Raw genomic sequence first — 72,089 nt, forward strand, 5'->3', positions numbered from 1 at the left:
ATCTAGGCAAACCTAAATTTGACCGCTGTTGAATATTCGATAGTATGTTTAATCACAAATATGCAATAGATGTAGCCTTTATGATTCACTCTTGGACACCAGAGCATGTAAATTTTCAAACAGCGGGAATGAGGCAGAGATCGAGAATGGAGTCATCATTTTTAAGTTTAAGGAAATCGGAAGAAGATTCCCAAAATGACGAAATTGGAATGACATTCCCAGACTGCGGCAAAGGGAATGAGACTAAAAGTGTGAAAGAACCCATCAAAGCTTTATGCTTGGAGGAATATGAAAACTTCTGGTGAAAGTGGAACGCGAAAGTGGCAGGATATAGGAATGGATATTTCTGTTTCGTCTTATGTCAGTGGTAAAAGGATAAAATATGATCGTAAGCGAGTGAGAGAATTCGAACGAGGATGGAACATTCAACCAGAAGAACACGGTTGAGAGGATGAGAGCAAAAGGAATAGGAATGAGCTTTCAAATGACTGGACGAATGTGAAATTCGGACACTTGGGGAACAGAAATCCGGTTCAAGAAATAAGCGAATTGATGGAGATTCTCAGAATCAGGGAACAGAATCTGGGAATGAAGTGCGAAACATTGAGTGACAAAATGACAATAAGCCATGATTTTAGGAATTGAAATAACGTTTATAATTTGAAAATAGGCTTGATCTCCACAGTCATAAAAAATATGAATAGAGGTGTTAGTGGAGAGATTTTCTCCGAGAAAGGAAATAGATGGTCTTCTCGAAGAATGAACAAAGACGAAATTCCCTCAGGGAACCATATCTGTAAAACGAAGAGAGGGAGTGAAATTATAAGCATGTAAGAGTTGGTGTCAAATGTCGAGAGAGAGGGAATCAAGTTCCAATATGCAGTTCAAATACTGCACATGGGATGGAGATTCTATGAGATCAGTTCAGAAAGAGGAAAGTGTAATATCAGACTCAGAGCGACGTAGGAGGAATGAGATTAAAAAATGAAAACATGCCATTGAATTTATCTCTGTGATGGAACTGCAATTATATTCTCAGAGTGAAAGCAATTAATTTTAATATTGAGAGAATTCAATGGAAATTCCTTGAGTAAAAATGGAAGTGCGATTGAGTATGAGAAAATATGTATGGGATTTTGAATGTGAAAATAGAATGGGAGAGATGATAACAAAGCAACGTTACAAAATAAGTGTAACATTCAGGGTGCTAAAAAGTTTCAAAGAGATTTTCAGACGGAGTTTATCGGAATGAAACTGACGGTAAGATTCAAGTGGGGACGAGGAAGGTTGTTTTCAAGCCATTGCATCATCGAGAATGCTAGTTACAACTACAGAGTCAGACTGTGAGAGAAATGCACTTTAACAAGTGGAGAAGCAGGAAATAGCCAACGTTGCGGAAATATGAGAATAACTGACATTTTCACTTTCTCTCTTTGTTGTTGCTATTTGATGTTCTGAATATTGCCAGAGTTTTATTTATGTTTCAGATTTCTCGGCCTCTGCATCTTTTCTCGTCTGTCAATCACCGTTTGTTGAATTGATTTTAAATTACGTATCATGCATTATTCTTCTTTTACAGGGCTAGTGAGCATCGCCCGACAGCTGGGCCCCAGTCTCTTGGCTCCAAGACAAAAGATTCTAGTGATGCTCATGGAAAACCATTAGGCCGGCAAGAGTTCCTTCATGAATTGGTGAGAACGAGCTTTAGTATAGAACAGCAAAACGGACACATCTATTTCCTCTCTTGGTTGGTGGGTAATTCATTTAGCTGTGAGGGTTAACTGTGAGACTCAACTCACTTAATCTAACAGCTACTGGGATTATATATCGTCCATTGGAAGGATTTTATCCATTTCTCACTATTTGTCTGCCTCCACTCTATCTGTTCCCTGGATAATGACTTCCAATCCGTGACATCCGAAATAACCCCTTTCTCTGACAAACTCGGATCGCTCCTTACTGGCGATGATAAAGCCCACGTTTGTATCTCCTCTTATTTTCCTAATTCAGTCTTTGACCACCTACCACAGGAAGAAAAAGGACCGAGTATCTCTGGTCCTCACTTTCTTCTTCTTCATCATCCACATCCGAGATATTATTTGACACTTCCGTCAACTTCGATGTGATACCACTAACAACCATATCGTCCCCTCTCAATTCTTCTTCATTTTCGCCGGGATCTTTCTGTCCTAAACCCTCTGGTTCACTCTTCCATTCTCACTCACATTTCCATCCCATCCACCACAGCTCGCTCTAATTGTAGAAAGTTCTAAACTTGTCGCTGCATTTTCTCGCTCATCAGGAACATAAACTGTCGTCCTAAGTGAGATAAAACTTTACATGGACATTTTCCAGCCTCATCCACTACATGATTTGAACTCGCTGTGGAATCATCTTGATTGGTGAGACCAATCTCAGATTAGCTGGCTGCTTTACTGAACACAATATCTGTGTTTGTAGTTCTTAACCTAAGCTTGCTGTAGACAATCATTTGAACTACCCCAACTCTTCCTACAATGACGCGTTAGTTCGTGTCCTCATCGTTTGTTGAGTGACGCTAAATGTAAATTTCTGGAACAATACATCATATTCTTCATGGACAGTTTAAACTTAATAGCATTAAACATCGATTTTCCTTATGTTAGATACCGCAAACACTTTCCAACATTTCTTTCCCCACTCCTGTACTTATTTACCCCTCTCTATATTTTCTTCCTTCCTAGTCGTGTCTCCCTCTGCCTACCTCTTCATCTTTAGAACCCTCTGCCCTATACACAACAACTATGAGCCCCAGAAATTTTATTCCTCCCTTAGATAATTAATTTTACCCCTTCCCTCTGGTCATGATAAAGGATTTAGACCCCAAAGGCTGACTGACTATTTGTACCCATGGATGCTATAAGACCTGTTGAGCTCCTCCGGCACTTCTTCATTTGCTTAATGTTCCAGCATCTGCAGCTTGCACGTTAATTTCACTTCACAGAAAGCCTTAGTTATGCGAATGGGCAGAGGTACAATGCTTTAAATTATTTAAACGAGAATACGATCATGCAGCAGTGGAATGAGCGTCAGAAAATTATCATGTCAGACATCTTATCTTGTATAGAAAAAGATATTCTTTCCATAACCAAACAAAACTGCATCTCTGAATACCACCTATCTAAAGAGAATACATTTCTATTCTTCCAAGTAATCGCTATACATTTCTTGGCCACTGCCAGCGCTAAGTAAATAAAAGAGATCTGGTAATTATCTAATTCTAAATCAATGAAAATGTAAAAAAGATGTCTTTTTATGAGTTAAAGTCGACCCCATTTATGATTATATAAAATTTAAATAAGTTTGAATAAATCATTTTTTTTATTTAAAAAATTTTTTTTTTTATTATATATTTTTTCTATATATGTTTTCTTTTTTTCTTTTTTCCTTCTCTTTTTTTTCCTTTTTAAAGTTTTCTTTATTATTAGCTGTTTTTTTCGATTAAGTTCTTTTTGGTTTTTTTCATATATATTCTGATATAATAAAAAAATTTTGGATTAATAATTAATTATTTTTTTAAAAATATATATCGATCTTTTTTTAAGATATATATTTTTTATCTTTTTTTATTATACTAATAGTATTAATTCTTCACTCTTTATCGTGGGGGTGGGGAGGGGGTTTTAGGGGTTAAAATAGTTTTTTTTAGTCCTAGTTTTTAGTTGTTAGGGAGATGCCGAGATTGGTATTGTATTAACTATGTTACTTTGTACTTGTATTACTTTATTTTGTATTTTTTCTGTACGTGAATTACTTACTTTCTTCATATGTTAAAATTAATAAATAAAGTTTCGAAAAAAAAAGAAAATTTTCATGTCAGCATGCTTGATAGCAGAATAAAGCAACCCCCCCCCCTCCGACTCATTCCGCTATTTAATGAAGTCTCAGCTAATTATAGTCAGCAGGATTTGATACTTTTCAAGTGAACTGGTAACCTATAAACAGTAACCAATCTCTCTTAAGAATGTCAAAACCCCTGTCGAAATTTAAACAGTTTTTCCAGATTTTCATTTTGTTTGTCTCACACATCCTGTGCAATTAAACTTTTCTGAAATTATATATGAAACCATCTAAAGGCATTCATCTCTAAGGTGCCAGTTCCCTTCTTCAAGCTCCAGTTTGTTCCTGTGTGGCTAATGGAGAGGATAAAATAGCTTTGAAACCCACTTGGATATCTATGGTCTGTTCGACATGACAGAAATAGGTATTGACATTTAATAATGGAAAGCTTAAAATATACCATAGGAATTCTCAATCAGGGGAAGTAACAAGGGTGTGTAATGTTTTAATTTCATGGATAATGTTACTGAGTGGAGATTTTCTTTTAATAAATGTAAATATTAGAATTTTAAATCGTTAAATGCTTTTAGCAAAATTCAGATTTTATGTTCCCTTTGTTCTGGTCAGTATTGCAGTATCTCGAGTAGCATATTATTATTTTAACAATAACACTGGATGTACAGCAAGCCAGATAAGATCCAGCAGAGTTGTAGTGCCATACAACACTGAACTGGTCCTTGCAGCCTCCCTGTTTGTTTCGGGCAAGAAGAGCATTTACTACCCAAACACATTTCCAGTTTTCGATCTGTGGCATATTGTGCCGGGGTGCTTCAAGTCCTCATTTCAATGTTCGACGGAACACCAATCGATGAGGTAGCGCATTCAAATTTTAAACCACCCCTTCATATTCCAACGCGAGGCATACCTATTCATTTTCGCGACTGATGTCGCTCCATTCGCTGAGTTCCTCCAGCAAACAAATTTTCTTTTGTTTCTGATTCCAGCATACGGAGTACTTGGTGTCAATCTAATTCTCCCATCTCTCCGAAGGATTCTACACGCAAGGCGTAGAGTTCCTCACGAGCTTCTAAATGTATTCCCCAAAAAATTTTGTGCAATAATGTTAGGGCCCCCTACGACTTCTATACCACAAGCAAAACAGTCATATCTTTCCATTTACTTCTCATATACATTGGCAACATCTCAGTGAATCTTTTCCATGCGGTATACAGTCTCGCTGCATGGTCACCAGAACTGTACACTTTAGATCAATTATAGCCTCACTGTTATCTTACTCAATTGTACAATAACCTCCTTGCTCTGATATACTTTACTTGGCTAGTGGGCGCAAATATCTAATCTACTTTCCGAACACCAAATCGACTTGTGCTCATTTCCTTAGGAATAAAATGCTTTGGTTTCTCTCTGTTTGTCAGAGTTCAACTATGAAGATTCAGCGTCATTGTCAAAACGCATCATCTCTCAATTGCAATTGAATTCATTCTGTTATTGCTTTCTACATCCTGCTAACCCGGCAATGGCATTGTGTAAGAGAAAACTACTCGAGGAACAAAAACCCTAGACCATTGTCATTGCATTATAATCACTGTGAATTTTAGATCTAGCTTGCTAGGTTGTCTCATATCTTATGGATTCTGATATATTGGAACATTCTCCCAAGTGAGTCATTCTCAGCAGCCAATTGAAGTCAATTCTGATTTTTCAGATAGGATCCGCCCTCAATAAAGTCTCTTTAATTGCCTCTAAAAGTGCAGAATTTGCTCCGTCCTTCCGATATTTTCAAATCAAGTTTATTGTCATCTGATTGTACAAGTACAAACTTACGGAAGAGAGTTCACTGGTCCTTGGTGCAAAACATGCAGAAACACAACCAGACATAACATACTTGCATAGAAACAATACATATGCATGACAAGTAATTCAACTGTACAAATACACAAAGAGATATTATTTTATGCATGTGAGAGTCTCGGATGGTTAGTGTGAGCAGTTCCTTTTGTGGTTCAGCCTTCTCACTGGCTGTGGGAGGAAGCTATTCCTCACCCTTGTGCTGCTGCTCTAATACTCCTGTACATCCTTCAAATGGGATCAACTGAAAGATGCTGCTTGCAGGGGAAAAGGGATCCTCAATGATTTTGCGTGTCCACTTCAGACAATAATCACATCGATTGCGGTAGGGGTGGGGATGGGGGGTTGGGTAGGGGGTAGGATGTAGACCCCATTGATCCTCTCTGCCGCTCTTATGGTCCTGTGAACTCTCTTCTGATCCATTTCTCTGCAGCAACCGTACCTCACCGTGATGCAGACTGCCAGAACGCTCTCTATAGAGCTCCTATGGAAGGTTGACATGATGCCTGTAGTTTATTTACTTTTCCTGATAACTTAAATCTATTGCAAAACCGGACCGAAAAGCCCCTTAATTTTTTTTTAATAAGAAGAACAATCACAGGCCTTTAATTAATTTATTTTTCTCATGTTCAACAGCGTTTTGTTTAACATCTTCACATTATGAATATCCTCTCGCTCTTTCTGAAATCATGGAGTTTTAAATCTGTTGCCATAGTTTAGTAGTGGCTTATCGCTTAGTTCATAACCTATCCATGTATGCCAAACGTCCAAAAGGTTTGTTAACTCCCTTCTTACTTTGCATTGCCCGCTTCATACAACGACCTGCGATTTAATTTACCAGTATGTCATGGTGTTTTCCTCGTATCCTCCTGTCCATTTTGTCATAATAGAAAAATTCATACTTCTACCCATTAAATTCCTCATGTGTCTTGCCTGCCATTGGTCTTGCCAACTATATTACTTCTGTCGATAATTGCTGAGTTGTCACGTTGAAAGTGTGGCAATGTTTCAAATACAAGAAAGTCTGGAATTCTAGCAAAAATGCATACATCGAAATACTGGGACAGAAACACATATCTTCATTATACGAAAACATGTTCTGCAGATACTAGAATGTAGAAATAATAAATGTTGCCCTTTTTAACGATATGTCCGGCTTTATTCGTGCACAGCATGAATTTAACTCAGATCACGGACAGCTGCAAGATCTCCAGCGGTCACATCACAATGCTTTCCACTGGCATACTGCCCGCCACAAATGGTCCCAGTATAGCATCATGTTGCAGTTCAGATACCTTGACGGTTTACTCTCAAGCGGGTACCTTGATGGTTTATTCTCATAGCAACATGTTGAATTGAACATGTCAGAAACTAAATTCGTACAGAGTCAAAATTGACCGTCGTGTATCACAAACATTTATATCGTTCCAGAAATAACTACTTTATAATCGTTATTATTGTACATCATTGATTAAATATTGCAATTTATTCAACAGTCCTTCTGCAGTTTGACATTGGGATGCGAAAACATTGCTATTTGTCTTCTGTCTTGCACCTTATTAAGGTTTTGAAAAGACGATCTACAACATTGACAGCCTCATTTCCCTCCCTATGTCTACTGGTTCTCACGCATCAACGGCGAAATCATGGATCACCGAAAAGATGACCATTTCTTACACACGTGCAGACTGATAACTGTTCTACGTTTTGTGATACAAACGTTGAGCGGAGAGGAGTTGAATCAACATGTTTGTTTTGGCGCACATAATTAACGACAGCCTCAGTGGATCTGAATATGTCACAAGGGATTCACTTCCTCTATTAATGTGGTATTTATTTTGCAGTTGCCGTTAGTTGAAAGTGAGGGTACCAGCTCCCGCTTTGCCAGTCTCTAGAAGGATTTACATCTGAAAACAGAAGTGCACAAATGTTCACTGATAGGGATATAGGAACCGTGGATCAGAATGATCCTACCACGAGCAAGAATATTTTCTGGGCGTTCGAACTGTTTTTGACATCGCATAAACGCCCATTGCATTGGCGAATATATTATCTGGTCCGAGGAATTCAAGTTATCTATTATCCCATCTTGGCTATGACTGCTCTTCCTGGTAAGCTTTTCTGCGCACGATATTGATCCGAAACGATTCTCATTTTATTCTTTCTAACTTTTGTTGATTCTGCTTTCTTGAATCCCTGTGTATTAACTTGCCAAATTACAGCTAACAGCAATATTGTTTCTAATTTACGATCACATACTAGCAGTGCTTTGTGTTCCTGGTACGTTGATACACCCATTCAGTAATCCATCCTTCCAAAAGTAGAACTTTTATTGTTGCGTCACAAACAACATTCAAGACAGAATGAATTGCTTGGCAACCTGCATTTCCATTTGTCCCAATAATTTCACGTAGGCAATTAAATTGTCTTCAACAATAAAAAATATATTCGTCCCTACCCGAGAGGGCTTGATACTGGACGACATGTTGGGAAACGTAGCAGGGAAACTACCTGAAATGTCCATCGGAGATCACTTCGTGACCAGTTACGGTAACCCCTTCAGTGTTGAAATTACTGGAAAAGACAGGATTGGCCCAAAGTTGAAAGTTCTAAACTAGTTATCAGGGCATCTGACAAGTGGAAGGCTTTCAAAGGAAGATCGGGGGAGTTTGGTAGATGAAAATGGTCAGCGTGATCATGAAATAATTTAGTATGCAATAAATGTCTGCAAAATATCTTCAGGAAATTATGGAAAGCAAAGGGAACCCATTCAAAAACGAAGAATGGCTATTATTTCAGTTTAGTTTTCACAGGATTCATTTGGTTCCGGGAGCAAATTATTGAAGCAATTAAGAATGGTCTCACTAAACTAAAGCTTGATATTGTAACTATAGATTGTTGCAGCTGTGGTGCGGCACTCTTTATCGCGCTTCAATATAAGAATATACAGCTTATTTTCCGCTTCCGTTGGGAACGTGCAATTTTCACGTGGTGTTCATTCTTATTCTCACAATGAAATGCAAAACAAAGTGGAATAATAACAATTAGTGCTGGAAATCTGAAAAACAGGCCGAATGCACTGCAGCAAAAAAAACCAGATCATGGAACAATAGTGGAAAGAGATGCTAAGTTAATGATTAAAGTCTTTTGTCATTTATGACGTAAAAGCATGCGATGCGTTGCAGTCAGCACTGGGTGTACAAGTGTGTATGCTTGCGTGCCGTGACCATGCATTAGGCTTTTGTAATGCAGCATCTTTTGCATTGGTATCTTGTCCCATTCAATGGAACGGTGCAGAGCCATTTCATTGACCGAAATGGTCACCCAAGAAAGGTCTTGCACATCTGGAACAAATATGTTCACAGCAAACGGTGTGATAGAATATGATCTTATTTGAAATATTGAAGAATTCATATTCAGATACTTTGCTGAAACTATGGACAATGCTGTGGACATTTGACAATTTAGTGCTAATTGAAATGACGTCATTAAATCTAGAAGGAGGGGCCGCTCTAGTTGTGAAAAAGCTCTTTGCAAGGGTTTTGACCGAGTGCACAGAAAGAAAAGAGAGAGAGAGAGAGAGAGAGAGAGAGAGAGATAAATTGAGAGAGAGATAGAGCTGTACATTGTAAGCTAAGAAGCTTATTAGAACTGAAACAGAAGCTCCAAAGTGGTGGATGGCTGGAAGTACTAGCTGTCTGATATTTCTCTTTGAATAAATGAAACAGAAATGCACTCTGTGATAGCCTGAAAGAAAGATGGACATCCCTGATGGGGCAAGTTTCATCAGCAAGGCACTGATGTGCCTAATGGTGGTACCTCAGTTGTGGAAATCCTGGAACAGCAAATCACTCTCTGCAAAATGGCTTTCAGGTACAGACCACTCATTTCTTGAAAGAGAGCTCAATAATTCAAAATCCTCCCTCCTGCACCATCTCATTAACCATATATTATGCTGCATTATCCTCCTATTTCTTACCTAATCGGTACGTTGCACAGGTAACAATACTGGGATCATAATCCTGGAGGTCCTGGCCTTCAACTGCACAGGTAACTCTTTGAACTCACTTAGTAGGAGCTCATCACTCTTCCTATCCACGTCGTTGGACCCTACATGTTCCACGAATTCTGGCTTTCACCCTAACTCTTTAGAAGATCTCCGGGACTCTGGTACTAAGAGGAAAATATCATCCGGTTTCGTGATCTCATCCACATCATCTCATCTCATCATTGTTCTCCTCATGAGTGAACTCTTTGTCACTGCATATGGCCTCGACTCCCTCTCTTTCTTATCCACAGGGTCACACTCTGTTCCAGAGGCCTTAGCTTCGGTGTTTGTACTTGGTATGTGGTCATCTTCAAGCGTATCTAAAACGGTATACATTTTATTGAGGGTTACGTCCACTGTCTGTTCCCTTACCCTTTCCCTTCTGTCTCCTGGGTGTGACTCCTTCCCTGTAATTTATATTTAGCACCTCATCAGCCGCCCGAACGTTCCGTAGTTCATCCTACTGTTAGAAATTAAAGTACCTTTAAAGAAATTGCTCGAGACAAAAATTGAGAACAAAGAACATTTATTACAACAACAATGCAAAGTTAGGTGCTTCCCCTTACCCTGGGAATACACACACATACTGGGGCTCACCCAACTTTTATACAGTCAATTTCAGTATCAGAGTGCCCTCCCCCTTACATTCTTCTGCCCCCTGGATGGGTTTGGCATAGGTAATCCTTCCTGCCTACGTGCAGTTTCAGTACACTTGGAGGACCAGGGGGTATCCTGTGGGTGTCCCATCATGTCATTGTCCTTATTCACACCTTCCTGATTCTCGGGGCTACAATCTCTTGGTATGCGGAGTTGACTCATTCTATCTAGGGTTGGCTAATTTCATATGTATAAATCTGTTTATGGTTAGCTAATTAGATATGTAGGACTTGGTACTTCTATCCAGGGCTAGGAGACCTTTATCTGATCCAGACTACCTCAACTTCCTACATTCTATTGTACCTTACCACTCCTTATCTTATGGTGTTGGCTCTTGTCACTAAGACTAGAAGATTCTTATGTTAATCGTGCTGACTCTGCTTTCCTGCATCCTAACCCCCAAGCTTATCCTGTTTGTACTGGTTACAGCCATTAACTGATGAATTTTAGTTTCTTCCATGTTCATAATTTTAGATCAATTTTCCCATCTCTCACACTACCCTACCTCTAATATCTTAATACAATTTTTTACGAGCTGCAATTGGAAGCATGTCTTACCTATGACGTGGTCAGGATAAATGCATGTTTGACCGGCTGAGCACCCGTAGTGTGGGCGCCCTGATCCAACACATGAGTAGCGACATTATAGGGAGACAATTATCAAAGGACAAGGAAGTAAATTTTCGATGCAATGTCAAAGAGGTTAATCAGATCGCGAAGAAGTGGATTGGAGCTACTAACCATGTCAAAACACGAACAGAAATGAATTTCAACCTACCGGAGAAGATCTTTATTGAGTTTACTTGTCAACAACCCTCCCAAAAAATGCCACCGTGCTCAATCTGTTCCCAACAATAAATTTGCCAGATTCCTCCCAACATACATCACCAGATTTTAAATGTCTTTCTCTCTGCACCGGTTAATTATATGGAATAAAGCTCAGAATTTGGATGAAGGTTAATGGAACGTGTTCTAAAATTACAGTAAAATAGACACGTAAACACCCTTGTAGTGCCGGCAGTTATGGTAATCGAGCTGGTATCAATCACATGGATTTATTTTGGAAGTACCCCACAGTGCATAGTCCTGGCTATGAGTAAGATGCGTATGTAACCCGGCAGAGATGCATGGCAAGGAATTGCTTTTACGCAGGATGCTCGTTTCTGGTCACCAACTCTCCCCACAGTTACACTCCATAAACATGGCTCGACATTCCTTTAGTTTTCGGGGGATTTGTAAAGCAACCAGTCGTTTACTGTTTATTTCTGAACTTTATTCAGCGTCAGAAATATAATTTATTTTCCTTTTTTTTACAGTAATATCAGTGACTATTAAGATCCTGTCCTGAGGGAACTGCGGTCTGTCCAAAAATGTCACGCTTTACCTCCTTGCAATGGCGGCGGCGGATCTACTGATCGTTATCTTCGATCTGATAATGAGGCAGATACCAATTGCCTACACTTCCAAATTCCGTTTCCTCAAGTCCATCCCTTTGTGTAATATTCACGTCGTCCTTCTTTATACAGTGACAGATTGGTCTGTCTGGTACACCGTCGCATTCACCTTTGATCGGTTTGTAGCCATTTGTTACCAGAAGAGGAAAAGGAATTATTGCACCGAGAAAACAGCGACGTTTGTGCTTGGAACGGTGAGCGTGCTAAGTTTTTCGAAGAACATTTTCTGGTATTTTATGTTCACAGGTGAATATTTCATTGATAATACCCCTTGGTTTTGTTTGACAAGAGACGGTGTTCTGGGATCAGAGAACTGGGCAACAGCCACATTTGTTCATCATATCTTCACACCGGCAATCCCCTTTGTCCTCATTTTGCTGCTCAATGGGTTAACTGTAAGACATATTCTGGTGACTAGCAGGGTGCGCAGAAGACTTCGAGGTGCCAGCAGTCGGGAGAGTTTTCGAGACCCAGAGATGGAGAGCCGCAGGAAATCCGTCACTTTGCTGTATGCTATCTCGGCGAATTTCATCCTGTTATGGTCGCTGTTCACAGGGTATTTCATATGGGTCCAGTTGTATTATGTGCTCGTTGTGCTTACCGGTCCACCTATTTTTGTGCAAGACCTAGGTTTCATGCTGCAGCTGTTGAGCTGCTGTACAAACACGGCCCTTTACACCATTACCCAGAAAAAGCTCAGGGAACAACTGAAGGAACTTGTGAAATCTTCCATCGCTCGAGTTGTGAAATGTGCTCAATGACGCGAGGAGCCAAGAAATCTTTATCGTCAGGCGCAATTTAAATAATTAATTTGACAACGAGGTGTGATCAAATAAAATATCACCCCTCAGAGGGAAAGAGAGATTGACGTAATCCCAAAGGAAACCTCGGAGTAAAGTCCCTCGAAATAATGACCAAAATTAAACAGACTTCAAATGACACAAACTAGTTCATCTACGACGATGACCATGGGACCTGCAATTAAAATAATGCTTCGTACCTCACAAGGAATTCAATCTGTTCTTGCATTCCCGATACATTAAACAAACCGAACCTCATGCAGTTACTGAAAATAGTATAGAGCTCAGAAATACCATGGCTGTGCCGACGTAGAAAGGTAGCTAAATTGGTGGAGCTCATAATACATTTGTTAGGCCACAAAGTTATGCATCGGTTCTTACTTAAACAAATACGACGTTCATACCGTTTGGTGTACCATTGGAACATGCACTGACGAAGTCGAGGAATCTAATTGAACACGTCCAAAGCCAGTCCCAGGCAGAAGTTGTAAACAATATTTTATCTGAGAGTGAGAAGTCACATTAGTTCAAATATCCTAAGGCATGTACCCAATATAAAGCAGAAGGTTACCAATTCAACGAGTCATAATTACGATACACTTTTAAGTGGAACGTCAAATCAGACCTACAAAATATCTTAAAATAAAAATAACATTAAAATCTTCACAATGAAATTAGATGTTAGAATTAGCAATTAACGTGTAAAAGTACAACTATTTAAATTCATAAAACAATTCCAATCTTTATGGAATACCGACGGGGCATGGAAAATGTAAACCAGCGGAGCAGATGAAGAATTAGCATCAAAATAACTCAGTAACTCCTGCGATTTAGAAACTCAATATAACGTTCCGCTGTAGAGCCACAGAGTAGCTCTTGATAACTCTCTCACACATAAACACACACACACACACACACATTCAGAAATGATGCATGACTCACCAACACTATCCTCAATACCTTACACACGAACTCTGTCACTCATAAACACACACACACACACACACACACACACACACGCAGACACACACCCTCTCTCTCTCTCTCTCTCTCACCCTCCCTCTCTTTCTCCCTCCCTCCCTCTCTCTCTCTCTCTCTCTCTCTCTCATCCTGACACGAGCTATTGTTTTAATTTCACTAATCTCTCCGTCCTACAATGCATTCCTCTTGCATCTTGCCCATGTCTACGTTAAAGGGCCAATAATTTTGAAGCAAGTCCAATTGTTGGAAGGTGAGAAATGTTTAAGAACTGAGAAAGCTATATGTAAAGATATCAGTAAGAATTAGAAAAACAAAAGAAGCTGGTTAAGGATGGGCGGTGGTTAATTTTAACAAATGTACAGACTTAGTTTCTATAACAGATAAAAAATGAATTAAGTTCAACAATAATTTCACTTGCCTATTGAGTGAAATATAGTAAGTGCCCAGAAAACCAGCGTGGATGCAGGGAAAATAATTTAAGTGGAATCAGACCTACTGCAGTGAAGTTTATAAAGGATAAAAATGCAGAATAGCAAAAACAGTAGATGAAAAAGACAGAATTACTGGAGGAACTCAGCGGGTGTCTCAGTGTCCTTCTTACCTTAATGAAGGGCTCTGGCCCGTAAAGTCGGTTTGATATCCTACTGTTTCCCTCAAGCATTTGGAACCTTTCATGTTGTACTCCAAGTAGAAGTAGAAGAGCACCCATATTTTATAATAAATGTGGGAGACTTATATTCATCTGAAAGGAATAACAGTGCACAATCATATTCAAGAGTTTTCGGTCCAGAATTAAGTGGATATTCGGTCTGGGGGTAGTGAAAGTAATAGAAAATGGTTCAAGCAATTGAACGATTTTAACCATCTGAATATGTTAAAATGAATGAAATGAGAATTAAATACAACATAGATGAGTGTTGTATTGTTTTGAGAGACTGAGCAGGAGAGGAAGAGTTTGGATGATATGAACGTTATGCTGGACATAAACATCGTATGAAAAGAGGGCATGTCCAATTGTTTCAATCACAAATTGTCTTGTCACAATCAAACATGTGCTGTATTTGCGATGCAATGCCAATGCATCAGTCTAATATACTTACAATAGCAAATTGCAAATGTCTAACACTGACGGGTCGGGAAACATAACGGAGATAGATGTACAAGTGACTTGGTACAAGCAAAACAACCTCTAGTATGATGTCAATAAAATTAAATAGCTGATGAAAAGCCGTCCATAAGAAGGGGTTGAAGAGACTTCAGTCTGCATTCCAAGATCATCCACTGAATGATAGACATCGGTAAACCCATTGAAGTAAATAATTCCCGTGAACTTTACTGATCCATCAGCTCTACTACTTGAATAGCATGAGGAAATTTGGCATGTCACCTGCCCCATTTACTAATTTCTACAGTTGCACTATTGAAATTATAATGTCAGGGCACATAACTGCATGGAAAGGGAAATACTCTGCCCACGATTGAATGAAACTGCAGAAGGTTGTGAACTAAATTCAGATTGGATTACTAATATTCTACTATAAATTGTCCCAAGAGAGAAGGAGAATTTGGAAGGGTGAGGAAGTGATATTGTTGAGAAAGTGAGGAGAAGTAAATATAGGATTACTGTCAGATTATTGCACGTAATTCGTGGATGACTCTGCTTTGCTATGACTCTATATGAATATGAGTCTTTTGTATTTTGCTTCTAAATGCTTCTCATTATCTGTGCAGATTTTAGTACCTCCATGTTCTCTAAACTTTGATAAGAAAGCACAAAAGCACCGCCGCTTCGTCAGCGGCCTGAAAAAAATTTGGCATGTGCCTTTCATCCCCCAATAACGTCTACATATATACAGTTGTAAGTATCCATCAGGATGCATTACTGTGTGCTCTGGAACCATCACGTTCAACACTGCAAGAAACTCTGAAGTGCTGTGAATACAGCTCAGACTATTGCACAAGAACACTGATCTCCACTGATTTCATCTATATTTAGCTCTGTCTTGGATCAACTGCCAAAATATTAAAAGACAGACCATTGATTCCCTCATCCAGTCCTCCCTTAACAATGACCTCCTTTGCGGCCACGCTGTGATTGCAAGACATGCCACCCTTGCGCTTACACGTCCTCCCCCATGACTATCCCGGGCCACAAACAGCACTTACTGTAAAGTTGAAATTGTCATTTATTCTCTCCGGTATTCCCAATACAGCCTCCTCTTCATCAGGGAGATACGAAGCAGACTGAGAAATTGTTTAACTGAACTGCTTTAGTGCTTCGACAGAAAGGCCTTCCCAGTCGGCAACCATTTCAATTCCACACAAATTGTAACACCGACATGTCAGACCATAGCTTCGTATACTCCCAAATCAAGACCACCTGGACATTGGAGGAACAACACCTCAGAATCCATCTCGGCAATCACCAACCAGGTGGCATCAATAAATATTCTCCAATTTTCGTTAAGCCACCACACCCGTCTTTTTATTTCCGGAGCCCTCTTTTCCTCAAACTCCCCTTCCCCTCCCCTTCATTCTATCAGAGTGATACTCCTTTGGTACTCTGCTATCACTTCTTAGTTTCTTTGTATTCTACCTTCCACCCGAGTCCATTTAAATTTTAGCCTGTGGTCCTCCACATTTGCATGTCCTTCATCCCCGAAATTTTATTCAGGTATATCTACCAATTTTGCAAGGCCAAACTGATGTTTCTTTAAAAAACAATTATATTAGTTATATAAAGTACACTGTAGGCCTGCTGAGTTTCTCCAGAATTTTGTTTTTACTATTCCTGAAGAAGGGCTTAGAATCTAATGCTGATTACCCTTTACTTACAATGGCTGCTGCCTGACCTGTTGAGTTTGATCAGCACTTCTATGTACTGCCCTAGACCCCAGCATCTGTAGATGCTTTTGTTTCACTTCACAACAGACAAATTCACTTTGTCCTTATCCTGTCAGGAAGATTCAAGGGAGTGAGTTCCCACATCACCAGATAGAATAATCTTTATCAGAACGCACATATCTCCATGAATAAAATAAATTTGGATTTGACCTTCTCTAAGTGATGTAATGGAAGATTTAAACTGAGTGTTTTACTTCTGCAGCTGCAAGGCTGAGAACCTGCTTGTTTTTTTTAAAATCAGCAGGCGAAATCTAATTTACACCATGAGGCCCAGGATGCATATTTAGTAGACACACCTAAATTCCACCATGGGACCCAGGATGCAGTTCAATCAGAAGACATTATCTAATTTACACTATGGGGCCCAGGGATGCATATGAATCAGTAGACATTATCCAACTTCCACCATGAGGCGAAGAGATGCAGATTTCTTTTGTTGGTCGCAGACTGTCAGGAGATCTTGAAGATAATTAAATCATTGGTTCAAAGTGATAAGATCTGAAGGAAACAAGTTTTGGGTAATAAAAGCCATGGTCCCACTGCTGAAGTTAGAGACTCTCCAAGAGGTGACAACATCTCTCAGCAAGAAGAAGAATTTCAAGAGTCCAGCTAAAGTTCCGGTCAAGCAACTACAAGTGTGCAGTCATTGCCTTGCTTTGGCAGTTGGGACCAGTCCAGGCATTGATAAGTATAATTGGCAAGGGCTTGCATATTATAGTGTGAATTCAGCTTTAGATTTAGTAATAAAGACTTGTATAAACTGAACTGCTTTCGGTGTGTGAGTGTCTATTTTCTTTTGGTAGCTCGAACACTGTGACCAATCTAAAATGAACAAAGTGAGAGGTACATGTTTACCCAAGACAAGTGATCGCTCTGTAACTTTGTTTTGTATTTGCTGCTGAATGGGTTGACCAGCTCGACTGTTTGAAAAACAAACATTTTCACTCTCACATGGTTCATGTAACAATAAACTTGAACTCATTTTAAGGTAATTTACAGGCATGTTGTTGAACCTGAATTTGATATCTGCTCATCTTCATGCTAATATATCATTCTGTCCTCAGAGGAAGTAAAATCATTGCCACCTCCTGAACAGAAACAGTTGAAAATGGTTTTCAAGTTTATCAAGTTATTTTTGCTTTGTTTCAATATACATTTGTATCCTCGCAGCTAATGCAGATAATGCAATCTCAGTTTTGCGAAGATCAGAGAAATAAAATTCATTTGATATTTGTGCCACTTACTAATTGAATTTGCTCATGGTGTTATGAGCCAAGAGGCCCCCAAACAAAGAAGCAATAGATAGCCATCAAGACAAATGGTTACTTATACAAAAGTTGCTTTTTAATGATCTTGAAACATGAAATTAGAATCAAATTTTAACTAATCACTAACTTATTTAACCTAAATTAAACCCACTTTTAATTCAAAGTGCATGTGTGTGTAAGTTCAGAAAAGTTCTTATACAGTGCACAGAATTTAACATTTATAATGTTCACCAGGTGCTGGTGCTTGAAAGGTTAATGGTTGCTGCTCATGAAGTTTCTGAGAGAGAGCGAGAGACAGAGAGAGAGAGAGAGAGAGAGCGAGAGATAGAGAGAGAGATGTTCCAGGACATCCACAAGTGATGTACTTCCATCAGCCACTCCAGTGTCTTGCTGAAGAAATTTTCCCCTTCAGAGTTCTCCAGGTGAGAACCTCTTTCTTTCAGGTCACCACAGAGTTCCCTTTTGTTTCACTTATTCCAACTGAAACATTAGACAGCCAGTCCTCTCCTCTTGCATGAACCACAAGGACTTTGATCAGGCTGCTTTTTTTTAAACTTTATTTAAAACTTTTGAAAAGGATGTAAAACCATTAAAAAATTATCAATAAATTACCCCCCTTCCCCCTCCCCCTACTCATCCAGGCCCCGCAAGTGCAGCAAAAAAACCCATAAAATATACATAACATTGTAAGATATTTTTAAACCCATGTATTTCCAATAAGGCGACCACATTTTTTAAGAAAAAGAATAACTATCATGTAAATTATATGCTTTTTTTCCATATAAATACAAGATCTTAATTCATTATGCCAATGTGCTATATTAATCTCTCCATTATCTTTCCAAGTAATTGCTGTACATTTCAGTGCCATTGATAACGCTAAATGAACAAAACCTAACTGAAACTTATCCAATCCCAAACCAGTCAAAGATACCATATAACCCAACAAAAAAATCTCTGGGTCTAAAGGTAATTCAATTTTAAATAATTTATCCAAAATTACCCTAATTCTTTCCCAAAATGGCTGTACCCTATCACAAGTCCCAACTGCATGGAAAAAATTTCCAGTATTTAAGCCACAGCTAAAACACAAATCCAGATTACTACATCCATATTTTTTCCGTTTCTCAGGAGTCAAATATAGCTGATACAAAAATTATAATTAACCAAACCATACCTTACATTCGTCAATTTAGTTACCCCTTCATGACACATAACCTCCCAGTCCTCCTGAGGTATAAGTTAAATCACTTTCCAATTTATTCCTAGATTTCTCCAAATTTATTTTATCCACGGTCACTTGTAAAAAGAAAAAACCGATATATACCTGAAATAAAGCCCCTCCTTGGTATAGAGGAAATGAAAGTTTCAGACTTAGTTAACTCTGGTAATTTCATATCCTTTCCATAATTATCCCTTATCAAAGGTCTAAGTTGATAATACACAAATAAATAATTTACTAGTATTCCAAATTTCTCCTTCAATAGATTAAAAAAAAGGAACTGTCCCTCTTCAAAACAATCGTGGATCACTTTTATACCTGGGAATGTCATATTTGTAAATACCTGTTAAACATTGAAAAATAAATAAACAAATTTTGATATAACATAGTTTGAATTGACAATTTACCCTTCGTACCTATAACATCATTTCTATTAACCCATATCTTTATTAAATACCGGCATATCAAATCCCTGCAATAAATGCAAAGTCCAATTATACATAAATTGATGACCATCAAATTCAAAAATACAAGTTAATTTCACCTTAGCCCAACTAGGAAGCTGATTAATATCTATCATTCTACTAACAAACTTTAACTGAGCAGCCTAATAATAAATTTGAAAAGGAGGCAGCTGAAGTCCACCTAATGCATACATCCACATCAACTTTTGTAAAGCTACTCGAGCTAATGTTCCCTTCCATAAAAATTCCTCCCCAACCGATGCAAATCTTGAAAAAAGCCCTTTGGAAGTAAACATGGAATTGACTGAAATAAAGACTGAATACAGGGAAAATATTCATTTTAATACAATTTACTTAACCTATTAATGTTAATGGAAGATCCTTCCATTTAATCAAATCTGTTTTGATCTTTTTCAATAAAGGTACATAATTAAATTTATATAAAGACTGATAATTCACATTCACAATCACTCTTAAATATTTAATTTTATCAGAGCAACTTAATTTTTTAATATGTTTACAAGCTTCATAATTCCCCTCCAAAATTGGCAGTATTTCACTCATGTCCCAATTCACCTTGTACTCAGATTACTCCCCAAATTGAACTAAACATTCTTGTAAATATTTCAAAGATTGTTCTGGATATGTCAAATGAATCAATACATCATCAGCAAATAGATTAATCTTATATTCATCATTTGCAAATCTTATCCCTTTAATGTTATATTTCTGTCGAGTTGCCTGAACTAATGGTTCAATGACCAATGCATACAAGGCTGGTGACATTGGACAACCTTGATGTGTTGATCACATTAATTTAAATGGCAACGAAGTCTGGCCATTCGTCACCACCCTAGCGATTGGAGTTTTACACAATGCTTTAACCCAACCAGTAAAAAGAGGACCGAAATTAAACTTCTCCAGCACCTTAAATAAAAAATTCCATTCAACCCAATCAAATGCTTTTTCTGCATCAAGTGCAACCACCATTGGTTGGGATGCTGTCTTGATGCATTGATAAAGGTTATCAATCTAAGAATATTATCAGATGCACCTCAATTCTTAATGAAACCTGTTTGATCTGTATGCACTAACTGAGGCAAATCTATTTTCCAATACCGAAGCTATTATTTTATAGTTCACATTTAATAAAGAAATTGGTCGATACGAGGCTACATTGAATGAATCTCTATCTTTCATTGGAATGACAGTAATTATCGCACTTGAAAAAGATTCTGGTAATGACTGATCATCAATTATTTGTTGAAGCACATCCATAAATGTAGGAGACAAATCTTCATGAAACACCTTATAAAATTCTACTGAAAATCTATCATCACCTGGCGACTTTCCATTTGGCATCTCCTGTATAGCTTCTTTAATCTCAAAATCTGTAAACGGAGCTTCCAATTATTTTACTTCTTCCTCTCCCAAAACCAGTAAATGTAACTCAGATATAAAGGATTCAATATAATTTATATAATTTCTGGCAAAATGAATAACATTGATCATTGATTTTCTGAGGTTTATAAGTAACTATTGAATTATTTTTTCCATCATTAATAGTTCTCAATACCTGTTCCATTTTAATTGCCAAGCTAATACCTTACGAGCCCTCTCACCTAACACATAATAATGTTGTTTTGATCTTTGAATTAATCGCTCATACTGATTTGTTTGTAAAGTATTATAACATAATTTCAACTTAGCTAATGCATCTTTCTTATCATCTTTAACCTTCTTCCGAAATTCCTTTTCCAGCTCAGCAATTTGCTTCTCCAAAGTTAAACTTTCCACGAAATACAGCTTTTTTTTTTAACTTTCGTAGAATAACTAATAATTTGAACACGTAAATATGCTTTTAAAGCATCCCCATAACAAAATTACTACTTTCTGAATTAATATTTTCAGCCAAAAGTAAAGCAATCTGTTTTTTAACAAAAGTAATAAACTGCGGTTTCTTCAATTACATTACATTAAATCTCCACCAATAAGTTGATTGCATCACCTCCGAAACAACACAAGATATAAACAACATAGAATGATCAGATATAATCCTACTCTTATATTCAGCCTGAACAACTCTAGCCTGTAAATGTGGCAAAATCAAAAACAAATCTATTCTAGAAAATGAATCATGCCTGGATGAATTAAAAGAAAAGCCCTTTTCTGTCAGATTTAGTGTCCTCCAAATTTCAACTAAATTCAAATCTTTCATCAAAGATCCCATTTGTACCGTCATCTTTGATTTTCCTTATACTTTTCAGAGATTTATCCAATAATGGATCCAAAACACAATTAAAATCCCCTCCAATCAAGATATTTTCATTAGCCTGATTTAATGTTAGAAAAGCCTCAGATATAAATCGATCATCATCCACATTAGGTGCATAGACATTCAATAATGACCATATTTCTGCAAAAAATTTACAATTCACCATAAAACCCTACCAGCAATCTCCATAAACGATTCCAACTCAAATGGTATTTTCTTATGAATCAAAATGGCTACACCAGTTTTGTATATATATGGGGTTGGGGTTGTATTTTATTTAGAAGTGTGTTTTTTTTTTAGCAAGGGGAGCAATAGTTTGCAGTAGTGTCAAGTGTGTATATTTTTAAGGTAAAGAAATGTGTAATTTAAATTTTGCAACTCTTAATGTACAGGGATTGAATAATTTGATTAAGCATAAATATGTATTGGCTTAAATTTTAAAAAAAGAAAGTTGATATTGCTTATTTACAAGAAACACATTTTTCATAAAAAGAACATCTAAAATTGAAGAGAAATTGGTTTGGATACGTGGTTGCGTCTTCTTTTAATTCTAAGATCAGGCTGTCTTCCATATGGATTTGCCAGCTTGTCATGTTCTAGCCCAGCTATTTCTGCTGGCTGTAACACTGTCAAATAATCTCTGTCTCTCTGTCTCTCTATCTCTCTGTCTCTCTCTCTCTCTCTCTCTCTCTCTCTCTCTCTCTCTCCCTCTCTCTGAGAGAAAGCCTATTTGACCCTCTCTTCTTGCAAAACTACACAACTCTCTTACAACAATAAGCTCTCTTCCAGACAGCAGCGGCTCTAGCATACTCTTTCATCGGTTGCCTTTGGTAATCAACAATCCATTAATTAAAACTCTTGAACACTTCATATTTCTTGCAAATGGTGTGATTAGCTGATATATCTATCATGGAGCAGAGCTCCAGCATTTCAAACAAGATCTGTTTGGGGGGAATGGCAAGATGACATAGGGAACATTCTGCGGTACTGAAGATTTTTCAGGATGGAAATCAGCCAAAGTTTTTTGACAATCCTAAAGAGGTTATGGACTTTGCTTAGTCTCTACCAATCATGCAGTTTCAGGAACGATGTAGTCCTTTAAGGTCTCCAAAGATAGTAGAGATGTAAGGTGGGATCCAGATTTTTAAAAGAAATGGAAGCAATGGTGACCGAAGTGGTAACGTTGATTTAAAAAAATAAACCTTTTATCTTTTTTTATTGAGAAGAGTTTAAATAGTTTAAATAATGATGATAGTTTAATGAAATGGGAGTTGGGAGAGGGAAGTGGATGGGCACTAGTTTCCAGAAGTCATCAGCTACCTGTGAGTTATCTCACACCCAATATTTTGGGGGAGTTACCGCTCTGGGCGGTTTAAACAGGAGGAGGTAGTCGTGACCTCCGACCTGTTTTTTTTTTCTTTATAATTTTTGGGTTAAGAAGTTAAGGTTTTTTTAAATTATTTTTAAAAAATAAATAATTTTTTAAAATTCTTTTTGTGTTCTGAATGTAATTGAGAGGGAATTAGGAGGATTTTTTTCTCTCCTTTTTTCTCTTTTTTTGGGTTTTTTTTCTCTATTTTCTCTCTTTTTTGAGAGAATGATGTCACAGAAGATAATAAGTCAAAAATTGAGGATATTGAATTAGATGAAGAGGAAGATGAGGGGAAAGGTGACAAGAAGAAAAAGAAGAAAATCAAGTACAAATACATTGAGGGAGAAGAGTTTAATAAAATTAAGTTAATTTCGATAGAGAATTTTGAAGATGTTATAAATGAAGAATATGGAGAATTTGATATGAGTTTGAACTTTTTTGTTCTTTTTTTCTTTTTTTATATAAGGAGAGGGGAAGGGAATAAAAAGTTTATCTGATTGTTTTTCTAAGGGATGTTTTTGTTCTCTCGATGAATTATAAAGGAAACTTGGTATTAATGGAAATTCTGTAGTTATGTATTATTAATTATGATTTTTTTGTATAACAGATATGTGGTTGATATATGATTTAAATATTTGAACTTAGTTTTAAAGTCGATTTCATTTGTTAAATACATGTATTATGTTTGATTTAAATATATGTTTAAGGGTATTATTTTAGTATTGATTTTTTTTGTTGTTAGTAATTTTTGTTGTTGTTAAGTTTTATCCTTTTTTGTTAGTGGGGTTTTTTCTATTTTATTTACAACATTGTTAATTAATTCTTCACTCTTTATTTTGGGGGGGAGGGTTGGACTAATTTTAAATTAGACGATTAAGGTGTTATAATTATTGGGGGGTTAATTTGTGGAGTTTAATGATGTAGTATTCTAATTTTTATTATCTTATTTTTTATTATTTCTTTAAATGTAATTTTTATTTTATTCATGTCATAAAATTTTAAATAAAGTTAAAAAAAAGATCTGTTTTACAGTGTTTATGTGACCTACTCTAACAAACCTTTCCCAATTTAACTTTCAATAACATATCTATATATGTCTCCGCTCCATCCTCAACATCCATTGGAGCGCTTACATCCCTAACGTTGAAGTACTCGAGATGGCAGAAGTCGACAGCATCGAGTCCACGCTGCTGAAGATCCAGCTGCGCTGGATGGGTCACGTCTCCAGAATGGAGGACCATCGCCTTCCCAAGATCGTGTTATATGGCGAGCTCTCCACTGGCCACCGTGACAGAGGTGCACCAAAGAAAAGGTACAAGGACTGCCTAAAGAAATCTCTTGGTGCCTGCCACATTGACCACCGCCAGTGGGCTGATATCGCCTCAAACCGTGCATCTTGGCGCCTCACAGTTTGGCGGGCAGCAACCTCCTTTGAAGAAGACCGCAGAGCCCACCTCACTGACAAAAGGCAAAGGAGGAAAAACCCAACACCCAACCCCAACCAACCAATTTTCCCCTGCAACCGCTGCAATCGTGTCTGCCTGTCCCGCATCGGACTTGTCAGCCACAAACGAGCCTGCAGCTGACGTGGACTTTTTACCCCCTCCATAAATCTTCGTCCGCGAAGCCAAGCCAAAGAGATATTTATATACTCTGTCGCAAAGGAAATGCTGATTCTCTTTCAAAACAGAGCTGATTTATTTCACCTCTTCTTCAATTGCCTCTTCGAACCAGTCCCGCTAGAATTGTGTCAATTTGAAGAGATTATGATTTTTTATAAATTTGCCAAGAGTTCAGTGAACTGGGAGAGAGGAGTAGGGGAAGGAGGGTGGGACGCAGGGAGGGCAACGTGGAAGCTGACGAGGAGGGCAGGGGAGGCTGGAGGGTGAGGGAGAGGTAGGAGAGCAGGGGGATGGGGAGAGAGAGGGGAAGAGAAGGGAAGGGGAGATTACTTGTCACTTACAGGTAAGATCTACCACACAGACAGAAATGATGCGTAGCTCACCAACACTATCCTCACTACCTTACACACGAACTCCTCACACATAAACACACACACACACACACACACACACACAAACAGAAATGATGCATAGCTCACCAACACTATCCTCAATAACTTACACACGAACTCTCTCTCTCTCTCACACACACACATACACACATACATAAACACACACACACACAGACACACACACACAAACACACACACACAAACACACACACACAAACACGCACAAACACACACACACACACACGCACACACACACATACACACATACACACACGCGCGCGCGCACACACACACAAACAGAAATGATGCATAGCTCACCAACACTATCCTCAATAACTTACACATGAACTCTCTCTCTCTCTCACACACACATACACACACACACATAAACACACACACACAGACACACACACACAAACACACACACGCAAACGCGCACAAACACACACACACACACATACACACACGCACAGTAATGACAGTAAGCCATGATTTTAGGAATTGAAATAACGTTTATAATTTGAAAATAGGCTTGATCTCCACCGTCATAGACAATATGAATAGAGTTGTTAGTGGAGAGATTTTCTCGGAGAAAGGAAATAGATGGTCTTGTAGAAGATTGAACAAAGACGAAATTCCCTCAGGGAACCATATCTGTAAAATGAAGGGAGGGAGTGAAGTTATAAGCATGTAGGAGTTGGTGTCAAATGTCAAGAGAGAGGGAATCAAGTTCCAATATGCAGTTCAAATACTGCACATGGGATGGAGATTCTATGAGTTCAGTTCAGAAAGGGGAAAGAGTAATATCAGAGTCAGAGCGACGTAGCAGGAGTGAGATTCAAAAATGAAAACATGCCATTGAATTTAACTCTGTGATGGAACTGCAATTATATTCTCAGAGTGAAAGCAATTGATTTTAATATTGAGAGAATTCAATGGAAATTCCTTGAGTAAAAATGGAAGTGCAATTGAGTATGAGAAAATATGTATGGGATTTTGAATGTGAAAATAGAATGGGAGAGTTGATAACAAAGCAACGTTACAAAATAAGTGTAACATTCAGGGTGCTAAAAAGTTTCAAAGAGATTTTCAGACGGAGTTTATCGGAATGAAACTGACGGTAAGATTCAAGTGGGGACGAGGAAGGTTGTTTTCAAGCCATTGCATCATCGAGAATGCTAGTTACAACTACAGAGTCGGACTGTGAGAGAAATGCACCTTAACAAGTGGAGAAGCAGGAAATAGCCAACGTTGCGGAAATATGAGAATAACTGACATTTTCACTTTCTCTCTTTGTTGTTGCTATTTGATGTTCTGAATATTGCCAGAGTTTTATTTATGTTTCAGATTTCTCGGCCTCTGCATCTTTTCTCGTCTGTCAATCACCGTTTGTTGAATTGATTTTAAATTACGTATCATGCATTATTCTTCTTTTACAGGGCTAGTGAGCATCGCCCGACAGCTGGGCCCCAGTCTCTTGGCTCCAAGACAAAAGATTATAGTGATGCTCATGGAAAACCATTAGGCCGGCAAGAGTTCCTTCATGAATTGGTGAGAACGAGCTTTAGTATAGAACAGCAAAACGGACACATCTATTTCCTCTCTTGGTTGGTGGGTAATTCATTTAGCTGTGAGGGTTAACTGTGAGACTCAACTCACTTAATCTAACAGCTACTGGGATTATATATCGTCCCTTGGAAGGATTTTATCCATTTCTCACTATTTCTCTGCCTCCACTCTATCTGTTCCCTGGATAATGACTTCCAATCCGTGACATCTGAAATAACCCCTTTCTCTGATAAACTTGGATCGCTCCTTCCTGGGGATGATAAAGCCCACGTTTGTATCTCCTCTTATTTTCCTAATTCAGTCTTTGACTACCTACCCCAGGAAGAAGAAGGACCGAGTATCTCTGGTCCTCACTTTCTTCTTCTCCATCATCCACATCCGACATATTATTTGACACTTCAGTCAAATTCGATGTGATACCACTAACAACCATATGGTCCCCTCTCAATTCTTCTTCATTTTCGCCGGGATCTTTCTGTCCTAAATCCTCTGGCTCACTCTTCCATTCTCACTCACATTTCCATCCCATCAGCCACAGCTTGCTCTAATTGTAGAAAGTTCAAAACTTGTCGCTGCATCTCCTCGCTCATCAGGAACACAAACGGTCGTCCTAAGTGAGATAAAACTTTACATGGACATAGTCCAGCCTCATCCACTACATGAGATGAACTCGCTGTGGAATCTTCTACATTGGTCAGACCAAAAGCAGATTAGCTGGCTGCTTTACTGAACACAAAATCTGTGTTTGTAGTTCTTAACCTAAGCTTGCTGTAGACAATCATTTGAACTACCCCAACTCTTCCTACAATGACGCGTTGCTTCGTGTCGTTATCGTTTGTTGAATGTAAATTTATGGAACAATACATCATATTCTTCATGGACAGTTTAAACTTAATAGCAATAAACATCGATTTTCCTTATGTTAGATACCGCAAACACTTTCCAACATTTCTTTCCCCACTCCTGTACTTTTTTACCCCTCTCTATATTTTCTTCTTCCTAGTCGTGTCTCCCTCTGCCTACCTCTTCATCTTTAAAACCCTCTGCCCCATACACATCAACTATGAGCCCCAGAAATTTTATTCCTCCCTTAGATAATTAATTTTACCCCTTCCCTCTGGTCATGATAAAGGATTTAGACCCCAAAGGCTGACTGACTATTTTTACCCTACCCATGGATGCTATCTGACCTGTTGAGCTTCTCCGGCACTTCTTAACTTGCTCAATGTTCCAGCATCTGCAGCTTGTGCGTTAATTTCACTTCACAGAAAGCCTTAGTTGTGCGAATGGGCAGAGCTACAACGCTTTAAATTACTTAAACGTGAATACGATCATGCAGCAGTGGAATGAGCGTCAGAAAAGTATCATGTAAGCATGCTTGATAGCAGAATAAATCAACCCCTCAACTCGATTCCACTTTTCAACGAAGTCTCAGCTAATTATAGTCACCAGGTTTTGATTCTTTTCCAGTCAACTTCTAACCTATAAAAAATTAACAATCTCTGTTAAGAATGTCGAAACGCCTGTCAAAATGTAAACCTTTTTTTTCTCCAGATTTTCACTTTGTTTTGCTCACATATCCTGTGCAAATTATAGTTTTCTGAAATGATAAATGAAACCATCTAAAAGCATTCATCTCTAAGGCGCCAGTTCTCTTCTTCAAACTCCAGTTTGTTCCTGTGTAGCTAATGGAGAGGAAAAAAAATAGCTTTGAAAACCATTTGGATATCTGTGGTCTGTTCTACATGATAGAAATAGGTATTGACATTTAATCGTGTAAAGCTTGAAAAAGACCATCGGAATTCTAAATCAGGGGAAGTAACAAGGGTGTGTAATGTTATAATTTCATGGATGTAAATATTAGAATTTTAAATCATTAAATGCTTTTAGAAAATTCAGGTTTTATTCTCCTTTTGTTCTGGTCAGTATTGCAGTATCTCGAGTAGCATATTATTATTTTAACAATAACACTGGACGTACTCAGCAAGCCAGATAGGATCCAGCAGAGTTGTAGTGCCATACAACACTGAACCAGTCCTTGCAGCCTCCCTGTTTGTTTCAGGCAGGAAGAGCATTTACTACCCAAACGCATTTCCAGTATTCGACCTGTGGCATATTGTGCCATCAAGTGCTCATTTCAATGTTCGACGGAACACCAATCGATGAGGTAGCGCATTCAAATTTTAAACTACCCCTTCATATTGAGGCATACCTATTAATTTTCGCGACTGATGTCGCTCCATTCGCTGAGTTCCTCCAGCAAACAAATTTTCTTTTGTTTCTGATTAGAGCATACGGAGTACTTGGTATCAATCTAATTCTCCCATCTCTCCGAAGGATTCTTCACGCAAGGCGTAGAGTTCCTCACGAGCTTCTAAATCTATCCCCCATGTAATTTTGTGCAATAACGTGAGGGCCCCCTCCGACTTCTATACCGCAAGCAAAACAGTCGTATCTTTCCATTTACTTCTCATATACATTGGTAACATCTCGGTGAATCTTTTCCATGCGGTATACAGTCTCGCTGCATGGTGACCAGAACTGTACACTATAGATCAATTATAGCCTGACTGTTATCTTACTCAATTGTACAACGACCTCCTTGCTCTGATATACTTTACTTGGCTAGTGAGCGCAAATATCTAATCTACTTTCCGAACACCAAATCGACTTGTGCTCATTTCCTTAGGAATAAAAATGCTTTGGTTTCTCTCTGTTTGTCAGAGTTCAACTATGAAGATTCAGCGTCATTGTCAAAACGCATCATCTCTCAATTCCGATTGAATTCATTCTGTTATTGCTTTGTACATCCTGCTAACCCGGCAATGGCATTGTGTAAGAGAAAACTACTCGAGGAACAAAAACCCTAGACCATTGTCATTGCATTATAATCACTGTGAATTTTAGATCTAGCTTGCTAGGTTGTCTCATATCTTATGGATTCTGATATATTGGAACATTCTCCCAAGTGAGTCATTCTCAGCAGCCAATTGAAGTCAATTCTGATTTTTCAGATAGGATCTCCCCTCAATAAAGTCTCTTTAATTGCCTCTAAAAGTGCAGAATTTGCTCCGTCCTTCCGATATTTTCAAATCAAGTTTATTGTCAACTGGTTGTACCAGTACAACCTGACGGAAGAGCGTTCACTGGTCCTTGGTGCAAAGCATGCAGAAACACAACCAGACATAACATACTTGCATAGAAACAATACATATTCATGACAAGCAATTCAACTTTACAAATACACAAATAGATATTATCTTATGCATGTGAGAGTCTCGGATGGTTAGTGTGAGCAGTTCCTTTTGTGGTTCAGCCTTCTCACTGGCTGTGGGAGGAAGCTATTCCTCACCCTTGTGCTGCTGCTCTAATACTCCTGTACATCCTTCAAATGGGAGCAACTGAAAGATGCTGCTTGCAGGGGAAAAGGGATCCTCAATGATTTTGCGTGTCCACTTCAGACATTAATCACATTGATTGCAGTGGGGGTGGGGTTGGGGTGTTGGGTAGGGGGTAGGGTGTAGACCCCATTGATCCTCTCTGCTGCTCTTATGGTCCTGTGGACTGTCTTCTGATCCATTTCTCTGCAGCAACCGTACCTCACCGTGATGCAGACTGCCAGGACGCTCTCTATAGAGCTCCTATGGAAGGTTGACATAATGCCTGTAGTTTATTTACTTTTCCTGATAACTTAAATCTATTGCAAAACCGGACCAAAAAGCCCCTTAAATTATTTTTTATAAGAAGAATAATCACAGGCCTTTAATTAATTTATTTTTCTCATGTTCAACAGCTTTTTGTTTAACATCTTCACATTATGAATATCCTCTAGCTCTTTCTGAAATCATGGAGTTTTAAATCTGTTGCCATAGTTTAGTAGTGACTTATCGTTTAGTTCATAACCTATCCCTTTATGCCAAACGTCCACAAGGTTTGTTAACTCCCTTCTTACTTTGTATTGCCCGCTTCATACAACGACCTGCGATTTAATTTACCAGTATGTCATGTTGTTTTCCTCGTATCCTCCTGTCCATTTTGTCATAATAGAACAATTCATACTTCTACCCATTAAGTTCCTCTTGTGTCTTGATTGCAATTGGGCTTGCCAACTATATTACTTCTGTCGATAATTACTGAGTTGTTAATGTGTGGCAATGTTTCAAATACAAGAAAGCCTGGAATTCTAGCAAAAATGCATATTTGGAAATACTGGGACAGAAGCACATATCTTCATTATACGAAAATATGTTCTGCAGATACTAGAATGTAGAAATAATAAATGTTCCCCTTTTTAACTCTCTGTCCGGCTTTATTTGTGCACAGCATGAATTTAACTCAGATCATGGACAGCTGCAAGATCTCCAGCGGTCAGACCACAATGCTTTCCACTGGCAGACTGCCAGCTACAAATGTTCTCAGTATAGCATCATGTAACTGATCAGATACCTTGATGGTTTACTCTCAAGTGGGTACCTTGATGTTTATTCTCATAGCAACATGTTGAATTGAACATGTCAGAAACTAAATTTGTACAGAGTCAAAATTGACCGTCGTGTATCACAAACATTGACATCGTTCCAGAAACAACTACTTTATAATCGTTGTTATTGTACATCATTGATTAAATATTGCAATTTATTAAACAGTCCTTCTGCAGTTTGACATTGGGATCCGAAAACATTGCTATTTGTCTTCTGTCTTGCACCTTATTAAGGTTTTGAAAAGACGATCTACAACATTTACAGCCTCATTTCCCTCCCTATGTCTACTGGTTCTCTCGCATCAACGGCGAAATGATGGATCACCGAAAAGATGACCATTTCTTACACACGTGCAGACTGATAACTGTTCTACTTTTTGTGATACAAACGTTGAGCGGAGAGGAGTCGAATCAACATGTTTGTTTTGGCGCACATAATTAACGACAGCCTCAGTGGATCTGAATATGTCACAAGAGATTCGCTTCCTCTATTAATGTGGTATTTATTTTGCAGTTGCCGTTAGTTGAAAGTGAGGGTACCAGCTCCCGCTTTGCCAGTCTCTAGAAGGATTTACATCTGAAAACAGAAGTGCACAAATGTTCACTGATAGAGATATAGGAACCGTGGATCAGAATGATCCAACCACGAGGAAGAATATTTTCTGGGCGTTCGAACTGTTTTTGACACTGGATGAACGCCCATTGCATTGGCGAATATATTTTCTCGTCCGGGCAATTCAAGTTATCTACTATCCCATCTTGGCTATGACTGCTCTTCCTGGTAAGCTTTTCTGCGCACGATATTGATCCGAAACGATTCTCATTTATACTTTCCAACTTTTGTTGATTCTGCTTTCTTGAATCCATGTGTATTAACTTGGCAAATTACAGCTAACAGTAATATTGTTTCTAATTTACGATCACATACTAGCAGTGCTTTGTGTTCCTGGTACGTTGATACATCCATTTAGTAATCCATCCTTCCAAAAGTAGAACTTTTATTGTTGCGCCATAAACAACATTCAAGATAGAATGAATTGCTTGGCAACCTCGCATTTCCATTTCCCTCAATAATTTCACGTCGGCAATTAATTTGTCTTCAACAATAAAAATATATTCGTCCCTACCCGAGAGGGCCTGATACTGGACGACATGTTGGGGAACGTAGCAGGGAAAGTACCTGAAATGTCCATCGGAGATCACTTCGTGACCAGTTACGGTAACCCCTTCAGTGTTGAAATTACTGGAAAAGACAGGATTGGCCCAAAGTTGAAAGTTCTAAACTAGTTATCAGGGCATCTGACAAGTGGAAGGCTTTCAAAGGAAGATTGGGGTTGTTTGGTAGATGGAAATGGTCAGTGTGATCCAGTGAGGGGAAACGACATTGCTGATAGGATTGTGAAACAGCCCATAACAAGATCTGATAGAGGTATTTAAGATTATGAAAGGGATAGACAGAATGGATGTGGATAGACTATTTCCCTTAAGGGTAGGAGAAATTGAAACAAGAGGACATGAGTTAAGAGTTAAGGGGCGGGGATTTAGAGGTAACATGAGAGGGAACTTCTTTACTCAGAGTGGTAGCCGTGTGGAATGAGCTTCCAGGAGAAATAGTGGCGGCAGAGTCAATTTTATTATTTAAGAAAAAGTTGGACAGGTATATGGATGAGAAGAAGGTGGAGGGTTATGGTCATTGTGCAGGTAGGTGGGACTAGAGAGGAGTGTTTGGTCGGTGCGGACTAGAAGGGCCTAATGGCCTGTTTCCGTGCTGTAATTGTTATATATGTTATATATGTTATGTTATGGAGACTCTGGTCAAGGAAATTATATCGATATAGAAGGGATCATGCGATCCGTTAAGGAGAATAGAAAAATTAAGAATGCACTTATAATGAGATCAGGAAGGCAAAAAGGGCCACAAGGTAGCTCTGCGATATCGTTTGTATGGGGGGGGTGGCCTATAACATGCTACAAATATATTAACTTGGGAGAGAAATGGGGCGTTTAAACATCACCAATATTATTTAGCTATGGAACCTGAGGAGGTGCGGAAATGTATATAGTATTTACCGGATGAAAGCCATGACTATGAGGAAACTCGGGAAAGTAAAACCTGAAGAGAATCCACACAAGAGAAGAAGAGATGCTGCAGATGCTCAATAGCATCAAGATATAGAAATCTCGAGGGCCTTATCAATTGCGTGCAAAGAAATTTTGCAAAGCGAAGAAAGAAACTGCAAACATCTAGGCACATGTGAGCTGTCAAAGACTGGGAGGGTGTCAACGATATGCATTCAGGCGAACCTGAATACCCCTTATTGGGACAGCGTCAATTTATTGATGCCGAAGATTCCAGCATCGGCAAATATGCGTTTCTCGAACATTGTGCTGCTGTTCAATTGCATTAAATATGGCAGATCAGACTCAGATGGTCATATGGTGTTTAGATTTTTACGAGGATATTCAGAAGCTATTTGCGTGAAATGAAATAATTTAGTATGCAATAAACGTCTGGAAATAGCTGCAGGAAATGATGGAAAACAAAGGGAACCCATTCAAAAGCGAACGATAGCGGTTATTTCAGTTTAGTTTTCACAGCGATTCATTTGGCTGCGGGAGTCAAACTATTGAAGCAATTCAGGATGGTCTCAGTAAACTAAAGCTTGATACTATAACTGGATTGTTCCAGCGGTGGAGCGGCACTCTTTATCGCGCTTCAAGTTAAGAATATACAGCTTATTTTCCCCTTTCGTGGCGCACCATGCAATTTTCACGTGGTGTTCATTCTTATTCTCACAATTATATGCAAAACAAAGTGGAATAATAACAATTAGTGCGGGAAATCTGAAAAAACAGGCCGAATGCACTGCAGCAAAAAAAAAACCAGATCATAGAACAACAGTGGGTGTTGATGATTAAAGTCCTTTGACATTTAAGACGTTGAAGCATGCGATGTGTCGCAGTCAGCACTGCGTGTACAAGCGTGTATGCTTGCGTGCCGTGACCATGCATTAGGCTTTTGTAATGCAGCATCTTTTGCATTGGTATTTTGTCCCATTCAATGGAACGGTGCAGAGCCAGTTCATTGACCGAAATGGTCACCCAAGAAAGGTCTTGCACATCTGGAACAAATTTGTTCACTGCAAAGGGTGTGATAGAATATGATCTTATTTGAAATATTGAGGAATTCATATTCAGTTACTTTGCTGAAACTATGGACAATGCTGTGGACATTTGAGGTTAGTACTAATTGAAATGACGTTATTGAAAAGAGCCGCTTTGATTGTGAAAAAGCTCTTTGGAAGGATTTTGACCGAGTGCACAGAAAGACAAAACTTGATCAAGAAAAATAACTCTTATTTTTTTGCTGGAGAAGGTCAGGATGATACAGAGAGAGAGAGAGAGAGAGAAACAGAGAGAGAGAGAGAGAGAGAGAGCGAGCTGTACATTGTAAGCCAAGAAGCTTGTTAGAACTGAAACAGAAGCTCCAGAGTGGTGGATGGCTGGAAGGACTATCTGTCTGATATTTCTCCTTGAATAAATGAAACAGAAATGCACTCTGTGATAGCCTGAAAGAAAGATGGACATCCCTGATGGGACAAGTTTCATCAGCAAGGCACTGATGTGCCTAATGGTGGTACCTCAGTTGTGGAAATCCTGGAACTGCAAATCACTCTCTGCAAATTTTACAAGTACCTTCTGCGTGGTAAACATTTACTTTTCAAACACCAAAGCCTACGGAACTTGATACATGTTAAATTCTGTGCACAGTACAAGAATGGCCTGCAACCAGAGAACTTGGAAGAATGACATTTACATTTACACACACATCACATACACATGCGCATGGAATTAGAAGGGAGTTAAATTGGGTTTAGTTAAGTTAATAGAGTTAAGTAAAAGTTTGATTCTATTTTCATGTTTAAAGATAATTAAAAACAATATTTGGTTAGGTAACTATTTGTCTTGGTGATTGTATATTACTGCTGGGTTTTGGGGTCCTTTTAGGCTCGTAACAAGGGACACTTGCATTCATTGCAATGTTCCACGAAAACGGTTCAACGCAATTTAGTTTAATTTACATGTTAAACGCTGAATCTATGATTTTTGTACTTACCTAAATTATCCCGGTGTAATTGTCTCCATATATCATAGAAACAGAAAATATCAGCATAGAAATGGGCCCCCAATTTCTTCTAGTCTGTGCCGAACTATTATTTTGCCTGGTCCAACTGACCATATCCTTCCCATCAACATATCTCTGCAAAAGCGACACATTCACTGCTTCAGCTGGTTGCTGGTTCCCTGCTCCACCACTCACTTCTATGGTTTATATCGTCCTCTACTCCACTATCTGCCCTGGTGCTTTGGTTCCCAACCAAATGTTGTTTGAATGCCCAGGATTTGGTACCACTAGGATGTATTCCAACAAGGATCTTTGTCCCACTCCAGATTCGATGCAAAATGGCTTTCAGGTACAGACCACTCATTTCTTGAAAGAGAGCTCAATAATTCAAAATCCTCCCTCCTGCACCATCTCATTAACCATATATTATGCTGCATTATCCTCCTATTTCTTACCTAATCGGTATGTTGCACAGGTAACAATACTGGGATCATAATCCTGGAGGTCCTGGCCTTCAACTGCACAGGTAACTCTTTGAACTCACTTAGTAGGAGCTCATCACTCTTCCTATCCACGTCGTTGGACCCTACATGTTCCACGAATTCTGGCTTTCACCCTAACTCTTTAGAAGATCTCCGGGACTCTGGTACTAAGAGGAAAATATCATCCGGTTTCGTGATCTCATCCACATCATCTCATCTCATCATTGTTCCCCTCATGAGTGAACTCTTTGTCACTGCATATGGCCTCGACTCCCTCTCTTTCTTATCGACAGGGTCACACTCTGTTCCAGAGGCCTTACTTTCGGTATTTGTACTTGGTATGTGGTCATCTTCAAGCGTATCTAAAACGGTATACGTTTTATTGAGGGTTACTTCCACTCTCTGTTCCCTTACCCTTTCCCTTCTGTCTCCTGGGTGTGACTCCTTCCCTGTAATTTATATTTAGCACCTCATCAGCCTCCCGAACATTCCGTAGTTCATCCTACCCTACCTCTAATATCTTAATACAATTTTTAACGAGCTGCAATTGGAAGCATGTCTTACCTATGACGTGGTCAAGATAAATGCATGTTTGACCGGCTGAGCACCCGTAGTGTGGGCGCCCTGATCCAACACATGAGTAGCGACATTATTGGGAGACAATTATCAAAGGACAAGGAAGTAAATTTTCGATGCAATGTCAAAGAGGTTAATCAGATCGCGAAGAAGTGGATTGGAGCTACTAACCATGTCAAAACACGAACAGAAATGAATTTCAACCTACCGGAGAAGATCTTTATTGAGTTGACTTGTCAACAACCCCCCAAAAAATGCCACCGTGCTCAATCTGTTCCCAACAATAAATTTGCCAGATTCCTCCCAACATACATCACCAGATTTTAAATGTCTTTCTCTCTGCACCGGTTAATTATATGGAATAAAGCTCAGAATTTGGATGAAGGTTAATGGAACGTGTTCTAAAATTACAGTAAAATGGACACGGAAACACCCTTGTAGTGCCGGCAGTTATGGTAATCGAGCTGGTATCAATCACATGGATTTATTTTGGAAGTACCCCACAGTGCATAGTCCTGGCTATGAGTAAGATGCGTATGTAACCCGGCAGAGATGCATGGCAAGGAATTGCTTTTACGCAGGATGCTCGTTTCTGGTCACCAACTCTCCCCACAGTTACACTCCATAAACATGGCTCGACATTCCTTTAGTTTTCGGGGGATTTGTAAAGTAACCAGTCGTTTACTGTTTATTTCTGAACTTTATTCAGCGTCAGAAATATAATTTATTTTTCTTTTTTTTAAACAGTAATATCAGTGACTATTAAGATCCTGTCCCGAGGGAACTGCTGTCTGTCCAAAAATGTCACGCTTTACCTCCTTGCAATGGCGGCGGCGGATCTACTGATCGTTATCTTCGATCTGATAATGAGGCAGATACCAATTGCCTACACTTTCAAATTCCGTTTCCTCAAGTCCATCCCTTTGTGTAATATTCACGCCGTCCTTCTTTATACAGTGACAGATTGGTCTGTCTGGTACACCGTCGCATTCACCTTCGATCGGTTTGTAGCCATTTGTTACCAGAAGATGAAAAGGAATTATTGCACCGAGAAAACGGCGACGTTTGTACTTGGAACGGTGAGCGTGCTAAGTTTTTCGAAGAACATTTTCTGGTATTTTATGTTCACAAGTGAATATTTCATTGATAATACCCCTTGGTTTTGTTTGACAAGAAAAGGTGCTCGGACATCAGAGAACTGGGCAACAGCCACATTCGTTCATCATATCTTCACACCGGCAATCCCCTTTGTCCTCATTTTGCTGCTCAATGTGTTAACTGTAAGACATATTCTGGTGAATAGCAGGGTGCGCAGAAGACTTCGAGGTGCCAGCAGTCGGGAGAGTTTTCGAGACCCAGAGATGGAGAGCCGCAGGAAATCCGTCACTTTGCTGTATGCTATCTCGGCGAATTTCATCCTGTTATGGTCGCTGTTCACAGGGTATTTCATATGGGTCCAGTTGTATTATGTGCTCGTTGTGTTTACCGGTCCACCTATTTTTGTGCAAGACCTAGGTTTCATGCTGCAGCTGTTGAGCTGCTGTACAAACACGGCCCTTTACACCATTACCCAGAAAAAGCTCAGGGAAGAACTGAAGGAACTTGTGAAATCTTCCATCGCTCGAGTTGTGAAATGTGCTCAATGACGCGAGGAGCCACGAAATCTTGTTTGTTTTTATTTTATCGTCAGGCGCAATTTAAATAATTAATTTGACAACGAGGTGTGATCAAATAAAATATCACCCCTCAGAGGGAAAGAGAGATTGACGTAATCCTAAAGGAAACCTCGGAGTAAAGTCCCTCGAAATAATGACCAAAATTAAACAGACTTCAAATGACACAAACTAGTTCATCTACGACGATGACCATGGGACCTGCAATTGAAATAATGCTTCGTACCTCACAAGGAATTCAATCTGTTCTTGCATTCCCGATACATTAAACAAACCGAACCTCATGCAGTTACTGAAAATAGTATAGAGCTCAGAAATACCGTGGCTGTGCCGACGTAAAAAGGTAGCTAAATTGGTGGAGCTCATAATACATTTGTTAGGCCACAAAGTTATGCATCGGTTCTTACTTAAACAAATACGACGTTAATACCGTTTGGTGTACCATTGGAACATGCACTGACGAAGTCGAGGAATCTAATTGAACACGTCCAAAGCCAGTCCCAGGAAGAAGTTGTAAACAATATTTTATCTGAGAGTTAGAAGTCACATTAGTTCAAATATCCTAAGGCATGTACCCAATATAAAGCAGAAGGTTACCAATTCAACGAGTCATAATTACGATACACTTTTAAGTGGAACGTCAAATCAGACCTACAAAATATCTTAAAATAAAAATAACATTAAAATCTTCATAATGAAGTTAGACGTTAGAATGAGCGATTAACGTGTAAAACTACAACTATTTAAATTCATAAAACAATTCCAATCTTTATGCATTACCGACGGGGCATGGAAAATGTAAACCAGCGGAGCAGATCAAGAATTAGCATAAAAATAACTCAGTAACTCCTGCGATTTAGAAACTCAATATAACGTTCCGCTGTAGAGCCACAGAGTAGCTCTTGATCACTCTCTCACACATAAACACACACACACACACATTCAGAAATTATATATAGCTCACCAACACTATCCTCAATACCTTACACACGAACTCTGTCACTCATAAACACACACACACACACACACTCTCTCTCTCTCCCTCCCTCCCTTTCTCCCTCCCTCTCTTTCTCTCTCTCTCTCTCTCTCTCATCCTGACACGAGCCATTGTTTTAATTTCACTAATCCTTCCGTCCCTACAATGCATTCCTCTTGCATCTTGCCCATGTCTACTTTAAGGGCCAATAATTTTGAAGCAAGTCCAATTGTTGGAAGGTGAGAAATGTTTAAGAACTGAGAAAGCTAAATGTAAAGATATCAGTAAGAATTAGAAAAACAAAAGAAGCTGGTTAAGGGTGGGCAGTGGGAAATGTTAACAAATGTGCAGACTTAGTTTCTATAACAGATAAAAAATGAAATAAGTTTAACAATAATTTCACTTGCCTATTGAGTGCAATATAGTAAGTGCCCAGAAAACCAGCGTGGATGCAGGCAAAATATTTTAAGTGGAATCAGACCTACTGCAGTGAGATTTATAAAGGAAAAAAATGAAGCATAACAAAAACAGTAGATGAAAAAGACAGAATTACTGGAGGAACTCAGCGGGTGTCTCAGCGTCCTTCTTACCTTAATGAAGGGCTCTGGCCCGTAAAGTCGGTTTGATATCCTACTGTTTCCCTCAAGCATTTGGAACCAGGGAGGAGTCACGTGATGGAGTAGTGGCCGGTAGGGAAACTCCAGCCCTCTCCAGAAAAGTTAAAAAAAGATAGAGAAAAAGCAAAGGCACAAACTTAAAAACCAAAACAAAGTGAAAGTAAAAGTGTGAAGAAAATGGCAGCGAAGAAAGAAAAACCAAAAACAACGGGAAGAGAAGAAGAAGGAAAGACATCGGAAGAAGAAGGTGAAGGCCTTACCTGTCCGAAGAGGCCCGCTCCCACAGGTCAGTGGAGGTCCCAGACTGGGACTAAAAAAATGGCTCGCAGAGCCGAGTATAAGTGCGCAACCGCGCATGCGTATGAAAAAAAACACACTGACGGGAGGGGGGAGCAGCTGCGGAGTCGATCTCCACAGCTGAGAGAGACACCTGCAGCACAGCAGCAGGTGCAGAACACAGACAATAACGACAACAAGAAAGAGGGTAAAAAGAAAACAAGGAAACAACAGATGGTCAACCCAGAGGAAGAAGAAGATGAAGAACAGAAAGAAGTGGAAGAAGAAGAGAAAAGCAAGACAATGGATGTAACTTTTTTTAAACAATATATGGAATCAGTGAAAGAATGGCAATTACAAGAATTTGATGAGATAAAAAGAAGAATTAAGAATGCAGAAGAAAGAATGAATAAAATGGAAGTGGCCATATCAGAATTGGCAAAAAGAGTGGAAAATATGGAAAAAAGAGAAACATTTGTAGATATGGAAGTAAAAGACTTAAAAGAGAAATTAGAAGAATCTAATAAAAAAGCTAAAGAGGCACAGGAGCTGTTAGCTCAGAAGATAGATATAATAGAAAACTATAAAAGAAGAAATAATATAAAGATAGTGGGCCTTAAGGAAGATGAAGAAGGCAAGAATATGAGAGAATTTATAAAAGATTGGATCCCCAGGGTCCTGGGAAAACCAGAATTACAGGAAGAAATGGAAATAGAGAGGGCACATAGAACTTTAGCCCCGAAACCACAACCGCAGCAAAAACCAAGATCCATTTTAGTAAAATTCTTAAGATATACAACAAGAGAAAATATATTGGAGAAAGCAATGAAGAAAGTAAGAGAGGACAAAAAGCCACTGGAATATAAAGGTCAAAAATTTTTTTTCTATCCAGACATAAGTTTTGAACTCCTGAAGAAGAGGAAGGAGTTCAATACAGCGAAAACAATCTTATGGAAAAAAGGATATAAATTTATGTTAAGGTACCCAGCGGTACTTAAAATAATTATTCCAGGGCAGCAAAACAGACTTTACTCGGATCCAGAGGAAGCAAGGAAATTTGCAGAACAACTACAAAACAAGCAGAGAGATGAAGACATGTAATAAGAGTAAAAATGACCACGATCTATATGTATGTGTGTAAAGGTGTATATGTGTGTATATATATAGTGTGCATACATGAATGTATCCGTATTTAGAGGAAAATATATAGAGTATAGACAAGAATTAATAAGGGAGGGAAATGGAATAGAGGGAATAAGGAAGGAATTAAAAGAGTGACCTTTGTTACATATGAAAATTGAAATCTTTTCTGGGGGGGCTGGGTGGGGAGGAGTTATGGTCACTGCAAAATCAGCTGACGTTTGCGAGTGAATTCGCAAATCCAAATGGAGAGGGGAGATGTGGTTGTCTGACAAGGGATAAAGGACAACTCAGGCGGGGGAGGGGAGAATGGGGTTAAAGAAGTTTTAAATAGGAGAATAGGGAAAATGTTTGATGTTTTAGAAATGTTGTCTTATAAAGTGTTCAAAACAAGAAAGCAGAAATGGATAAGAAGGAAAGGTAATGATGGAGAAACGGAAAGGGAAGATAAACAAAGTATAAAATGGCTACGCTGAACTATATGACTTTAAATATTAACGGAATACATAACCAAATTAAAAGGAAGAAACTGCTAAATTTACTGAAAAAAGAAAAAAATTGATATAGCATTTGTGCAAGAAACACATTTAACTGAATTGGACACAAGAAATTAAAGAGAAATTGGGTAGGACACGTAACAGCAGCATCATATAATTCAAAAGCAAGAGGAGCAGCTGTATTAATTAGTAAAAATGTGCCAATTAAAATAGAAAAGGAAATAATAGATCCAGCAGGGAGATATGTAATGATAAAATGTCAGATATATTCGGAGTTTTGGAATCTACTCAATGTATATTCACCTAACGAAGAAACTCAAAAGTTTATGCAAGATATTTTTTTGAAGATAGCAGATACGCAAGGGAACATATTAATAGGAGGGGATTTCAACCTGAATTTGGATTCAAACATGGACAAAACTGGGAAAAAAATTAACAGAAAGAACAAAGTAACCAAATTTATAATTAAATCAATGGAAGAAATGCAACTTTTGGATATATGGAGGAAACAACACCCAAAGGAAAAGGAATATTCATATTACTCGGCTAGACATAAAACATACTCAAGAATAGACCTATTTTTGTTATCAGCTCGTATGCAAGATAGAGTAAGAAAAACAGAATATAAAGCTAGAATATTATCGGACCATTCACCCTTAATATTGACAATAAAGTTAGAGGACATCCCTCCAAGAATGTATAGATGGAGATTAAACTCCATGTTATTCAAAAGGCAGGATTTTAGAGAATTCATTGAAAGACAAATTAAAATGTATTTTGAAATAAACACGGAATCAGTGAAAGATCAGTGAAAGCATTCATTAGAGGGCAAATAATAAGTTATGTAACCAAGATGAAGAAGGACTATAATCAGGAAACAGAGCAGTTGGAAAGGGAAATAGTAAATATAGAAAAAGATTTAGCAATGAAGGAAGATACAACTAAAAGAAGAGAATTGGCAGATAAAAAAATAAAATATGAAACACTACAAACATATAAGGTGGAGAAGAATATAATGAAGACAAAACAGAAATATTATGAACTAGGGGAAAAATGCACAAAATTCTAGCATGGCAGCTTAAGACAGAACAAGCTAAGAAAATGGTATTGGCATCAAGGAAAAAAGACAAACAAATCACATATAATCCAAAGGAGATCAAGGAAAACTTTAGAGAATTCTATGAACAATTATATCAAACTGAAAACGAAGGGAAAGAAGGCAAAATAGATGAATTTCTAACTAAAATTGAACTACCAAAACTACAAATAGAGGAACAAAATAAATTAACAGAACCATTTGGAATAGTAGAAATACAAGAGATAATAAAAAAATTACCAAATAATAAAACAACAGGAGAGGATGGATTCCCAATAGAATTCTATAAAACATTTAAAGATTTATTAATTCCTCCCCTCCTGGAAGTAATCAACCAGATTGACAAAACACAAAGCTTACCAGATTCATGTAAAACAGCAATAATTACAGTAATACTAAAGCAAGGGAAAGATCCACTCGCACCATCGTCATATAGACTAATATCTTTACTTAACACCGATTATAAGATAATAGCTAAACTATTAGCAAACAGATTAGAAGAGTATGTACCGAAAATGGTAAATCTAGACAAAACTGGATTTATTAAAAAAAGACGCACAACAGATAATATTTGTAAATTTATTAACTTAATTCATGCAGTAGAAGGGAGTAAAGCGCCAACAGTAGCAGTTGCTTTAGACACAAAGAAGGCCTTTGACAGAGTAGAATGGAATTATTTATTCAAAGTATTGCAAAAATTCAGTTTACCAGAGAAGTATATTAATTGGATTAAAGCATTATATAAGGAACCAATGGCGAAAGTGACAGTAAATGGATATATATCAAAGCAATTTAACTTAAGCAGGTCAACACTATCACCTTTATTATTCGCGTTAGCTATAGAACCACTAGCATAATTGATAAGAACAGAACATAATACAAAAGGGATAAAAATAAAAGACAAGGAATATAAAATCAGTTTATTTGCGGATGATGTTATAGTATACTTAACAGAACCAGAACTATCAATAAAAGAATTATATAAGAAATTGAAGGAATATGGAGAAGTGTCGGGTTACAAAATTTACGTAAATAAAAGTGAAGCAATGCCTATGAATAATCCGGATTTCTCAAAATTTAAGAAGGAATCACCATTCAGATGGCAAATGCAAGCAATAAGATACTTGGTATACAAATAAATAAAAACCTCGGCCAACTATATAAACTCAATTATTATCTACTAATGAAAAAATTACAGGACGATTTAGAGCATTGTGAAGATTTACCACTAACACTAATGGGAAGGATAAACTGTATTAAAATGAACATTTTTCCAAGGATATTATACCTATTTCAGGCATTGCCAATACACTTGACTGAGAAATTCTTCAAGGAGTTAAAGAAAATAATAAGGAAATTTTTATGGAAAGGGGGGAAACCGAGGATAGCACTAGATAAATTAACAGAATGGTATAAACAAGGAGGCTTACAACTGCCAAACTTTAAAAATTATTATAGAGCCGCACAATTAAGATACCTATCAGATTTTTATCAAACAAGGGAAAAGCCAGATTGGACTAGATTAGAATTAGATAAAATAGGGGAAAAGATACCTGAACACATATTATATAAATGGGATGAAAAATTGGTACAACATAGAAGTTCTCCAGTATTACATCATCTACTCAATATTTGGAAGAAGGTTCATGTAGAAAGAAATAAAACAAATTATCAATTACCAAAACTAATATTGACGCAAAATAAGTTACTCACTTTTACAATAGATAACCTTTCCTTTAGAGAATGGGAGAAAAAAGGGATCAAAAGAATAGAAAATTGTTTTTCAGGAAATAGATTATTATCCTTTGAACAAATGAAAGATAAATACAATATAACTCAAGATACAGCGCTGGCATATTACCAATTGAGATCCTACTTGAAGGATAAATTAGGAAGCAGTTTGAGTTTGCCAGAGGGAAGTAACTTTGAATATGTGATTACAGATACAATGTTAATCAAAAGATTTATAACAAATATGTATATTAAACTGCAAGAAAAGGAGAATGAGGAAACAAATGGTAAAACTAAACAAAAATGGGAACAGGATTTAAATATAAAGATAAAAAAGGAAACATGGGAGAAGTTATGCTCTGGAACGATGAGAAATACAATAAATACGAGGTTACGTTATGATACAATATAACTGGATACACAGGCTATACATCACACCTCAAAAGTTAAATAAATGGGACCCAACAGTATCTGATAGATGTTTTTGATGTAAAAAAGAAATGGAAACAACAATTCATGCAATCTGGACATGTGAGAGAGTAGAAAAATTTTGGGATGATCTCAATCAGATATTAAATAAAATAACAGAAAACAATATACCAAAGAATCCAGAGATCTTTCTCCTAAGTAACATAAAAAACAAAGAATTTGGAATTCATTTGGAGGATGCACAAAAAAGATTTGTTAAGATAGCCCTAGCCGTAGCAAAAAAATGTATTATGTCAACCTGGAAATTGGAAGATAATTTGAAAATACAACAATGGTATATAGAAATGAATAAATGTATTCCATTAGAAAAAATAACATATAGTTTAAGAAATAATATTGAAATATTCGAACAAGTATGGGAGCCTTACATTAAATACAATAGCGAAAACCTACCGGGGACAAACATTACCTAAGTTGATGGAAGGAGAAGGAAAGAAAAGAATGGACTCAGTAGAATTTCTGGTGTATTTTTGTTGAATGACAACATTGTCTGACTGGCTTAATGCAACCTAGATTGTATACCTAAAATGGATGAGAGGGGGGGGTGGGGGGGTGGCTTGGGAGGAGGGGGGGGGAAGAAAAAGTCACTGTATATGTGTGAAAAAGTGTATATCATGGCTAATGTGATTTATGGTGTGAAAAATAAAAAAATTTAAAAAAAAGATAAGAATATACAGCTCATTTTCCCCTTCCGTGGAGGACCATGCAATTTCCACGTGGTGTTCATTCTTATTCTCACAATTATATGCAAAACAAAGTGGAATAATAACAATTAGTGCTGGAAATCTGAAAAACAGGCCAAATGCACTGCAGCAAAAAAAAAACAGATCATGGACCAACAGTGGAAAGAGGTGCTAAGTTAATGATTAAAGTCCTTTGTCATTTATGACGTTGAAGCATGCGATGCGTTGCAGTCAGCACTGGGTGTACAAGTGTGTATGCTTGCGTGCCGTGACCATGCATTAGGCTTTTGTAATCCAGCATCTTTTGCATTGGTATTTTGTCCCATTCAATGGAACGGTGCAGAGCCAGTTCATTGACCGAAATGGTCACCCAAGAAAGGTCTTGCACATCTGGAACAAATTTGTTCACTGCAAAGGGTGTGATAGAATATGATCTTATTTGAAATACTGAGGAATTCATATTCAGTTACTTTGCTGAAACTATGGACAATGCTGTGGACATTTGACAAGTTAATGCTAATTGAAATGACGTCATTAAAGCTAGAAGTAGGATCCGCTCTAGTTGTGAAAAAGCACTATGCAAGGGTTTTGACCGAGTGCACAGAAAGACAAAAGAGAGAGAGAGAGAGAGAGAGAGAGAGAGAGAGAGAGATCTGTACATTGTAAGCTAAGAAGCTTGTTGGAACTGAAACAGAAGCTCCAGAGTGGTGGATGGCTGGAAGTACTATCTGTCTGATATTTCTCTTTGAATAAATGAAACAGAAATGCACTCTGTAATAGCCTGAAAGAAAGGTGGACAACCCTGATGGGGCAAGTTTCATCAGCAAGGCACTGATGTGTCTAATGGTGCTACCTCAGTTGTGGAAATCCTGGAACAGCAAATCACTCTCTGCAAACGCAACAAGAACCTTCTGGGTGGTAAACATTTACTTTTCAAGCACCAAAGCCTACGGAACTTGATACATGTTAAATTCTGTGCAGAGTATAAGAACGGGCTGCAACCAGAGAACTTGGAAGAATGACATTTACATTTACACACACATCACATACACATGCGCATGGAATTAGAAGGGAGTTAAATTGGGTTTAGTGAAGTTAATAGAGTTAAGTAAAAGTTTAATTCTGTTTTCATGTTTAAAGATAATTAACTATTTGTCTTGGTGATTGTATATTACCGCTGGGTTTTGGGGTCCTTTTAGGCTCGTAACAAGGGACACTTGCATTCATTGCAATGTTCCACGGAAATGGTTCAACGCTATTTAGTTTAATTTACATGTTAAACGCTGAATCTATGATTTTTGTACTTACCTAAATTATCCCGGTGTAATTGTCTCCATATATCATAGAAACAGAAAATATCAGCATAGAAATGGGCCCCCAATTTCTTCTAGTCTGTGCCGAACTATTATTTTGCCTGGTCCAACTGACCATATCCTTCCCATCAACATATCTCTGCAAAAGCGACACATTCACTGCTTCAGCTGGTTGCTGGTTCCCTGCTCCCTCCACTCACATCTATGGTATATATCGTCCTCTACTCCACTATCTGCCCTGGTTCTTTGGTTCCCAATCTCCCTACAAATGTTGCTTGAATCCCCAGGAGTTGGTACCACTAGCATGTATTCCCACAAGGATATTTGTCCCACCCCAGATTAGATGCAAAATGGCTTTCAGGTACAGGCCACTCATTTCTTGAAAGAGAGCTCAATAATTCAAAATCCTCCCTCCTGCACCATCTCATTAACCACATATTATGCGAGAGAAGCCCGCTTCCTCAGGTCGGTAGAAATAGGACTGCAAAAATGGCTCGCTGAGCCGAGTAAAAGTGCGCAACCGCGCATGAAAAAAAACACACCGACGGGAGGGGGGTCCAGCTGGGGAGTCGATCTCCACAGCCGGCAACGACAGCTGCAGAACACCTGCAGCAAGAAGAGACCACAGAAGACAATGGAAACAAGAAAGAAGAGAAGAAAAGGACAACAAAGAAACAACAGATGGCCAACCCAGAGGAAGAAGAAGAGGAAGAGTACAGTGAAATAGAAGAAGAAGGGAAAGGCAAGATAAAGGATATACTTTCACTTGTTAGAGGATACATGGAGTCATTTAAAGAATGGCAAACACAGGAATTTAATGATTTAAGAAGAAGAATAAACAACACAGAAGAGAAAATGAATAAAATAAATATGACCTTAACAGAAATGGGAAAGAAAATGGACAAGATGGAAGAGCGGGCAGTAGCAGCAGAAATGGAGGTAGAAGACTTAAAAAAGAAATTGGAGGAATCTAATAAAAAAACTAAAGAGACACAAGAACTACTAGCTCAAAAAATAGATATAATGGAAAATTATAACAGAAGAAATAACATAAAGATAGTGGGCCTTAAGGAAGATGAAGAAGGCAAGAATATGAGGGAGTTTATAAAAGATTGGATCCCTAAGACCCTAGGATGTCCAGAACTACAGCAAGAAATGGAAATAGAAAGGGCACATAGAGCATTGGCCTCTAAACGACAACCACAACAAAAACCAAGATCTATTTTAGTAAAATTCCTAAGATATACTACAAGAGAAAAGGTACTGGAGAAGAAAATGGAAAAAGTAAGAGTGGGCAACAAACCACTGGAGTATAAAGGGCAAAAAATCTTCATTTATCCAGATATAAGTTTTGAACTCCTAAAGAAGAGAAAAGAGTTCAATACAGCAAAGGCGATTTTATGGAAGAAAGGGTATAAATTTATACTAAAGCATCCAGTGGTATTGAAAATATTTATTCCAGGACAACAAAACAGACTATTCTCGGATCCAGAAGAAGCACGAAAATTTGCAGAACCATTACAAAAATAGACTGAGGGATGAAGACGGGTAATGAGAGTAAAAATGATCACGATTGATATGTATGTGGGTAAAGACAAAAATAGACTGAGGGATGAAGACGGGTAATGAGAGTAAAAATGATCACGATTGATATGTATGCGGGTAAAGAGGTATAAGAGTGAATAGAGACAAGGTGCATACGTGAATGTATCTGTACTTAGAGGAAAATATAGATAGTATAGACAAGAATTAATAAGGGAAGGTAATGGAATAGAGAGAATAAGGAGGGAATTAAAAGAGTGACCTTTGTTACATATGAAAAGTGAAATCTTTTCTGGGGGGGGGCTGGGTGGGGGGAAATAGCGGTCACTGCAAAATCAGTTGACGCTTGCGAGTGGATTCGCAAACCCAAATGGAGAGGGGAGATGTGGTTGTCCGACAAGGGATAAAGGACAACTCAGGAGGGGAAGGGGTGGTTGGGGATAAAGAAGATATAAATAGGAGAATAAGGAAAATGTTGGATGTTGTAGGAATGTTGTCTTATAAAGTGTTGAAAATAAGAAAACAGAAATGGAAAAGGAGGAAAGGTAATGATGGAAAAACGGAAAGAGAAGATAAACAAAGTATAAAATGGCTACGCTGAACTATATGACTTCAAATATTAATGGAATACATAACCAAATTAAAAGGAAGAAACTACTAAATTTACTGAAAAAGGAAAAAATTGATATAGCATTTGTCCAAGAAACACACTTAACTGAATTGGAGCACAAGAAATTAAAGAGGGATTGGGTAGGACATGTAACAGCAGCATCGTATAATTCAAAAGCAAGAGGAGTGGCTATATTAATTAGCAAAAATGTGCCATTTAAAATAGAAGAGGAAATAATAGATCCAGCAGGGAGATATGTTATGATAAAATGTCAGATATATTCGGAGTTTTGGAATCTACTTAATATATATTCACCTAACGAAGAAGATCAAAAGTTTATGCAAGATATCTTTTTGAAGGTAGCTAATACGCAAGGGAACATACTAATAGGAGGGGATTTCAATCTGAATTTGGATCCAAATATGGATAAAACGGGGAAAAAAATTAACAGGAAGAACAAAGTAACCAAATTTATAATTAAATCAATGCAAGAAATTAAACTTTTGGATATATGGAGGAAACAAAACCGAAAAGAAAAGGAATACTCATACTACTCGACTAGACATAAAACATACTCAAGAATAGACCTATTTTTGTTATCAGCTAGTATGCAGGATAGAGTAAGGAAAACAGAATATAAAGCGAGAATGCTATCGGACCATTCACCCTTAATACTGACAGTAAAGCTAGAGGACATCCCTCCAAGAATGTATAGATGGAGATTAAACCCCATGCTACTTAAAAGACCGGATTTTAGAGAATTTATTGAAAAACAATTAAAAATGTATTTTTAAGTAAATACGGAATCAGTGGAAGATAAGTTTATACTATGGGACGCAATGAAAGCATTCATTAGAGGGCAAATAATAAGTTATGTAACCAAGATGAAGAAGGACTATAATCAGGAAACAGAGCAGTTGGAAAGGGAAATAGTAAACATAGAAAAAAAATTAGCAATGAAGGAAGATACAACTAAAAGAAGAGAATTGGCGGATAAAAAAATAAAATATGAAACATTACAAACATATAAGGTAGAGAAGAATATAATGAAGACAAAACAGAAATATTATGAACTAGGTGAAAAAACGCACAAAATCCTAGCATGGCAGCTTAAGACAGAGCAAGCTAAGAAAATGGTATTGGCAACAAGGAAAAAAGACAAACAAATTACATATAATCCAAAAGAAATTAAGGAAAACTTTAGAGAATTCTATGAACAATTATACCGAACTGAAAACGAAGGGAAAGAAGGGAAAATAGATGAATTTTTGACTAAAATTGAACTACCAAAACTACAAATAGAGGAACAAAATAAATTAACAGAACCATTTGGAACAGTAGAAATACAAGAGATAATAAAAAAATTACCAATTAATAAGACACCAGGAGAGGATGGATTTCCAATAGAATTCTACAAAACATTTAAAGACTTATTAATACCGCCCCTCCTGGATGTAATCAACCAGATTGATGAGACACAAAACTTACCAGATTCATGTAAAACAGCAATAATTACAGTAATACTAAAACAAGGGAAAGATCCACTCTCACCAGCGTCATATAGACCAATATCTTTGCTAAACACAGATGATAAGATAATAGCTAAACTATTAGCAAACAGATTAGCAGAACAGGTACCAAAAATGGTAAATTTAGACCAAACTGGATTTATCAAAAAGATGCACAACAGACAATATTTGTAAATTTATTAACTTAATTCATGCAGTAGAAGGAAATAAAGCACCTACAGTAGCAGTTGCTTTAGACGCAGAGAAGGCCTTCGACAGAGTAGAATGGAATTATTTGTTCAAAGTATTGGAAAAATTCAGTTTACCAGAGAAGTATATTAATTGGATTAAAGCATTATATAAGGGTCCGTTAGCGAAAGTGACAGTAAATGGACATGTATCAAAGCAATTTAACTTAAGCAGGTCAACACGGCAGGGATGCCCACTATCACCTTTATTGTTTGCGCTAGCTATAGAACCACTAGCAGAATTGATAAGAATAGATCATAATAAAAAGGAATAAAAATAAAAGACAGGGAATATAAAATCAGTCCATTTGCGGATGATGTTATAGTGTACTTAACAGAACCAGAACCATCAATAAAAGAATTATATAAGAAATTGAAGGAATATGGAGAAGTGTCGGGTTACAAGATAAACGTAAATAAAAGTGAAGCAATGCCTATGAATAATGCAGATTTCTCAAAATTTAAGAAGGAATCTCCATTCAGATGGCAAATGCAGGCAATAAGATACCTAGGTGTACAAATAAACAAAAATCTAGGCCAATTATATAAACTCAATTACAATCCACTAATGAAAAAATTACAGGACGATTTAGAGCATTGGAAAGATCTACCACTAACACTGATAGGAAGGATAAACTGTATTAAAATGAACATTTTTCCAAGGATATTATACTTATTTCAGGCATTGCCAATACAACTGACAGAGAAATTCTTCAAAGAGTTAAAGGAAATAATAAGGAAATTTTTATGGAGAGGGGGGAAACCGAGGATAGCACTAGATAAATTAACAGAATGGTATAAACAAGGAGGCTTACAACTGCCAAACTTTAAAAATTATTATAGAGCCGCACAATTAAGATACCTATCAGATTTTTATCAAACAAGGGAAAAACCAGACTGGACGAGATTAGAATTAGATAAAATAGGGGAAAAGATACCTGAACACATATTATATAAATGGGACAAAAAATTGGTACAACATAGAACTTCTCCAGTATTACATCATCTCCTCAATATTTGGAAGAAGATTCATGTAGAAAGAAATAAAACAAATTATCAATTACCAAAACTAATATTGAGGCAAAATAAGCTACTCCCTTTTACAATAGATAACCTTTCCTTTAGAGAATGGGAAAAAAAGGGATTAAAAGAATAGAAAATTGTTTTTCAGGAAGTAGATTCTTATCCTTTGAACAAATGAGAGATAAGTACAATATAACTGGAGATACAGCGCTGGCATATTACCAACTGAGATCCTACTTGAAGGATAAATTAGGAAGCAATTTGAGTTTACCAGAGGGAAGTAACCTTGAATATGTGATTACAGATACAATGTTAATCAAAAGATTTATAACAAATATGTATATTAAACTGCAAGAAAAGGAGAATGAGTAAACAAATGGTAAAACTAAACAAAAATGGGAACAAGATTTAAATATAAAGATAAAAAAGGAAACATGGGAGAAATTATGTTCTGGAACGATGAGAAATACAATAAATACGAGGCTACGTATGATACAATATAATTGGTTACACAGACTATACATTACACCGCAAAAGTTAAATAAATGGGACCCAACAGTATCTGATAGATGTTTTCGATGTAGAAAAGAAATGGAACAACAATTCATGCAATCTGGACATGTGAGAGAGTAGAAAAATTTTGGGATGATCTCAATCAGATATTAAATAAAATAACAGAAAACAATATACCAAAGAATCCAGAGATCTTTCTCCTAAGTAACATAAAAAACAAAGAATTTGGAATTGATTTGGAGGATGCACAAAAAAGATTTGTTAAGATAGCCCTAGCCGTAGCAAAAAAATGTATTATGTCAACTTGGAAATTGGAAAATAATTTGAAAATACAACAATGGTATATAGAAATGAATAAATGTATTCCATTAGAAAAAATAACATATAGTTTAAGAAATAATATTGAAATATTCGAACAAGTATGGGAGCCTTACATTAAATACAATAGCGAAAACCTACCGGGGACAAACATTACCTAAGTTGATGGAAGGAGAAGGAAAGAAAAGAATGGACTCAGTAGAATTTCTGGTGTATTTTTGTTGAATGACAACATTGTCAACCTAGATAAAATGGATGAGAGGGGGGGGGGGTGGCCTGGGAGGAGGGAGGAGGGGGGGAGAAAAAGTCACTGTATATGTGTGAAAAAGAAAAAGTGTATATCATGGCTAATGTGATTTATGGTGTGAAAAATAAAAAATTTAAAAAAAAACAAAAAAAAACACATATTATGCTGCATTATCCTTCTATTTCTTACCTTATCGGTAAGTTGCACAGGTAACAATACTGGGATCATAATCCTGGAGGTCCTAGCCTTCAACTGCACAGGTCACTGTTTGAAGTCACTTACGAGTGACTATCCAAGCCGTTGGACCCTACATTTACCACGAATTCTGGCTTTCACCCTAACTCTTTAGAAGATCTCCCGGACTCTGGCACTAAGAGAAAAATATCATCCGGTTTCGTCATCTCATCCACAGAACTTCTCATCGTTCCCCTCATGAATGAACTCTTTACCACTGCATATGGCCTCGACTCCCTCTCTTTCTTATCCACAGGATCACACACTGTTCCAGAAGCCTTACCTTCGGTGTTTGTATCTGGTATGTGGTCATCTTCAACCGTATGTAAAACGGTATACGTTTTATTGAGGGTTACGTCCACTGACTGTTCCCTTACCCTTTCCCTTCTGTCTCCTGGGTGTGACTCCTTCCTTGTAATTTATGTTTAGCACCTCCTCAGCCTCCCGAACGTTCCGTTCATCCTACCAAAGCTCTAATGCCTTAATACAATTTTTTAACGAGCTGCAATTGTAAGCATGGCTTACCTATGACGTGGACCGGGTAAAGGCATTTTTGACCGCCTGAGCACCCGTAGTGTGGGCGCCCTTATCCAACAAATGAGGAGTGACATTATTGGGAGACAAGTATCAAAGGACAAGGAAGTAAATTTTCCATGCAATCTCAAAGAGGGGTTCGACAGATCACATGGGCTGGATTAGGAAAATAATACATAATTGAAACGAACCAATTAAAACAGTATGAAAAATACTTTATTAGAATAAACGACCCAAAGCTCTGAATGTATACATAATTATTGGTTCTCTTTGTTAGCCATCTAGCAAGATCCAATCATACATCAGTAACATTGCTTTTCCATATTTAACTGAAGCTCTGAAAGTTGGAGTAAATTAAGTTTTCGTCTTCGCATTATTTAGTTTTTCTAATGACTAACGATTGAGTCAGTTACACACATACACAAATCTGCCGGGCATGGTGGTTTGAAGCCATCAATCTGGAATATATTCTGACATATTTTCTCAATGAAGACCTCACCAAATTTCAAATACTCTGATGTTACATATGGACATGCATAAGGATTCACGAGGAGGCGCTGTGTGGCCGATGGCTCATATTCACAGAAAAAATCCCTCAAACCAAACAAGATGAATTTTGAGGTTAGTTAGATAGCGAAGAAGTGGATTGGAGCTACTAAAGCTTAATGCTCCATGTCGAAAGAAGAACAGAAATGAATTTCAACCTAGCAGAGAACATCTTTAGTGAGTTTACTTGTCAACAACACCCCAAAAAATGCCACAGAGCTCAGTCTGTTCCCAACAATAAATTTCCCAGATTCCTCCCAAAATTCATCGCCAGATTTTAAATGTCTTTCTCTCTGCACTGGTTAATTATATGGAATAAAGCTCAGCATTTGGATGAAGGTTAATGGAACATGTTCTAAAATAACAGTAAAATGGACACGGAAACATCCTTGTAGTTCCCGCAGTTATGGCAATCGAGTTGGTATCAATCGCATGGATTTGTTTTGGAAGTACTCCACAGTGCATAGTCCTGGCTATTAGAAAGATGCGTATCTAACGCGGTTGAGATGGAACCGGATACACTGGCTACGACATTTGACATTGTGCATGGCTAGAAAATGCTTTTATGCAGAATGCTCGTTTCTGGTTACCAACTCTCCCCACAGTTACACTCCATAAAAATGGCTCGAACTTCCTTTAGATTTTGGGTATTCGTAAAGTATCCAGTCGTTTACTGTTTATTTCTGAACTCTATTCACCGTCAGAAATATAATTTATTTTCCTTCTTTTACAGTGATATCAGTGACTATTAAGATCCTGTCCTGAGGGAACTGCGGTCTCTCTAAGAGTGTCACGCTTTACCTCGTTGCAATGGCAGCGGCGGATTTACTGGTCGTTATTCTTCTATCTGATAATGAGGCAGATACCAACTGCCTTCAGGTACAACTTCCCTTTCCTCAAGTCCATCCCTTTGTGTAATATTCACGCCGTCCTTGTTTATACAGTGACAGATTGGTCTGTCTGGTACACCGCCGCATTCACCATCGATCGGTTTGTAGCCATTTGTTACCAGAAGATGAAAAGGAATTATTGCACCGAGAAAACGGCGACGTTTGTACTTGGAACGGTGAGCGTGCTAAGTTTTTCGAAGAACATTTTCTGGTATTTTATGTTCACAGGTGAATATTTCGTTGATAATTCCCCTTGGTTTTGTTTGACAAGAGAAGGTGTTCTGACATCAGAGAACTGGGCAACAGCCACATTCGTTCATCATATCTTCACACCGGCAATCCCATTTGTCCTCATTTTGCTGCTCAATGGGTTAACTGTAAGACATATTCTGGTGACTAGCAGGGTGCGCAGAAGACTTCGAGGTGCCAGCAGTCGGGAGAGTTTTCGAGACCCAGAGATGGAGAGCCGCAGGAAATCCGTCACTTTGCTGTATGCTATCTCGGCGAATTTCATCCTGTTATGGTCGCTGTTCACAGGGTATTTCCTATGGGTCCAGTTGTATTATGTACGCGTTGTGCTTACCGGTCCACCTATTTTTGTGCAAGACCTAGGTTTCATGCTGCAGCTGTTGAGCTGCTGTACAAACACGGCCCTTTACACCATTACCCAGAAAAAGCTCAGGGAAGAACTGAAGGAACTAGTGAAATCTTCCATCTCTCGAGTTGTGAAATGTGCTCAATGACGCGAGGAGCCATGAAATCTTTATCGTCAGGCGCAATTTAAATAATTAATTTGACAACGAGGTGTGATCAAATAAAATATCAGCCCTCAGAGGGAAAGAGAGATTGACGTAATCCCAAAGGAAACCTTGAAGTAAAGTCCCTCGAACTAATGATTAAAATTAAACAGACTTCAAATGACACAAACTAGTTCATCTACGACGAAGACCATGGGACCTGCAATCAAAATAAAGCTTCGTACCTCACAAGGATTTCAATCTATTCTTGCATTCCCGATACATTAAACAAACAGAACCTTATGCAGTTACTGAAAACAGTATAGAGCTCAGAAATACCGTGGCTGTGCCGACGTAGCAGGGTAGCTAAATAATACATTTGTTAGGCCACAAAGTTATGCATCGGTTCTTACCTAAACAAATACGACGTTAATACCGTTTGGTGTACTATTGGAACATCTACTGACGAAGTCGATGAAACTAATTGAACACGTCCAAAGCCAGTCCCAGGCAGAAGTTGTAAACAATATTTTATCTGAGAGTTAGAAGGCACATTAAAGAAGCATATAATTCAAATATCCTAAGGCATGTATCCAATATAAAGTAAAATGTTACCAATTCACCGAGTCATAATTACCATACACTTTTAAATGAAACGTCAAATCAGACCTACAAAATATCAAAATAAAAATAACATTAAAATCTTTACAATGAAGGTACACGTTAGAATGTGTGATTAACGTGTAAAAGTACAACTATTTTAACTCATGAAACACTTCCCATCTTTATGGAAAGCTGACGGGGCATGGAAAATGTAAACCAGTGGAGCAGATCAAGAATTAGCTTCAAAATAATGCAGTAACTCCTGCTATTTAGAAACTCAATATAACATTCCGCTGTAGATCCACAGAGTAGCTCTTGATAATTCAATAGTTAGAGTTATATACTATCTTGAAATTATTGAAATAACACCACAACCCCGGGCACCTCTTCGTCAGAGAAAGAGAAGCAAAAGAGGCTTTTCCCACCCCCCCGAAACTGAGTGTCTGTGAATTGTCCCCATGCATCCTCCATAGCCCCATAAACTTCAGTCTGAACCACCAGCAACCCGAGCTCCAGATCCAAACCTCCAACATGACTAGGAAATTTTCAGCGCTCTCAGCACCCTCTCACATCCCAGTTCCAATACCTGGTACCCCTTCAACCAGCCATGAGCAATTCGCAGCCTTCTGTGAATCCTTTGACCACAGCTTCCACCAGTCCGCAGCCTCCATGGGTTCCTCACCTTGAGTCAGCAACAGCCCCGCCACCTGTGTCCTCAGCTGCAGAGAGAGCCCCCTCACTGGTCCGGCGCCATGGTCACCGTGCCATGGGTCATCTCCTCTGCTTCTCAAGTGGGGTGTTCTTCCACTTTCTGGTGCCCTATGCAGTCCTCTGCTTACCTGGAGTATGGAACCTGTCGTGACAGCTGCCGATCATAGGTGTGCGCCATCTTGCGTCTAGACCCCGCGATGGCAGGATTTTAAATAATACCACCATTGGTTCCTTTAACAGGCTGTTTAAAACCTGTATAGAGTTGACGGCAGTCAGACTGGGCAGTTCAACCCTGCGGCGATTCTCTGCAGAGCCGCACCAGCAGTAATGCTGCCGTTACATCATTGCCTTTATAGTAGCTCCGCCAGCAAAGACATTTCAAATGGCGTTTCATAGAGATATAGCACAGAAAAGTCATCCATCGACCAACTAGTTACATTAATCTGACATAAATCCCATATTTTCCTCCCATGCTCAGCAATATTCTTTTCTCGCCCTCCCAAAGTCTACTGCTCACCTTTGTGAGGGGCAATTTAGAGCAGCGAATCAGTCATCCAATCTGCATATCCTCGGGATACCCAGACAAACCACATACAGACTCATGGAGAACCTGCAAATGTCAGACAGCTGGTCCTTGGCTCTATGAGGCAGCTCTACTTACTGAGCCACTGCAGGTGGCCCAAAGAGGGACATTTATCCAAAAGCCACACAGAATTAAAAAGCTTCATCACATGGGAGCTTCTTGAGATAGAAGCAACTGCCTATCTTGGCACTTTTATTTGGAAAAATGGATTGCAACTTCAATTACGCATGTGCAGTTAAATCAATGCATAACCAAACTTTTACAAGCTGCTTCTCTGCAACTAATATGACACCACAATGGTGTTTGTTTGAAATTTGTCATTAAATCCTAACTGCATTTATTTTAATTTTTATACTGAAGAAGGATGAAAAAAAATCATTGATTAATTTAAAAGTGATTAAATAAAGCAGTTAATGTCACTTTTTAACGTCTGAGGAGTCTCATTCCCTCACCCCACAACTACTTCTCCTAAGCTACATGCACTATTTCTGAATTACTCTAAGTTTAAGTTTATTGTCCCTTTATACCAAGGGTGTGAGCAGAGTAATTACACATCCCAGACTAGTACAGCAAGAAATCACAATGTGGGGCAGTAGAGTGACAGGTATCAGTGTTACAGAGCAAAGGTTAATTAATTTCATTGTTTTGGAGGTTGTTCAAGAGTATAATAACAGCAGGAAAGAAACTCTCCTTCAACTTTTTGGTGTGCAATATCACACTTGTGAATCTCCCTTCCAATAGAAGGTGGAGAGTATATGATGGATGCAATGAGACTTGGTATGTTCATTGCTTCTCTGAAGCAGCAGAAAGAATAGATGAAGTCATTGAAGGGGCAGGAGTTGTATGTTGGACTGAATTGAGTTCACAACCTTCTACGCATTCCTGTGATCTTTGGCAAAGCATTTCTTGTTCAATGTGGTGATGCACCCTGACAGAATACTTTCAATGGGGCAACTGTAGAAATTTGTGAGGAAGGCAGGTGACTTGCCAAATTTTCTCAGGCTTTTCAAGAAGTAGAGGTGCTGGTGCATCAATATTTGTGGACTAGCATATTTCACTGGAGATATTTACTACTGGAGGCTCAGTGTCTTTCAATTCAGACTGGAGAGTGATCTCCACCATCTTCTGGAAGTTTTTGACTTCAAGCTCCAAGTCACTAATCTCTCTATCACCCTTATATATTCCAAATTATTATTGTTAGAGATCTCCAATTAGCTGTTCATAAATTTATCAGACTAGCATTTTGGCACTGCATCACAAATATAGCTTATGTCTGATCCTAATCAGACCACCTGTGGTGGAAGCACTTGTATATGCCCTCCTTTAATACTTTTTTTATGTCCATCATAAACTTATAATTGACGTCATGCTATCCAAACATCAATCAAACCACCATCTTTCCATTATTGCAACACCTAGATACAACTCCCATCTCTCTCGATCTCTGTAAACCTAGTTTCGCACTTTTATTTTGGAGAGTGTAGTGCATCTTGGTTATACATTTAAGTGTATTCCCCTGCCAAATCATTCGTTCCACTTCACTAATTTCAATTCGTTCCACTTCACTTCTCTTAGGAATGACCTTAGCTGGAGAAAACAAAAGAAAGTCCCATTAGCTACTCCATATTTATTTCATAATTGTTTAAAAGATATGAATGATCCCACCACATAACAATCATCAATATATCTTAATCCTTTATCATACAATGAATTCAGTATTTTGTTACCCAGATTCAGAGGCAGTAATAGTTTTACTCAAGGGTGTTCTTAATGATACACCTGCTTGTTGTCCCCCAGTATACTCATTTATTTTGTGCCATATTCTAATCATATGTAATAATATAGGGTCATCTGTCTTTTATGTTTATAAATAAAATCCTTTGTTGTTTCTTATTGCATTCGATCCCATTTAGATCCAAGAAAGGGGAATGTCTTTTTTAAAAAGGAATGATAAAAATCTTGCTTGTGCTGATAAATAGTATTTCTTAAAGTCCGATGTCCTTCCAGTTTATAATCCCATGTTAACTTTTCCAATGAAATTCTCGGCACTTTGTTATTCCATAGGAATTGCTTTATGTAATTATTCAATAATTTAAATAATTGTTTTGGTCGGGCACTAGGCAACAATTGAAAAGATGCTGTAATCTTGGCATTATCTTCATTTTAATACCATTTATTCTTCCCACTAATCAGCAGGGTTTTCCATTTCTGTAAATATTTCTCTATTTTTCCTAAGAGTGTAATTAAATTTATGTAAGTTCTATAAATTATTATCTGTCATTATTCCTAAATATTTGATTCCATCTATCTTTCTCTAGACCATCCAGCTCTGTAGCTTCTTTCTTAAGATTTTTTTTTGTATAACAAATAATTTGTCCTCTTAGGCTTTAAGACTATCCCATATTAAAAAGCAATTATCAGTAGAAAGGAGATTAGATTCACAAAATATTTCTATCTGTCTCTTAATAAATTCACAAAAGTGTGGTATTGGGACGCCATCTATACACACTCTACTTTTTAACTGCGCAGACATTAAAAACAATTCAATCCTTGTGAATTATATATCCTTCAGTAGAACAAATAGTCTCTTTCTAAGGGATTAAGCTGCCTCTATATATTGAATCAAATTTAAATCCTTCATAAATGATAGTGTCATTTTTGCATCTTTTGCCCTTGTCACTGTTCTGGCTGATTTATCCAATATTGCATCTGGACAGAAAATGAAGTCTCCTCCAACCAGTATATTTTGTCTTCCATCTGCTGTTTTTACAAAGATATTCTTCATAAAGGATTCATCATCATAATTTGATGCATTATATTCATAAATGTCCATAATTCTGCATAAATTTTACAATATGTCATACAAATCTTCTGGCTTGATCAGTCAGTGTATCTTCTATTATTATTGGTATTTATTTTTAATTAGGAACGCTACTTTATTTTGCTTTTGAGCCAAATGTAGATGATGTTACTTATCACACCCATCCTCTTTTTAATTTAGAATGTTCTGATTTAATGAGGTGTTTCTTATAGAAAGACTATATCTGTCTTTAATTTTTTATGTATGCCGAAACCCACCTCCTTTCCACTATTCCAGTTATCCTATTAACATTAAGACTAATAAATTTTAACATTCCATCCATATTGATTTTTTAAACAAATATTGTTGAACAATAAAAGCCTTTTTGATTGTTTAAATAATAGTGATCATTCCCCTTTCAAAAAAACATAGTGTCCTTGCCCTGACTTGTGACGTAAACAGGAAATCCCAAAAGCCATGAAACAAGCCCAAGGAATCTCTCAAGGATGAAGAACTCCATCTTTTATAGATACACTTCTCTGGGCACCATTCTCCCCCTTGGACCAAGTCTTCACTTTGCTACTACTTTTCCCAATTTTCTGAACTCTCTGAAAACATTTCAATAAAATTTACTTTTCAACAATAAATACAAAATATTTTATTTTAAATACAACTTTTACTTAGTCCCATTGTAAACATTCTTCATGGTCTTCTTTGGCAACCTTAGTCTTTTCATAAACCTCGCAGGAAGTCTTCCACCACTTTCTTAGTCTTGAAAAATTATAGATTACCTTCTGCTGCTTCGCCTCTCACAGTCACAGTGTATATCATTGGATATTTCTAGTTTTTGAAATGCAATTGCCTTTTTACATCATCACATTCCTTCTTTTGCTTAATCAAACCAGGACTAAAATCTTGGAAGAATAGCACTTTTTCATGGTCAATTTCCAGCATGCCATTATTTTACTTAGAGTATTCATATGCTGCTCCCAGAATTGTTTCCCATTCCCAGTAATTCAAAAGTCTTACCAGGACCAGTTGTGGTCACTGATCACCAGATCTTCGGGGACCGAAGGTCAGGTGAGCCCTTTCAATATGCAATTTTTCTCTGAATTTGTCTTCTCTCAGCACTTGTGGGATCCATGTTTTGAAGAAGTTCACCAGATCTCTTCCCTTGATTCCTTCTTTCAGTCCAATAATTTAAATATTATTTTGTCTGCTAAAATTCTCCATATGGTCAATCTTGTCCAACAGACCTTGTCTGTCTGACACCCATTGCTTTGCATCTTTCTCCAAAGCTTTTAATTTATCCTGTGTTTTTACCAAGTCTTCTTTTGCTTGGTTCATTCTTTACATTAAGTCTTCATCGATTTCTTTAATTTCAGTTATCCTTTCAGTCATGTCTCTCATTACATTTTCGATTTTCCATTTTCTCCAGGATAATATTTGATTATTGTCCTGACTCCCCAGCTCTGCCAGGGTCCCCTGGGCCCAAAGTCACTTTTGCACCACTCTCTTTTTGGCTTTTGCTCCATGTTCCTGGCTGAGTAGAAGCTTCTTCCATTTTTGTTATTGGCTGCCTTGGTTTCTTAATACTTATTTTGTCCATTTTTTAGAGAAAAAATCTTAATTTTAAGATGTTGTCTTTTTGATATTCTTCACTGAGAGGTCGATCAAATGGCCACAGACCCACTACTGTCATTATTAAACATGGAGTAAAACATGAAAACCTGCAGACACTGTGATTGTAGTAAAAATAAAGAAAAGCTATAGGATCTCAGTGGTTCTCGCAGCACCCACAGGAGGTAAAGATATATAACTGACATTTCGGGCCTGTGCCCTTTTTACCTTGATGAAGGGCTGAAGCACAAAATGTTATATATCTTTACCTCCTCTGGACATTGCAAGACCAGCTGATTTCCTCCAGCATTTCTGTATATTTTTTCTACTTCTACTTGTTTACTATGGTTCATTTTCCCTTCAGTAACCTGCCACCAAAATTACTTTGCCTGTGGTCATGCTGTGTTTTTTTTAAATTTAAACACAACAAATTAACTGCCAATTTCGTCCCACTAGTACGTCTCCCAATTTCCACACAATTAACCTACTTCCCCACCACCATCCCCCCCCCCCCCCCAGTACATTTCAAACAGTTGGAGGAAACCTGGGCCTCCAGGGTAAACTACTGAGGCACAGGGAGAAAGTACAAACTCCTGACAGCACAGGATTCAAACACAGGTCTCGATCACTAAAAGCTGTAAAAGTGTTGTGCTAATCGCTATACCAACCATGCAGTCCAATTTATAGGCACATGTATTACTTAATGTGCAAGTGAAATATTTTGTCAAAAGTATTTCCTTTTACTCAGTGGTAGCTATCAAATTACAATCCCATTATAACAAATGCTATTTGTTCCTTTGTTAGTATCTCTCTTCCTCACTCCTCCTCACTGTATTTGTTATACTGATTCTTGCTGTTAGATTTATATTTAGGATGATCAGTATTTTTTTAAATTCTCTCCTTCAAGTTTGCTCCATCCTAGTAGCTTTTTCACTGAGACATGTTGGATGTATTTTTTTTATTTTTTAAATTTTTCACACTGTTAACCATATCAACCAAAATATGTACAAATATTTCTCAATAAATATACACAGTGTCATTTTCTCCCTTTTTCCCCCCTTTCCCTCCCTCCCCACTTCCCATCCCCTCCAAAACCCATAAATATTCAACATATACAATACAATAAAACCATTAAACAATATCTTCACACAAAGGAAAATAAACAAGAAAAATGCATGATCAATTTGTTACACACTGAATCTAGTCGTTTTGTCTTCTTATCATTTTAGGGGATGGAGGTCCGAGGCAAGCTCTCTCTGTTATGTTCCATGTATGGTTCCCAAATTTGTTCAAACAATGTGACTTTATTTTTTAAATTATAGATTATTTTTTCAATGGAATACATTTATTAATTTCTATGTACCATTGCTGTATTCTCCAGCTCTCTTCCATTTTCCAAGTTGACATTATACATTTTTTTGCTATTGCTAAGGCTATCATAATGAATCTTTATTGCGATTTATCCAATTTGAGGCCTAATTCTTTACTTCTTACGTTACTTAAAAGAAAGATCTCTGGATTTTTTGGTGTGTTATTTTTTGTGATTTTATTTAATATCTGATTTAATTCCTCCCAAAACATATTCATTTTCGTAAATGCCCAAATTGCATGTGCGGTTGTTCCCATTTCCTTCTTACAGTGAAAACATCTATCTGATAATGTTGAATCCCATTCTTTTCATTTTTGAGGAGTGATATTGTGCAACCAATTATACTGTATCATGCATAACCTTGTGTTTATTGTATTCTTCATAGTTCCAGAACATAACATTTCCCATACTTCATTTTTTATCTTTATGTTTAAATCCTTTTCCCACTTCTGTTAAGATTTATAGTTTATTTCATCATTTTCCTTATGTTGCAGCTTAATGTACATGTTTGTTATAAATCTTTTAATTATTACTGTGTCTGTAAGCACATATTTAAAACTGCTTCCTTCTGGTAATCTCAATCTGTTTCCCAATGTATCTTTTAAATAAGCTTTCAGTTGATGATATTCAAACATTGTACCATGAGTTATTCCATATTTCTACTTCAATTATTCAAATGTTAATAAATTATTTCCCAAAAAACAATTTTCTATTCTTTTGATTCCTTTTCTCTCCCATTCTCAAAAGGAAATGTTATCTATCGTAAAAGGAATTAGTAGGTTCTGTGTCAATAACAATTTTGATATTTGGTCATTCATTTTTTGTTCCTTTCTAAGTGGATCTTCTTCCATATATTAAGTAAATGATGCAATACTGGTGAGCTGTTTTATTGCACCAGATTCTCATCCCATTTATAAAGTATATGTTCCGGTACCTTCTCCCCTATTTTATCTAATTCTATCTTAGTCCAGTCTGGTAAGAATCTGATAAATACCTTAAATGTGCGGCTCTATAATAATTTTAAAGTTTGGTAACTGCAAACCACCTTGTTAATTTATCTAACACTACCCTGGTTTCCCTCCTTTCCACAAGAATTTCCTTATTATTCTCTTTAGTTCATTGAAGAATTTCACTGTTAAGGGCATTGGTAATGATAGAACATTGGAAAGAATTACTACTCACGTTAATAGGGAGGGCAAATTACATTAAAAGGGATACAATACTTATTTCAAAGTCTTCCTGCAATTTCTTTATTAGTGGCTGATAATTTAGTTTGTACAAGTGGCTTAAGTTATTATCCAACCTGATACTGAGATATCGGATTGCTTGTGCTTGCCATTTAAATGGTGATTCTTTTTTAAATTCTGTATTATCCACGTTACTCATTTGCATCACTTCACTTTTATTTCCATTGATCTTGTACCCTGATATTTCTCCATACACCTTCATTTTCTTTTATTGATATTTCTGGTTCTGTTAGGAATACTATGATATCATCTGCAAATAAACTGATTTTATGCTCCTTCTCCTTTATTTTTATCCCTTTTATTTTATTTTTCTGTTCTTATCAGTTCTCCAATGGTTCTATTGCTAAGGCAAACAATGAGGGGGATAATGGACACCCCTTTCTAGTTGACCTACTTAATTTAAATTGGCTTGATACATATCCATTCACCAATGGTCCATTATACAATGCTTTAATCCAATTAATATATTTTTATGGTAGATTGAACCTCCGTAATACTTTAAATAGATAGTTCCACTCTACTCTGTCAAAGGCTTTTTCTGCTTCTAAAGCAACAGCCACTGTTGGCTTCTTATTTCTTTGAACTGCATGAATTAGATTAAACGTTTACAGTCATAATCCACTGTCCTTCTTTTAATAAATCCAGTTTGATCTTGTTTTACTATTTTTGGTACACAATCAGCCAATGTGTTTGCTAATAATTTCACTATTATTTTATAATCTGAGTTAAGTAGAGATATTGGTCTATATGATGCTGGTGTTAATGGATCCTTCCCCGTCTTTGGTATTACTCTAATTATTGCTGTCTTACATGAATCTGGCAAGTTTTTTGTTTCTTCTACCTGGTTCATTACTTCCAGGAGAGGAGGAATTAATAGCAATTTAAATGTTTTATAGAATTCTATTGGGAATCCATCCTCTCTTGGTGTTTTATTGTTCGGCAGCTTTTTTTTAATATATCCTGTACTTCCTCTATCTCAAATGGCTTTATCAGTTTGTTTTGGTCTTGTTCTTGCAATTTCGGCAGTTCAATTTTTGCTAAAATTCTTCTATTTTATCATCTTTCCCCTCGTTCTCAATTTGGTATAATTGTTCATAAAATTCCTTAATGTTTTCATTAACTCTATTGGGTGAAATATAATTTGTTTGTCCTTTTTCCTTGATGAGAGTACAGTTCTTTTATCTTGTTCAGTTTTAAGTTGCCAGGCTAATATTGTATGTGTTTTTTTTCTCCCAGTTCATAATAGTTTTGCTCTATTTTCATTACGTTCTTCTTCACCTTCTACATTTGTAATGTTTCGTATTTTATTTTTTTGTCCGCCAATTCTCTCTTTTTCGTTATATCATCCCTTTTTACTAGTTCCATTCCTGTACTTACTATCTCCGTTTCCAACTGTTCTATTTCCCGATTGTTGTCCTTTTTCATCTTAGTTACATAATTTATTATCTGTCCTCTAATGAAGATTTTCATTGCATCTTGTAATATAAATTTGTCTTTCACTGATTCAGTGTTTATTTCAAAATATGTTTTAATTTGACATTCAATAAACTCTCTATATTCCTGCATTTTAAGTAGCATGGAGTTTAACCTCCATCTATATGTTCTTGGTGGGATGTCCTCCAGTTCTATTGCTGATATTAGAGGTGAATAATCTAATAGTAGTCTAGCTTTATACTCAGTTTTCCTACCTCTCCCTTGAATATGGGCTAACAACAAAAATGTATCAATCCTTGAGTATGTTTTATGCCTACTGGAATCATATGAATATTCCTTCTCTCTTGGGTGCTTCCTCCTCCATATATCCATAAGTTTCATTTCCTGCATTGATTTAACCATAAATTTGGCTACTTTATTCTTTTTGCTTGTCTTTTGTCCAGTGTTATCCAACATTGGATCCAAATTAAGGTTAAAATCCCTCCTATCAATATATTTTCTTGTGTATCCACAATCTTCAAAAAGATATCCTGCATAAATTTTTGATCCTTCTGATTAGGTGAATATATATTGAACAAATTCCAAACTTCTGAGTATATCTGACACTTTATCATTACATACCTCGCTGCTGGATCTATTATTTCCTCCTCTATTTTGATTGGTACATTTTTATTAATTAATATAGCTACAGGTCTGCCGCTGAGTGTCCTACCCAGTTTCTCTTTTATTTGTTATGTTCCACTTCAGTTAGATGCATTTCCTGTAGAAATGCTATATCTATTTTTTTATTTTTTCAGCAAATTTAATAGCCTCTTCCTTTTAATTTGCTTATGCAATCCATTAATGTTTATAGTCATATAGTCCAACGTGCTCATCTTATAACTTGTTTACATCTAATTTCAGCTTCCTCACCACTGCCATCCACCTTTTCCCCATTTTAATCTCTCAGTTTTCTCTCTTTAAACTCAATGCATGACAACACATTTAAAACATAAATACTCCAACAATTCCTACACACAATATTACCTTAACCCCAAGTCCCCCCTTATCTGAGTTGCCCCTTATCCCTTGCCGGGCAACCACAACTCCTCTTTCCATTTGGATTGTGATCTTGCTCACAAGCGTCAACTAATTTTGCAGTGACAGTTATTCTCTTCCCCCGAACCCCACCCCAGAAAATACTTTTTTACACATGTAAAAAGCTCTCTCCTTTTCATCCCTTTACTTCCTTCCTTCCCTTTTTTCCCTCTTTATTTCTTTATATATACATTGTTTTTACATCTTTATATATATTTTATTGCCGTTCTTCATTCTTATTACATCCCTTCATCTCTCCTTCTTTCTTGCAAATGCTCTGCGAATTCTTGTTCGACCTCCAGATCTGAGATCAGCCTGTTTTGCATCCCGGGTATAAATATTTTAAGCACCCCTAGATGTCTTAACATGAATTTATAACCTTTTTTCCATAAAATCTTTTTAGCTGTATTAAATTCTTCCTCTTCTTTAAGTGTTCAAAACTTATGTTTGGGTAAAAAGAATATTTTTTGACCCTTGTATTCAAATGATTTATTATCTTCTCTAATTTTATTCCTTGCCCACTCCAGTATATTTTCTCTTGTTATATATCTAAAAAATTTTACTAAGATGGATCTTGATTTTTGATGTGTCTGCGGTTTCGGAGCTAGTGCTCTGTGTGCCCTTTCTATTTCCATTTCTTCCTGCATTTCTGTCTTTTCCAGGACCTTCAAGACCCATCCTTTTATAAATTCCTTCATGTCTGTGCCTTCTTCATCTTCCTTCAGGCCCACTATTTTTATGTTTTTTTGCCTACTATAATTTTCCAACATATCAATTTTCTGAGATAACAAATCTTGTGTCTCTTTAAATTTTTTTTGTCACTTTCTTCAAATTTTCCTCTTGCTGTTTACTTCCATTTCTACAGCCATTTCTCATTCTTCCATATTTTCTACTCTTTTCCCTATTTTTGTCATGACTGGTTCTAATCTTTGCATTTTATCTTCTGTTCTTTTCATTATTCTTTTAATTGCACTACATTCTAATGAAAACTATTCTTTTAATGCAGTCATTTATTCTTCAAAAAAAGCTGTTTTACCTTCTATTTCTCTGTGAAGTCCTTGGTCTTCTTCTTCCTCTTCTTCTGTGTTTGTACCTGTATTTGTATCTTCTTCTCTCCTCTTTGTATTGTATCTCTTCTGATTTTCTGGATGAGTTGCTTGTATCACTTTGCTAGGCTTCTTGCTGCTGATCCTCCCCTTCTGGTCTGCTCATCTTTTGGGCCTCCTGCTGCTGCTCCTTTTGCCATACACCCCTTCGACTTTCTTTCTCACCTGGTACCTCACTCCCTCTCCTGCTGCCTTCCTTATTTTCCAACTGAGAGCCCTGATGTCGGGCGTCCCTCAGCTGGTCACCCCAATGTTGCCCACTCCTCGGCTGAGCCCCCCTCCCGTTGGTGTTCTTTTACCTTTGATTGCGCAGTTTTGTTTGCAGTCCACGGGTCTGGGGGTTGTGACTCCACAGGGCTGGCACTAACCTTGGAGAACGGACATTCTTTGCCACCATGACTCCCTGTTCCTTCGTGCAGGTAAGGTCTTCTTTCTTTTCGAGTGACTTTTCTTCTTTTTTTCTCGTTGTTTTTACTTTTTCCTTCTTAGGTGCCATCTTCTTTCTCTTCTCTGCAACTTTATCTTCTATTTCTTATATTTGTTGAACTTTCTCTTTTCTGACATTTTTTCTTTTTTATGGAGAGGGCTGGTTTTACCCTACTAACCTCTACTCCATCACGTGACTCCACAGGGTCCTGTGGGAATTCTTTACCTATAATTTTCCCTGAGACTTTGCCTAGTTCTGTCCAGAAGGACCTCACCTTCTTACATGTCCAGGTCGCTTGCACAAAGGATGATCTGACTAATTAGTGTTACCTGAATGAAACTGAGCTGGGCTGTTTTTTTTTAAACTGTGCCAAGATGTGCAACTTCAGATGTTTCATTTCTCCAGCTGATATCTTATTTTGGGATGTTTGATGGATATTTGACATTTAATGTGGCTGAAATTAAGCATCTGCTGTGATATTTGAATTCTGAGTTGCTGAATTATTTTGAGTTACATCGTCATTTGGATGTGCTGCAGCTATGTAAGGTGCTCTATGATTCGATGGCTCTGGCATATGTTCCACTACATCATCAATAGTTAATGAATAATTTTAAAAATTGTTTTTTTTTATTGATATCTGTTATTTTGAGGTGGTTCGGCAGATGTGCCATGACATATTAATTTCAATAAATATATACTGCTTTTCTCTCTGGTTTCATTGTCTTTCTGGGTGAGGGAAGTGAGGATAATTGTTTTAGCCTGATGTTCTGAATTATTGTTGGGTGACTACAAGCTGCTCTCACACTGAGATTTTTTTTCTTGGTCCCATTTGTTGCATTCGTTTTAAATATTTACTATGCTAATGCTCTAAATTGGTCGACTAAAATTTGAATCAATTTCTGATATTTAAACGTTCTTTGTAGTATTGGTTCGTAGAGCTTTACATATCAGCGATCTGGTTTTTTTTTCTGTATTTTTAATTTCCAATGCAATATTGAAGTTTTTCCTTTTGCCCGTTCTACTTGGGGTTGACGTACTTTATGTTTTGAGACACTTGACAAGTGAGCTGTGGTGCTTTTGAGAGTTACTTCAGGAACGATGACGATTATTATTGATCTTAAATGGTGTGAAAATAAGCTCCGAAAAGAACGAACAAGATGCATTGACGGGCTGTCCTCGTTATACTGTTTTTCGCGACCAAAACCCTTTTTAAAATTAAGAGTTGAAAATTGAGACCGTGTTCTTAATTTTGAAGGGTTTTAACATTGAGTTAATTTGAGACATTTCATTTGTGGAAGGTGTTCAATAAGCATTATCATTTTTATGAGAGCAGCTTCATTAATTTGACCGGTTCAGTTCAACATTACACTAGATCTTTGTTTTGATAATTATAGTAATAGAATCCAATATAATAAAGCAGACAATTTGCCGCCCCACCTCCACACTGATACACAATTACGTATTTATGGTAATCCCATTCAGCAGTACTATGCCCATACCCTTTTGTCGTGGGATAATTCTCTGCAGTTCTTTCAACAGGTCCCAGAACACTGACGCTGCACGTTCGAATCTTTCGCTTAGAGGTGATGGAACTTTCTCCTTCATGGTTTCTGTATCATCCTCTCGCAGCTACTATTACACCATTGAACAAATGAAATGATTGGATATTTCACCGCATCCCAGAGTTGATCTCTGAACTTAGATTGAGTCACCACTTAGACGAATGTGTTTATGCAACAGTTTAAATTCAGGAGTAAAGTTCCAGCTTGACGGAATATATTCTCGGATTCGTTAAAATCACTACGATCTTTTCCTGTAATTGTATAATAGATGAAATAAAGGACATATACCATCCACAATGGTATGAAGCTCCCGGATAAGGCAAAGAGCAAAATGATAAACTTTTTTCTGCTTTCCATCTCCGGGTCATTGCGATTATCTGTATTTCCTTTTCTCTTTAGCTCTTCGCGCACTCGGCTGGCCACTATAATGTGTCTGACTGTCAGTGCGTTGAATAATAATATTAAGGCAAATGGGAGTAAAGGCATTAAAACGGTATCAAACCAATCAAATCCCACCCACCCCAGCTCAGAATAATAACCTGGCTTATTGTAACAGCCCCACGGAAACGTTATTGATGATTGTCCAAGATTTCAGTGTAAAATACCAGGGAATGTTTTTTACGAAGAGGAGACATCCTGTGGTCCCAAGTACGACAATCGCCGTTCTCTCTGTGCAATACTTCACTTTAAGTTTCTGACAACAAATGACTACAAATTGATCAAAGGTGAAGGCTACGGTGAACCAAACAGAAGAATTGGTACTTGCGCGACTCAGGACAAGGATAACATTGCACACTGGGGTGATATCCAAGAAACTCCCAGGGAAGTAATAATAACTGATCATCCAGAGAAAGACCTCAGTGATTATGGATAATAGATCCGATGCTGCCATAGCCACCAGATAGTGTATGGTGCACGATGAGAGACCGCATTTACCTCAGGACAGGATCACAATCGCTACTAGATTCACTTGAAAATAAAAAAAAATAATTGAACTGGTAAAATACATTGTTATTAACAGCAAATGTTTTCTAAATAAAGACATAAAGAATCACAGCACCACAGTTTTGCAGTACAGAAACAATATCTTCAGCACAATTTGTTCATGCCGACCAAGTTGTCTCCCTAAAGTAGTCCCATTTGCTTGCGTTCAGTGCAAATCTGTCAAAATGCTACTCATAGATAAAACTGTCTACTGCTTTTTAAAATTTTACAATTATAACTGCCTGCACCATTTCCTGTGATATTTATTTCGATATATCCAGTACACAGTACGACAAAGTGCCCTTCAGAATCCTTTACGGATTTATCCCTTCACTTTCAATGCATCTCCTCTCGTTTTAGATTAACTTGTAAGAAAGTTTATTACTATTTAATTTAACTCTGCCCTTTATGATTATACAAGTCTCTGAAGTTACCCTCTCAACCTCCTATTATTCAGGGATATGTTCTAATCTGTCCAGTCTCTATCAAAAATAGTAGCCTGCAAGTCTCAGTAATGTTTCTGTGTATCTTTTCTGGACGCCTTTCATCGTCATGATATCCTTTTCGATAACTCGGTGAATAAAACCGTGTTCCCATCCATAAATTCAATGATTACACCTCCTCTGTGGTGAGGAGGATCTCTAGTGACGAAATGGAGCTGAAAAATAAGATAGAGTGACAACCTGATCAAAGGAATGGTTATAAAAACAAATTAATTTTTTTTCAAAGAAAATTCTAATTCTGT

General features: G+C 37.5%; 1 protein-coding gene and 3 long non-coding RNA genes across 7 annotated transcripts; 3 read left to right on the forward strand and 1 right to left on the reverse strand.

Annotated features, from left to right (window-relative positions):
• Window positions 1-6,981: 6,981 nt before the first annotated feature.
• On the forward strand, window positions 6,982-12,854 carry LOC138764900 (uncharacterized). Of its 4 annotated transcripts, none has more exons than XR_011358353.1 (2): window positions 6,982-7,799; window positions 11,710-12,854. It is a non-coding gene; the product is annotated as an uncharacterized lncRNA (long non-coding RNA). The 4 variants fall into 4 exon arrangements; XR_011358352.1 differs by lacking the exon at window positions 6,982-7,799 and adding an exon at window positions 8,035-8,238; XR_011358351.1 differs by lacking the exon at window positions 6,982-7,799 and adding an exon at window positions 8,035-8,232.
• On the reverse strand, window positions 7,140-8,137 carry LOC138764901 (uncharacterized). The gene is made up of 2 exons (XR_011358355.1): window positions 7,948-8,137; window positions 7,140-7,595 (listed from the first exon to the last, which is right to left on the reverse strand). It is a non-coding gene; the product is annotated as an uncharacterized lncRNA (long non-coding RNA).
• A 24,350-nt stretch (window positions 12,855-37,204) lies between the features above and the next one.
• LOC138765532 (probable G-protein coupled receptor 139) lies at window positions 37,205-38,026 on the forward strand. The gene has a single exon (XM_069942561.1). The coding sequence runs from the start codon at window positions 37,205-37,207 to the stop codon at window positions 38,024-38,026; it is 822 nt and encodes a 273-aa protein (XP_069798662.1).
• Window positions 38,027-55,084: 17,058 nt separating this feature from the next.
• Window positions 55,085-70,684, forward strand: LOC138764902 (uncharacterized). Its single transcript, XR_011358356.1, has 2 exons — window positions 55,085-55,260; window positions 70,338-70,684. It is a non-coding gene; the product is annotated as an uncharacterized lncRNA (long non-coding RNA).
• The last annotated feature ends 1,405 nt before the right edge of the window (window positions 70,685-72,089 follow it).

This window comes from Narcine bancroftii, chromosome 5, assembly GCF_036971445.1.
Source record: "Narcine bancroftii isolate sNarBan1 chromosome 5, sNarBan1.hap1, whole genome shotgun sequence".
Taxonomy (NCBI): Eukaryota; Metazoa; Chordata; class Chondrichthyes; order Torpediniformes; family Narcinidae; genus Narcine; species Narcine bancroftii.

Excerpts from the sequence above, each read along its gene's own strand:
- LOC138765532 (XM_069942561.1), top strand. The coding sequence starts at position 37,205 with ATGGCGGCGGCGGATCTACTGATCGTTATCTTCGATCTGATAATGAGG.